Source organism: Diadema setosum, chromosome 9, assembly GCF_964275005.1.
Source record: "Diadema setosum chromosome 9, eeDiaSeto1, whole genome shotgun sequence".
In the NCBI taxonomy this organism is placed as follows: domain Eukaryota; kingdom Metazoa; phylum Echinodermata; class Echinoidea; order Diadematoida; family Diadematidae; genus Diadema; species Diadema setosum.
Genome location: NC_092693.1, coordinates 21,955,445 through 22,027,533, shown reverse-complemented (window position 1 = coordinate 22,027,533; position 72,089 = coordinate 21,955,445). Strand labels below are relative to the sequence as shown.

Genomic DNA, 72,089 nt, shown 5'->3' with positions numbered 1-72,089 from the left:
CCAGATGTATCCATAAAATTCAAATCCATTTGGTAATATATAATTGTACAAAGCTTTATAACGTATTTAATTTTGATTAACACATAAACACTGTCCAAACATTTGCTGTCATGAATGTTTTCTAAAAATATGTGAAAGTCTATAACTTCAGAAATATAAGGAAAAATGTACAAAATGCTATTTTCAGAAAAGAGTCTTGTTTTCATAGCTGTATTGTGTGTTGATGTAATGCTTGATGCCTGTAAAGCATGCAAGTGTGGGCGGCATCCAGTTGAGTGTCTTTTCTTGTCCATTCATGTACATGTAATTGCATCCAAAATAACACAAATGAAATCTTAAAAGGAGCTTGGTACATATATCATGTGGATAGATGACACACCATGCAAGGATTGAACTGATCAAAAATTTGGCTGCAAGGTGAAGTAGTGGTTGAATTGAGAAGTCATTCTGTTGAAGTTGACTTTTGTTAAACAGGGGGAAAATCTAACAAAGATAACACGGTGAGAAGTTTTCATGAAACACAAACGTAAAAAAAAAATGAGAATGTAATGGAATTCTTAAGTTGTACTTCATTTCATGAAACAGATGTAAATCATTGCCACATGTATCAATAAGGTGAGGTGGTGTCATCTCCTGTGAGTCTCCAATGACCTGCACATGATTTTTTTTTTCTAGAATCTTTATTTTGATAAATAAAGGAAAAGAATAGATTGTGTCCTTCATATCATAGCTGTAAATTTGTGATATTGACTTTAAACGGGTTGAGGGTTGTAGTTGATGAATAATTAATCAAACATGTTCATATTTTGTACAAACCAATACAAGAGAAGTGCGAGGCTGTGAAATAAGCACCCTATTTGATTTACATGCCAGTATTGAACTGCAACTGACCACCATTGTTCTTGACATGTTCGTGACGTTACATAATGTTGTAGTCTTCTCATCCAGCAATTATGGTATTGAACTTTCAAAACTCACAAAACTTGAATGAATTGTCTGTTTTTCTTCAAACTTTGCTGATGTGTTCTACAAGTATTGTTGCATTCACTCAATCCACACTTACATTTCGGTTTCATTCTTCTTTTAGGGTCATTAACAAGCCTGTGAAGTTGGCATTCTTAAAATCAAATTTAAGAAATATATGAGGAAACTAAGTCGAGATCATGCCTTGTATATTTTACACCAACTATGACCGATCCCCAACTGTGATATTTATCAGAAGTAGTAATGCTGAGTGCCGAGTGGTATGACAGTTCATAAAGATAACACTTACAAGCTTGATTTATTGGAAGTAAAGGTCGACAAGTGAAGGTCTAAAGTCCAAGTGCAGAGTAGTGATGGTGAGAATCGCCTGTAGTCAATCTGCATGCTGGCCATCCCAACAGACATGTGCACACCCAGTCACACACTATGTAATACACATCGCAGGCTTCACACTGCAAGAAGTATCTTTGTACACATTCTGCCCAATATGTATGCCTACACACACTCACACGGAAGTTTCAGGGCCGCCATCCTCTGCAAATGAACACACATAATTTGAAGATTTGAATCATGTGTATACTTATTGTTCAGACCTGGGGCCCGTTTCATAAAACTTGTCATCCTTGACAACTGCCACATTTCTATGACAAATTTGCTCTCAGCCAATCAGCTGCAAGGATTTCGGTAGCTTGTCACATCTATGACAACTTGTCACTGATGACAAGTTTTATGAAACAGGCCCCTGTGCATGCTCACATATTGTATGCCAAGTGTGTCACATCAAATTTCAGGAAAAACATGATTTTCATACAAGAAAACAATTTCTTATATTTGATGACAGACATAAAAATATACAAAGCATACATCCATACCAGTTGGCAGCTCTCGACTAAAATCATATTCAGTACTTCATACAAGTAACATCTTACTTCGGATGTATCATGTACATTTCCACTAATTTCACCTCTGCTTTCATTGACCAGGAGTCTTTGTGATATTGATAAAAATTAAGTGCCAAGACTGAATAATTTTGTGAGCCGAGAAATGGATATCTCTGATCAGACCACACAGCCCTCATTGAAAGCTATTGTTCACAGATTCCTCAAAATTTTTGGCACAGAAACTAATTAATGCAAATGTATTTTGCTTCATTTCCTCACCTGTGGCATTTTCCACAATGTGTTTTCAGAGAACTACCCAACCCTACTCCAACTCACAGAATCTCTGTAAAATTTTGGTTGTTCTACACTTGTATGCTTGCAAACACAGTCCCACAATCAACACATGTGCTAATTCAAACTATCTTCTTTCATCACTCCCATCTGTGCATTACCAAATCCAAAGACTAAGGGTGGTACTCTGAAAATCTTCCTTTTAAGTTTCTTCCCAAGTTTCTTCCCAAGTCAGAAACTTAGGAAGTGCCTACGAAAGACAGAATTGGTATTCTGACATTTCTTCCTAGGCACTTCTTAATGCAAATTAGGCCATCCTTATTCCCGCCCAAGTCCTGTCTTAAGCCAATACGAAATGCCGTATCATAAGGAACAATGACAATCGCATATTACTATGACGTAGAGTCAAATACACATGTGTGCGGCATGTCCCCTTTCTAATGCTCATTTCGCGCATCAAAGTACATGTGCGCGTAGTGAATGACAAGCGCGCCTATCCCCATGTTTGCAGCTTGCTATTCTTAAAAACGTACTTAGGACAGGGGTGGAGCTTTTCTGAATATCTTCCTAAATTTCTTTCCCAAGTGCATTCTAGAATACCAACTTCTTCCTAATTCAGAAATTTGCATACTCCTGCCCTCTTCCCAAGTTTCTTCCTAAGTTTAGGAAAAAACTTTGGAACAGACTTAGGAAGAAACTTAGGAAGATTTTCGGAATACCACTTCGGAAAAAATCCTGACTTAGGAAGAAATTTCTTCCTAGGAAGGATTTCAGAATACATGTGTACCACCCTAAGAACCTAATGGCCCAAATTTACATGGGTACAGGTAGTTTAAATTTAGATCACTGATGATGCAAATTTTGTCTGTCTATACACTTGCGATTGACATTGCATACACCAAGACATTCAATAGTGAACAGGTGGCGATACGAGCATGTTAGAGGTACACATATTTTGCACTTGTTATAGCCCACAAAATAAATTTAAACCATGAATTTGAATTAAAGTTACCTTCGTGAATTTGGATCAATGTGTGTACTACATCCAAATAGGTACATGTACATCTCATTGTCCCTGTGTACTTCTCACATGAGAAGTGACCTAGACCATCACACCTGTTCTAACATGTACAGCGTCTCAACTTCAGAACTGTGAAATGTGTTTTGTTTTGTGTGTCTATAGGCAGCTGATGTGTAAAGATCAGGTTTGCATGCACACACAACACACACAGACACACACACATAGACACACACACAGACACACACACACACACACACATGCACACACACATCAACATTGGCACAAGCACACACAAGGGTAAATGAACAAAAAACTGATGAGTAAGAATGAGATTAAAATGGTCTTTATTTCATCTCCATAAATGCCAAGACATATATCCAAGACACATTGTGTATTGGGGAATCTTCCTTTTCTTTTCTCTCCACATTCTCTCCTGAGTGGTCTAAGACGCAAGAGAACATGGTCCAAGACTTGACAAAATGCTAACACAGCACAACATAGAAACTTTTCACACAAGCCCTCGTCAGGTAATATTTCTATCGAGAAAACAAATTCTCATCAATTCATTGAAAGTTGACATTAAGGAAAAGCCAACAACAGTTTGCACCCACATGGGCTTTTTGGCAAAACATAATGCCTCTAATCATGTGTTGAGTATTATTAACTGGGTTAATCTTTTATGCTTGCTGTTTTTGAACACAGAGGAGAAGGAGAGTTCAATTTGCATCAAAATAGTGACCAACAAGGACTTGCATTCTGATGACAAGCAAGTCCTTTGTGGGTTTTTCAGTTATATTTGCAGTATTATCACTGTGAGGAATCCGTTATGATTCTTGATAGAAATTATAAATATGTGACAACGAATGCACTACACACCACACACAATCACAGCTGTATTGGATCCATGTCCTCGGGGCTTTGCATTCCTATCCATTATAGGCAAATATTTATATCACATATACATTTCAAGGGGGTGGACACGAGCGCTCTATTTCTTCCATTCGTTCTTCTCGTAGTCCCATTTGGAGGAGAGACCAGTGACGGCGCCGTTCCTGATGGCGATGTTGTACCTGAGCTGGGCCTCTTGCCACTCTTTGGACATGGTGTGTGGCAGCGGTGGTGAGACTGTGGTGAAAGGCAAGGCAGGAGATGGAATATGCAACACATTATTTCTCAGAAAGGGACAGAAATTGCATGCACTACGAACATTGCAGAGTAAAAGCAAAGCAAAACAAAACTAGAGAAGCACTCTGAGAGCGCAGACCTCCGCCAAGCATGCAGCTCACTTCCACTACTGATCTTGTTCTTCCATAGAGATTTCAGTGATTTCTACCCATACATACTTATACAGCATTTTGTGCTGAAAGTCGCCCGATTTCCCAATATAGAAGCCTTTGTTACGTCATAAACCCTCAGCTGCACGGCGCACCTCGCCCTAGCAGAAAAAATAGAGCACGCACTTTAGTGCACGCATGCAAACCTCAAATATGCGCAGCCTGAACTCCCAAGTTCAATGACCCTACCTGCCAAAATATCAAAAATCCTTCATAAATTCCCCCAAAATTCTCGGATCACTACCAAAATTTGATCATCTGTTACTTGTATCAATCTAAACCTTTCCTGCAAGTTTCATCCAAATCCGTTAACTACTTTTTGAGTTATTTTGCACAAGGACAAACACACAAACCAATGGTAACAAAAAACATAAGCTCCTCCCTTGGTGGAGGTAAAAATGGCCTGTGTTTGTGATGACATCACAGAAATTTTACTTCCACACATGACAGCAAAAAGTGTACAAGCTCTGCCTGTCCCTCTGTTCAATTCCATCATTTTTCATCTGGCTGCCTTCCACTCTCCCTACTTGGCTTGTGAAATTCTACTTGCTGCACCCAACTGAATACCTTTCATCTCTTGACTTCTAATAGTTCTGTCACCCCTTGTTCCCATTTCCGTTCTTAGATTTCTTTCAAATGATTTTTGAGTTGCAGTGTAATTTCATGGTTTTTACAAAGACTTGACCTCGCACAAACACAAGGCTCACAACGAACACAAGGAATCACACTGTTGTAGTGACCATCATTACAGGTACCATGACTGAGCGTCCAGTCACCTAGAATAGGTCATTCTAGGAACACAACTAATTTTGAACCATATACCTGACATTTCAGGCCAATATGAAAACAGATTTGAGTATGAGACAGTAATCAGACAACACTTAAAATCCCTGAGAACAGTGCTCCTCGTGACAATAACATGAATTCATTTATGTTCATGATTCATGATGCCATTAATACTCACTATATGCTTTCTGGAAACCATAGAGAATTGCTGAAAAGGAGAGGGCAATGCCGATTGCGCCAATGATGTACTTCCATTCTCCGGTTGGGGCCCTCATCTCCGAGTATGTCTTGTTGAAGCTCATCCTGTACACTAATCATACAAATAAAGTACATGCAAAAACCAATCAAATCTTGAGAATCATTTAACATTTATATTGTACAGGTGACTCCCATTATAACAAAGTCATTGGGACAGGCAGATTTCTTTTGTTATATTGAAATTTTGTTACAACCAAACAAATAAACAATAGAAATACATAGCAACTGTAATGTAGGGCAATTTGTCAATCAGTTGCAATGAAAAACATCACGACGGAAGAATTTTCATGAATTTGAAGAAATACATAGAACGGATAATATTGCGGCCTAAATTTTTACTTGTAGTAACCTTTATTTTGTTTTATCCATGTTCGTTATAAAGGGAGTGCACTGTATCAAAATTTTGTTACAGCCAAATAGTGAAGTATAAAGATGCATACTTGTACATGATAATTGGGGACCTGAATTCTTTGTTTTGTAACAAGATATTTTACAACTGATTGACAAATTGCCCTACGTCGACATGAATAAGAGAATTTCCGTGTTTGCTAGAAGTGGAGTACACTGCACAATGTTCATTCCTGAGCTACTGTTGAAAGTAAGGCTATTCTAACGTATGCATACAGTAAGAGATGCCATGCATGACTTGAGACAATTTTCAAGTCAGTGCTTTGCCCCCACTTTCAATCGAGAAACATCTCTCAGCAGGCTGCTCTAGGTATAAATCACATCCTCATTATTTTCACTCTTTTTTTTTTGTCAGGACAGATCAAATGACAGCATCTGTTTGTAACAAACAATGACATGACAGCAAAGAACTACAAAATTACCAAACTCATGACAGAAAACGGTTCAGCTGTAAAAAGAAAATGCATATTCAGTCTCTGATCAATGTGAAAAGTAGATGTAATTTGAGCAAAGGCCTCAGTACACTTTCAAAGCAAGCTAAATCAAGCACAAAATATTGTTGATAAGACAATGTTGATGCCAAACACATGATTTTCCTTCAATTAGACATGTTTAGCAAATATGATCTGGAGAACAATTTTCAACACGCATTTTCACATACATGTACATGTATTCATATGCAACAAAGTAAAGATAACCAACAACTGTTTAAAGAGAGAAAATATGTACATATCTGAACCAAGGCACTTACATGCTTTCTTCTCCTGCACCGTAAGCGCTGACCAGTCCCCCATTTCTTTGGCCTTGAGTGCTTGCATGTCAGCTGTAAGGTCGGCCTCCTTCACATATCTGCAGTTTGGGGCAGGATAGTCTAACCTGTCGGCGTACAGCTTGTCATGGAAGTTCCTCTTGGGAGTTTTTGAGGCATTGGAGGCGAGCCTCCTGCTGCCGAACCGTAATAAATTGGCCGCCATTCTGATCACTGCAAAGTGAAGAAGAAAGGAAGAAAACTAGCATTACAGCTACATGTGTTTTGTTTCTTTTTCAGAGTGTTAACAGTTGTAGTTCCTGGTGGTCATGTTTATAAAGGGAAACCCTGTCATAATGAGGCTGCAGGGACTACCGATTTTCCCTCATTATACCTGTTGAAAGTGTAGTAAAAAAAAAAAAAAAAAAAAAAAAAAAAAAAAGACCAGCTAAGATCACAAGTGTTACCTATGTACATTTCATACATGTCATTAAAAAATTTTGCCAATGATATGGAGTACACTATGTTTAATGATTTGAACCAAACTCAGAAATAAAAGCATGAAATCTTCTGTAACTTGATTGCTGCATTGCAAAAATGAATCCCAGAGGGCTCCAAATGTATCATTTTTTCCGTCAAAATCTGGCTTAATATATACAACGTACACATTCTTGCCTTCTGGACTTAAAAAGAACAGAGCATGTAAAAACCGCAAAGGAAGCATTTGTAATTACAAATTAATGTATTTCACTTTGGTTTGACCATGTCTCCTTCTGTCATTCATACAGTGTGATTTACTCATGCTGCCAACAAAGTCACTACTTTCTATAAACTCTAATGGGTTCCAAAAAGTTTTGGGTTCGTATTTCTACACGACAGTCCATAATCAGGTTTGTACATTTGCAGCATTCGTTGAAATCGACATGGCACACTGTTGTATGACACCAGTGCCACCAAAGGTTATGTGTACAGGCAGAAGGCTTAAAGAGGCGCAGACAAGAACTTGAAAGGAGTTGGCTAAATCAGGGACTCCAACTCTCCCTCAAGCTCGAATTTCTCTTCTCTAAATGTACAATTGTGTAATTTTTCTCATGTAAAGTTTAGCTTTCTCCTGCTCAACTTTCATGTCATATTATTACATACATTTTGTATACAAGGTAGTTTTGCTGGGCAATTGTCGTTGGTATTTTGATTGGTCGGGAAACCACCAGTTTCCAGCGGGCAATATTAGTGGGTATTACTCTTCTTCCGGGTTTCCCAATTAACTTTACATGTAAACACCAAGAAAAGATATGCAAAAACCGCCAGCATCCGGGCACTTGAGCTCCCAATGATGAAAATTTACTGTTGATAAGGGTTTCTCGTGGAGAGGTTTCGCGATGAAGGGCAAATTCCCATGTTTAAGCATAAAATTAGAGGATGATCGCTGCACCATACGTACACTGTAGGCGTGTGTCTGACTGTGTGCTGGCTGTTACGCGCACAGCATACCCGAGTTTCGTGACAGAGGGCAACTTCCCATATGTTAGCACGTAAAAATAGAGGATGATCGCTGCTACTGTGCGAGTGCGCCGCGTACCTGAATTGTGTATAGAGGTTGTGTGCAAGCACGTGGGTGTAGCTGAGCGCAGAGTGGTGTAGGGTTCGACCTGGCGCCAAGTAGATTTTATAATTTTGTGGAATAAAATTTCGAGTCGGATCAGGCTGATATGTAGGTGCGGCAATCCTGCACTGAGCGAACCCACTGGCGCCTGTGTTTCGGTGGGTCGCTGCACATCATGGGTTGATTAAAACTTGATTTTTATCAAAAAGCACACAGAATTTTTTCTTCTTTTCATCATGGCGAGTGGGCATGTGTGTGTAACAAAAAAAAAAAAAAAAAAAATCACTGTGCAAAGTTGCAACAATATGTCAGATATTGATGTGAGATGGATGAGAAGTGAACGGGGCCAGAGGACCTCATGAGCAACTCGGCCTGGGGGCCTCATGAGCATGGCCGGGATGCTCATGAGGCGAAGGGATCCTTGTGAGTGGGAGCCCCCCTCATGAATGGGTTTTCCGAGCTGAAATAACCTAGGAAAGTCTTGAGGAAAATTGATTGAAGAAAATCCTCATTAGGACCCGGTAGCAGTCCCACTGGCGCTTAGGAAGATTTGTGTATGAATTGCGCATAAAATTGGTGTAGAGTAAGAAACCCAATTTTTGCCAGCCTCCAAAATCCTGACACTTTTCACTTTATCACAAGCCAGCAAATTCTACCGTCACAACACATGCATATCACATTGTTTCACATACTGGCACATTCGTTCATCACAGGAAAGTGCCTGAGTCACCTAAAAAAATCTATCTAATATCCCAAATTTTGCCGTCAAAAATGCAGAATCGCCGCAACTTTTCCAAAGCGTGCGAGAATTAGGACCCGTGTAAAGAATCAGGGTCGCCGAAAAAAAGCTATAAACTGAAAAATTACGCCATTCTGTTGCTAGATTTTTCGCTTATTGCAAGCTCAGTGTGATGGTGTCCTTGAAAACACAAAAGAAAAACAAAATCTCTGTACGTGCCAATGCAGTGAATAAATGTACAGGAACTGAATGTAAGTGCAGAGTCACCAAGATTCGGACACGAACGGGCGCCACAACGTCCCTGATGCAACCTTGTGCCAACAAGGTATGGCGTGCACTCATTTTTCAGCAGCGTAGTATTACGTTGTATGCGTATTGACATTGCGCGCGTGTCCGAATTTTGGGGAATTGACAAGGTGATAATATTTGGGGATTCTGTGTACAAATTTTATGATGTACTTAACAAAATCAATATTGGGAAAAAGTAGGTTGACATATTTAACATTATTATAGATATGATTTTGTAGAGTATTACAGTGCACTCCCATTATAACGAAATGCTCGGGACCGGCAGTTTTCTTTCTTTAAAACGAAATTTCGTTATAACCGAACAAATACAATATATAACGAAAACAAGGAAAGCCACGACACATATATCATATAGGGTCCTATCATATTTTGTTTGTTGAATACACGTCATACACTGGAAAGCTATGTGAACAATAAAACACTGTATTCAATTTCAGATTATTGCATTACAATAACGCAAGTTCCCCTCGGAAACTGTGCCCAACACACCAAGCGAACACACAGTGATGTGACGGGTTCGCCCATGCAGAGAGACGCTACAAATGCTTGTTTCGCTACATATTTTTGAAAGCGATCATCATTTCGTTATTTACGGAGCACATTTCTTTTTTTTTCTTTGTCAATGGCGCTTGGAAAAGACTTCGCTTTAACGAAAATTTCGCTATAACCGTGTTCGTTATAAGCGAATTTTGTACCATAGACTTTAATGGCGATAATTTTTGGACCAGAAGTTTTACTTTGTTATAACGAAATTTCGTTATAACCGTGTTCGTTGTAACGGGAGTGCACTGTATATGAGTTGAAAAAATATTGCAAAAAAGTTTGTGTCCTAAAATTGGGGGTTTTACTCTAGATTCTATAGACTAGACCCTAGATCTAAATATTCGCTAAATATCCGCAATATTCATGAAATATGCTTGTCAGTTGTATGACTTGGTTGACTGCCACACAACACGTCCGCAATTTATCCACAGAGGCATATTTTTTGGCTTTTCCGTTACCATGGTCCAGGTCAAGGATTATTGAGCTGTACAAAATTTTGGTTGCCGATATTTAGTCACTAGAGTAGGAGAGAATATAAACTAAATTTAATTTTGTCTGCAATTCATATGCAAGTCTTCTTCAATGCCAGGTAGGAACTACACCTCGTATTATCTCTTCATGGTGGGCTTCTTCCTGACGTTGGGGAATGTACGTCACCGTCAGGATAAAGAAGCCCACCGTGAAGTTGAGATACCATCGCCAGGTATCGGTCTACCTCGCAGTGCAGTGCAGCTGCTCGATCAGTGCGTGGTGGTACATTGGGATGGATATCACCTTCACTGACGTTAGACGTCTACAGCTTGTCACACGGTCACGGCACGGGGAACGAATGAGGTACCGATAAGGCCAAAGGGCCGTCTTAGAAAGTGCATAATTGCCCATATTTTCTTAGATACAAGATAGTAATTTAATAAAAAGCGATCGATGGCCTTATTTGTAGGTCCAACCATTGATTGTAGCCGGGCCGCGCAGTAGTGTCGTTTGCGAGTGTGTAATGTATGGAAAATTAAATGGGCAACCGGCGTTTTTCGCCATTCAGCCAGATTCTAGTAGGGCCTAGGCCCTATCCTGAATCGTCGATGCGATGCCCCCTCTGCTACAATACTGTGCATGCATGCTAGCTGCTCCGGTGGAGAGAGTGTGATCAACTCACCGAGTAAATCAACGAATACATGGATACATTTGGGCTTAAAACCTTTCTATTAACATTTTCAAATTACTTAACATTGTATGGACAATAATGATAACTGACAAACTCAATCACTTATCAGATTCCCTCCACTTAGGAGGCAATTTTACCTCACGTTCAGCTTCTCGATGCGACACAGACTCTGCCGGCAACCGGAACTTGATTCACGCTTTACGACGATTGGAATGATGGGTATGCATTCCGACTTTTGTATTCATATCATAATAAAAATCACTATAATCAATGAGATTTTTTATTTTCAAGTAATAGATATACATTTTATCAATAAAATATTTTATACATTTAAGAAATTAAATTATTATCATGCAACTTCCCAAAAACAAAAAGCCCAATCAAGTAATCAGTAGACCACTATTTGTAATCAGCAACCGACTCTCGTAGTCTTGCACGTAGTAGTAGGCCGTAGTGAGTGGAGGTGATGCTCTTCACCTCCGCGCTCCCTGCTGCTGGTAGAAGGAGGTGCATGTCGGAACCCTCAGTGGCAGAACCAAAGGGGACCAAGGAGGTATCCCTAGTGTGTGATACCTGCCTTCTGGTGTGATGTAGAACCAGGGAGGTCTCTTCCCACCTCCCTGGTAGAACCAAGGTGTTGATGTCAACGGCCATTCTTCTTCTTCTTCTTCTTCTTCTTCTTCTTCTTCTTCTTCTTCTTCTTCTTCTTCTTCTTCTTCTTCTTCTTCTTCTTCTTCTTCTTCTTCTTCTTCTTCTTCTTCTTCTTCTTCTTCTTCTTCTTCTTCTTCTTCTTCTTCTTCTTCTTCTTCTTCTTCTTCTTCTTCTTCTTCTTCTTCTTCTTCTTCTTCTTCTTCTTCTTCTTCTTCTGACGTGCTAACCGGACAGGGGGTGGTGTTCATAGCGCGGAGAGAGAAGCTTATCTAGCAATTGCTTTGCTCTTGATGGATGTGTAGTGGATTATTGCTGTTTTGAAGGAGTCCTTATATAATGCCGACTGTCATTATTTTGTACCCTTTGCAGTCTCCGACGAGATAAATCTCCGGACAGAACCCTCGACAAGTGGGATTTGCTGGGGGTTTTTTATGTTTTTTTTTCGATTTCTTTTTTTCTCTTGCAGTTGTTATTGTCAAGGGCCAACAATACTAAAACCTCTACCCCCTCGCTTCGACGAGAACCGGTGACGAAAGAAAACAACACAAGGAAAAACTGAAAAAGGTATTTTTCGCAATCGGGGGCGGACTCCCTTCCCTCCCCTCCCTTCCCCTCCCCCCCCCCTCCCCCCCCCCCCACACACACACTTTGTTTTTCAGAGTACATATGAATCTATGGTCTAACCACTTTTTGTTGTAACAGAGGGTTTTTTCTTTCTTTCTTGCCAACCAATGAAAGTAGTATAAGTGCGGGGAAGGACTTTCTTTTTCTTCTTCTTCTTTCTTCTTCTTTTTCAAGAAAATAACATGAACTGCCCCCCCCCCCGCCCTTCCCTACTTTTAAAAAAAGTGGCGCTAGTGTAATAGCCCGCCGTGTATAAGAAAGACATGCATGAATATACATTAGCTGATCAAATCCGGAAGTGGTCCACTTTTTCTAATTCTGAACCCTCCCATAAAAATTCTGATTTACGGGCCTGTGACTTTCCGAAGCGACCGAGCAGGGGAGGGTGTGCCTTCATTGCTCATTCTGGTCTTTAAATAATTGATTAATTATTTGTTACAGGGGGCAAAAACTCGTTTCCCCCCCCCCAAAAAAAAAAACAACAACAACAATAACAACACAACAACAACAACAACAATTATTCGTACGGGGGGGGGGAGTGCCCCCCGAGCGCCGCCCCCCCCCCCCCCCCATGTGGTAACTTATGAAATATGATAGGCCTATATGGGCACGGAGAAGGCAGAAATGGAATCCAAAATTTGAATATTAGAAGAGATGTTGAGATATATGGCCATTCCCTACCAAAATCCCCAATGTTAAATCCATATTGGTAGGGGATAGACTACAGAAAGGAAAGAAATACACACTTGTAATACAATTCGAATAAATTAAGTCAATATTAGTCGTGATTTTCCCGCTTTATGAAAGATTTTCCATTTCTGAGACACTTTTTCTGTCAATAATTTGTAATGACAAAAATACTTAGCGCAGAATGACCCGCGTAAGTCTCATGTCGTCCAAAGACAGGTGAACCGGTGGTGGATGGTGCCGCGTGTTGCATGCTCGGCACATGATCTTGACTTGTTCCGACTCCGTGCATACATCATCGACGGGACTGCGTCGTACACCGTACGCAGTATACAAAGACAGCATGCAGCTTGCTGCAGAACACGACGGCTTGTTGTGACGTTCGGCGGCGTGACGTGTATGAATGGATCCGTTGCCTTCTGGTGAATTATGTTTATCCGGAGATCGAGCAGGACGTCAATACTAAGTAGTTGATGGTGATAATTCTTTCTGTAAGAGGGTGATACCGGGCAGAAACTGTATGATCGCACTGTAGAAATACATCTGACCTTCATACCAGTTCTCAGCCGTTTCTGCATGTCGGCATCACGCCTAGCCTGGCTGGATATGTGCAGTTCTTCTTAGCTTCGTCGCCTGTCTTCGTTGCACTGCGAGCTCCCTAAACGTTGCGTTGAATGAGGTAAGGAGTGTCTACGTCTAACAGTTAGTGAGGTGCTCGGTTTGTCGTAAAATGTTGGTTTTTGTCTGAGGATTGTCTACATGCAACAGTATTACATGTAACTGTTAGGCCTACTGGAGTATTAAAGTTGTTATCTTTTTTTATTTATAGTTCTACTCACTGCACTGCATAGACAGAAAGATCCGTCTGTCCGGAGGACTCTTTTCATATTTTGCCATTAACGCTGTCCTCCGTAGACGGAGGGGATCCGTGAAGCCAGACGCAGTCTCCGCGGAACATTCCCCGACGGACAGATACAGACCGATCTTTCGGTCAATGCACTGCACTGCACTGCCTGCAACTTGTAGGCCTAACTGTTAGTGCAAGGCTACAACACTGCCACTGCTTCATACCACCGCACTATTGAAACGGTGTGTGAATTGCTTGTATGCTTCCTCACTCTCCACTCCAGTTCATATAATAGACTCCCCTAGTTGCAGTTGTGGTAGTGATGATGGATGTTGTGAAGTGAAGGCCTTGATACAAATAAGTTCATGAAAGATCATAGTTTTGGTTGGGTAATGTCAAGATCATGCGTGCAGTACTCCCAGTAGCATTTGACCAAAAGATCGGTCTGTATCTCTCTCTCTGGTCGTCGGGGATATGTTCCGTGGAGACTTTGTCTGGTCTGACTTCAGGGATCCCTCCGGACAGAGGAGAGCGATAACGTTAAAAAAAAAAAAAAATACGAGACTCCTCTGGACAGACAGATCTTTCTGTCTAAGTATGCATGTGCTACAGTCAAAACACTGCAAGGATGTGACCTTTTGCTTTGTCAATATTAAGTTTAATTCATTTGAAATTTAATTTCATTTTATAGAGTTCTAGGCATAACCACAAATAGTGCACTAACCACAAACTCATTCACAATATACCTGTGTACTGTGAAATATATCTAGTTTATTGGTACTATAGTCATGCGATCTTGCCCATCAATGACAACATTAACATTGACGGCTACTTTGCTTGACTTGTTTGCCATAATTTAATATCCATTCAAAATTATGTTGCCTATTGTTTGTTTACTGAATGTGTTAACAGTCTGAAGTTTGTCATTTTTCTGTACAGTTGACTCGCTGAGATACCATGGGGGCATCCTTCAGAAGCTATGTGTGGGACCCATTGCTGCTTATTGCCCAGATTCTTGCCATGCAGAGTGTTTTCTATGTCTGCTTTGGTCTGTGGCTAATCCTCATTGACTACATTCTCGATCATCCCAAGTCCCTAAATCAGGTCTTTGGCTATGATGTAAGTAGAGAAGCATTGCTCGATTTCAGCAGTTTGGGGAATATTTTTGGCGGGCAAAAAAAAAAAAAGTAAAAAAAAAATAAATGAAAAGAATGAAGAAAGATAAGTAAAATGATAATGAAAATAATAACAATGATTGCAATGATAATGACAGTAGTCATCACCATCATTGTAATCATGGTAATGATTCGCTGCCTGTGAAATATCTCATAGCATTTATAGTCTTATATTCTCTCGGCTGAAACTCATGTAATTTGTCAGAAATGTATTTGGGAGGTTAAATACTCCACTGTTTGAAATGAATTCTTTATGTCCAGGTAATGACTTCAAGTTGTTGATCTGTTCACACTTAAGAGAGGATTGTGCACTAGAGTTTTGCTTAATGAGCATATGGGTATAAATCACTCATTTGTACGAAAGTTTATTCTCTTTCAGCTGTATTTTGTAAGGGTGTGTTGTCAGTCTTGTTTAAAGCAACAAGAACCTACATGTATTTCTGTTCCGGACATCATGATGGTTTCTCAAATTACTGTTGAGTCAAGGAAGCTGTTGTGCATTTTTTTTTTTCTCTCAAGGGGGAGGTTTGCTGGAAGCAGCTACCTTAGATAGTGCCTACATTGTACATGGTCATGTAAGTGTCAGCAAGAAATGGGTGCTGCAAAAAGATTTTATGTTGTTGAGCTTGACTGTGGAATCAAAGCTATCAAAAGCTGGGCTGATTACTGTAGAGTTCAGAGCAAGAATACTATTTTCCACACTGAGTGCCAGTGAAAGTAGCCACAGTATAATTTCATTAACTGCGCTTTTACTCGTCTTCCTTTAAATCTGTTCACATTTCAGTGCCTTGATTTCAGCAGTTCCAGAGGAAGAATGACTGCAGCCGTCTATGTGCTAAATGCCCTTACCTGGTATGTTGTCTGAATTTGTGTCATTACAGCAGGCACACATTCAAGATCTGCCAATCCATCATATACTGTATAAGCTGTTATTTTCGCGTACAGATATTTTCGCGAATTTGAAGGTCATAGACATTTTCACGAGGTGTTGTTTTCGCGAATTGACGCTGACGCTATCTTACATGCATTGTTACCCTGGTGCAGGGCGACATTTTCACGTGTTGTTAAATTTACGACCCAATTGTGATTGGCCAAATTCGCAAAAATTAAACCCTCGCGAAAATAACCGCTTATAAAGTAGACTGGCACAAGCATTTTCTGTTACTGTCACGTGCATACTTAAAGTGGATTTCTGATGATGATAAACCTGAATCATTTGTATGTTAATCCATTGAAGACGAGTCCAGAGTACGTATACTCAGACTTGGTCATGGGAAATGTGTGTTTGAGGTAAAAACAGCTCGTCTTCAATGGGTTAAGACAGAGGATTGTTTTATTGTATGTATGTATTGTTTATGTCTGAATTAAGATTTAGTAGTGGTATTTTTCTTGCTTCCGTAATGAAACTTTAACAAAGGTGGATTTTTCTTTCTTTGTGCTCCAGTGCTGTTGGGCTGTGGTTCATCGTTCAGAGGACAAAGAAATGCACAGACTTTTCCGTCACACTCCACTTCGTGCATTTCATCGCGTGCTGGATATACAACAACCAGATCCCAAACTCAATAGCGTGGTGGCTAACGAACATTGGGTGCATAGCGCTGACGACGGTCCTTGGGGAGTACATGTGCATGCGGAGCGAGCTCAGGGACATTCCGCTGTCTGGGGCCCGCGCAGACTTATGACACAGGCCCTGATGCGACGAAGAAGACTGCAGACTCTTTGTACTCTGTCATTGATATGACGTACATTTCAGATGTGGGCTATATTCTCTGCAGCAGCTCATCTACATTAATGCCATATGCAGTGGGCACTACTAACAGATTCGCAGTGACAAGACAGGAGAGTGCTGCGGAGGACAGCTTCCACACCTCCTGTCAATCATGCAGTGAGAGAGAGAGAGGAGGAAGAGATATTTTTATAAATACAGATGTTTGTGTGCATCATTCTCTTGTGGTAATGTGTTGTACCGTACATGTTACATACGGCGTATTTACTGTATTAGAGTCACATTTTCCCAATGCACTGTAAAGCTGAAAACATAACAATGTTTGCAGGGCAGGATGTAACATGAATTTGTCCTGCACACCTCACATTGTGTACGTGGTTTGTAGGTTGAATAATGGTTTCCCACATAATATGGTCACTCATGACCTAGCGATGTCATCATTTTACATCCTTGTCAAAAATAAGAAAACAAAATTAAGCCTTTGTTTGTTTGTTTGTTTTTCCTCGAGAGAGTTATCTCTAAAGTTGCATTTGGCAGCAAAGGTGGCTGCGTGCTCCTTTGTCTTGAGAGATGCATTATACAGTGTATGTGCCAGGTGCTAATTGTTGTGACAAATTTGTGATGACAAGATGGGAAAACACTGCTTGGAACAGAATTGGCAATATTTGACGATTATGCTCTGAGGACTGAGAGAGAAGGAACATATATTTCTACAATACTTTATTTGCATCATCTTGCTGTCAAAATTTACATATTTTACACAATACATGTATGTGTCAGTTGAATAATTACATGATAAAAAAAAAAGTTGTATAGATATGTATTACCACAAGAGAGAATTACAAATCTAAGGAGTCTTAAGCCTGCCGCACTCTGTACGACTCACGGCTATATGACTGACAGTCTTTGGATCTAGAATAAACAAGCATGTTTATTCTGAGGCTATTGTGATTTATTTTGGATCCAAAGTCTGTCAGTTATGTAGTTGTGAGTCATGTAGTATGCAGTGGGCTTTACACTCACTAGCGGGGGTAGCATGCAAATAAGTGAATACATATAATGTATAGTGCAAGATATCACACGAGGTTATACAACTGTAGATAAGATGCTCTATTGTGAGGTGAAGCTAAGTCCAACAGTGTCTCACCTTTCATTGAGAGAGCAATCTTGTTCAACTCCTGTATACGCCGAATATTTCGCGAGGTTTTTATTTTCGCGAATTTGGGTGCTATTGGCGAAATTAAAGACACGCGAAAATATTGACTCTGATCGCATCTCCATTTCTCCATTCAGTACAGGACTCCACGATCGCGAATTTAACCACTCGCGAAACTGTCGGGAATTCCCGATTCGCGAAAATTTAGACTCGCGAAATACATGGCATATACAGTACTCTGTTCATTGTTTTTCATATACCACACTTTGGACGTGAACAGAAGTGGTCCGAGCCAGAACTTAATGTACATACAACAGCAGCCATCTCTCAGGGCAAAAGCATATGGGAAACTGTTAGTGTCATGAAGAGCATATACACACACTATGGAGTAATGCATGTGATTGGTGGAGACTTTGTATTAAAGCTATCCAAGACTGCCCAACAGCATTTAAGTGCCCAGTAGAGAAGTGTGCAATGGTACTGTGTAGCAAATGTGTGGTTAGCATTCAGATAATGGATACTCCTGCATCTTTGATTCAGGCCAGTTATAGTCACTTTGTGTCAGTGTTTGGGCTAGTCTGTCCCAAAATTAAATGTACTGCTGAGGGTAAGGGATGAGTACATTGAAGTGCAAGGGCATAAAAGGATGGTCAAATTCCTTGGCAGAGATTCTTATGGTGCCATCAATTGTAAAGCATTTTGGTGTACATGTACCAAGATATGATGTAAACCAGAGAATGTCCAAATAGCCCTGTACAGAATGCTTATTCCTTTTGGAAACATCTTTCTGCGAGGTAATGGATGACAAATACACACTATTTTCAGGGTATACATTGTTTAATCTATTGTATCATTAAGTGCTTGGCTGTCAAGTGTATTATAATCGGCATAAGGCATATGCCATGTACACACAGCATTATTTTACAGTTACAGGCTGTACAAGGTACTTGAATTTGTTTTTCTTGTAATGATACTTTTATTACAGGACTGTCATACTGGTTTATACCATCTGTGATGGCTTTGTTACGCTACTGGACACTTGGTGATTTACAAGCTGTACAATTGTACATGTACTAAAGATTACATTGGTGTGATTCAACTTTGAGACATGCTACATTGGTATTTGTATTAGTTAAAATACCGATGGTACTTGTGTGGGATACAGTAAATGCATCCCAACAGCATATCATCTACATGCTCTTACATGTACTGTAAAAGTGGTTATACAGTATTTGTGCAAGTAATTTTTTGCGCTCGGCTGGGTGAGATGAATTTCACATTTTCTGCAAAATCAAGACATTTACTAGTGGAACATACAGCTGTATGACATTCAAAAATGTTTGCATGTCTTTATTTTCGCGTTGGCTTCTGGTCGTGCAAAATGCATGAAAATTTCCACTTGTACGGTATGTGGCAGTCTGATTCATGTGTGGGAGTTGGAGTTACACAATGTACAATCTGGTGTGATGCTAATATTGCAATGATACGAAAAAAATACCAAGAAATAATGGTGTGTAAAATCTGGTCTTAGGGGTGTGGGGCAGCAGGTTTGAGCTTCGTAGCAACTGGGGGGATCAAAGCCACATGCTTATTTGAATGGATACCCTTGTGTATGGGAGCAGCGGATGAGTTCTTGCTATGACAGTCTGTACAATGTGCAAACTGTTTGATAGATGACGCCAATCAGCATTTAGCATGGCAGCATCATAGGTGTATGGATGTGTATCAGTCATTAGGAAGGGTGACCTCATCAGATTGTGATAAAGATAATAGCTCCCATCTCGTTTTAGCTTTTTCCTGCCTCGTACAGATGAGCAACCACATGTGATGTGATGGATGAGAGCGCTCGAGTGTTTCCCTGTTCAGTGTTCCGTGTCTCGCTTTAGGAAGGCAACCCTGCACACTGGCAGGGTCATTTGTGGTAGGCAGCATTACAGCATCATCGATACTAGTACTTGCAGGCTTCTGCACTTCACCCATCCATGCATGTTGAGGTGCACAGTGAGCCAAATTCACTGAGCTTCTGCACAGCTTTTCATGTTCTCATCCTCAAGTCTATGTGCATATCTTAAGAAACTATGTTTAACAGTGTTTAACAACTGTAAATTGGAGTGACTAATAGTGACTGCATAACAATCTAGAAAAACGAAAAGAAAGTATGCATACTGTTTTGTTTGTTAACTATGGGCCTCTTCTATGTTGAAAGATCTTATTGCTGGTTTGTGGGTCAAAGACAAAATGTACATGACAGTGTTACAGAACATACAAGTTTTTGCATTTGCTCCATTGATTTTAGTACATTTACTTTAGCAAATCCCAGTCCTAATAGTGTATACTTGTATAGCACAGATTGCATTGGTCAAATGCCTGCCACCTAGCATTCTTTATCCATTGAAAGCACCATTCTTCTGTGTACACTTTGTATGTTTGTACATGTTTGCAACAAATTCTACAGGTATAAACAGCTCACTAAGTGTATCTATATGTACTTTCTTCAACTATCTTTCAATACGTGCATTGTGTATGTTATCAAAACAACTTTTTATGGCTAGAGCCAAGTACAATTAATGGACAATTTTGGACATGGCATGGAAATTTTCTGTATATTTTGCATATTTGGAATGATTTAAAAGGTGGATGTTGAAAATCAATCCTGTATGGTATATGCGAGGCTTTGAACTCTTCTCATGTTACAGTTGTATGAGCTTGTTGCCATGATGTATGGAATGTTGACAGCAAAGAAAAAAAAAATCAAAAATATTACAAAATTTGTACATAATGTCAAAGAATGACTGAGTGTGCAGTAAATATATTCATTCCCACAGAGCAGTAGACTTGCTGGATCTTGCTGGATCAATTGTCAAAATACACACAAACACATGACAAACAAAAATAGGAAAGTAGTAGACAACTGTATATTCTAAAGCTGTAAGCACAGGTCAAGGTTGCATTTTGTGCATGACCAGTGATATAATGTCCATGTAACTGACAGCATTTTTTTTTTCTGGACCCTGACAAAATTGATACTTATGCACTTTTTTGCCATTTATCTTTTTTTTTTATTCTATTTTTCATTATTATTATTATTATTATTATTATTATTATTATTATTATTATTATTATTATTGTTATTGTTATTATTATTATTATTATTATTATTATTATTGTTATTGTTATTATTATTATTATTATTATTATTATTATTGTTATTGTTATTATTATTATTATTATTATTGTTGTTATTATTATTATTGTTATTATTATTATTATTATTATTGTTATCATTATTATTATTATTATTTGTAAATGATTTCTTTGAGATGGCTTGGCTGCTTAATTGAATGGCAACTGCATTTACTATTTTGGAGATGGTTTCTCAAAAACATACTAGGTCTTTAAAATGGTATCTGCTATGTGATGCAATACACGTAGCATGTTCAAGGCTCTCTACACGATTAGTCTGTTTCAAAGGTGAAGGCGAACTGAAGAATACACACACACTTGTACCACATGTCATTAAGCAAGGGAAACGAGGCAACTTTTGAAAAATAATTTATTCCAATAAACGATTTATAGTAAAGCTGACATGGACGTATTAGCCAGTTGTATTTCAAGTGTCTTGTGTTGTAATGGACGTAAATTTCTTGTACTTTTTTTCGTAGAAAGTACAATGTATATACATTATGTACTTTCTAGTATGAATATTGTAGATCACAAATGATGTCAATAGGATACAGAACTGTCACATATGCCTTTAACCCGTTGAGGACGGACTGATTTTGCTACAACACGCATTTCCCATAGACACTTGCCCGAGTATACTCTGGACTTGTCCTCAACGGGTTAAAGAGACCAGAAGTGTAGGGAGAGCTGGTTGGCCTGATTAAATCAAACTTCATTCACTACCCACCAGGGTACATTTGAAAACCCAAACTAGCACAGTCCTGCCCACATAGAATGGCCCATCAGCAATATTTATATGTGACCCGCTACAATGAAAGGATCCAAAAGTCGCCGACGGCTGAGCCGAGAAAATCGAGTTTGAAGCCAGATCATCAACATTGGTCATAACCATCCAATTTCTGTTTTGGGCATAAAATTGTAATCTTGTGTCTCGTCTATCATCTGCCAAAATTTTGAAGCTAAATGATTATTTAACCCTATTCTAACTGGAGGGGGGTCAAATTGACCCCCCCTCAACGTTTCGCGCCACGATTACTAAACGGGCAAAGATTTTGCCGCGTCGTTTTTTTTTACAAGAAAATTGTTTGATGTGTCTTGAGGAACTCTGACACAAAAATTTAATAATCCTTCAGTCTTTTTGATGGAGTTATAGGTGAAAATATGATTTCATGCGTTAATTTGCATAATTAATTTATCAAAAAATATGAAATCAACATTTTTCTATTGTATGACCATGTAATCTTGTAGTTGACATCCGGCTCTATATTCAGGCAAAATGTTTTTTCTGGGCCATGATTTTCCGACTCAACGGAACAGAAACGTGTCTGAATATTTGGATTTAGTGCCGTAGATAGACTCTGCCCCTAGCAACAAGGGAGTGATTTTATTGGTCAGTGCGTGGCATCCTGATTACTGATTGGTCGTGCGTAGACCGCTGGAGCTAAGCTTGAACAAGGTGGAAGTTACTACGAGTAGACCTTCTATTGTCAAGAGATGAAAACTGTCTTACCTCTCCTTGATCACAATTGCGTCGTAAAGAAAACTGAGGGCGATTTTTTTTTTTCGAAACACTGATTGCCTAGACCACTCGACACAGTCTCATAAAATCATCAATATCTCCGCAACCGGATACTTTATGAGTCGAGTTATATATGAAATTAAATGGGAAGGGTAAGGGAATAATATGTCATTTTCAGAAAATTGATTTCCCTTGACCTTTGGATCCTTTTGTTGTAGCGGGTCACATATATGTACGCTCATCGATAACAGTCAACTCCAGTAGAGTCTTTCTGCTGCGTGTTTGCTTTGTATAAAGCTGTACACAAGCCATTACAGGGATTCCCAAATACATGTACAGTACACATGTACTTGAGTCAGGCAAGCCTTCCATTACATGGTATCCCCACACTACAGGGTCTGAGACATGACTTCTGTGAGATAGTACAACTCTAGGCACTTTAAATATGTTTGTCCAACACACCGTCTTCAAGGATCGTACTGCACATACATGTGGCCTGTTTATAATGTACATAAACTGGCAAGAACAACTCTTCAACTGGACTGATGCAATGGAAAATGGCAGTCCTGCATAGATTCAATACAACAGCACAAGGTAGAAATGTGAAGAAGTATAAATACAAATACTGGTACATTTCAAACAGAAACTTTTGAGAGTTTATGCATAGATTATTTAGAAGTTATTACAGGTACAATGTAGGAACACATCTCTCGTGGTCTCTATTGCACAACGTGTACAGGCAACCCCCATTATAATAAAGTCCTTGGGACCAGCAGTTTGCTTTTGTTACATTGAAATTCTGTTATAGCCAAACAAAGAATATAAAGATATTCAAGTTGAAATCCATAAAATGTCACATGAAAATTATATTTAAAAAAAGATAAATAAATTAGACTCTTCTGGATAGTACAGACATGCATAGATCTTAAAGATTTCACACAATTTGTTCACAAATAGCTCCAAGAAGAGAAAAGACACATGGAAATACTAAGTACAAGGAATTAAAATGTACAGTATTATAATTGTATGATATATTGTGCCATTGTTTCAAAAGAGTTTATTGGCATCACAACATATTGCTACTCCCATGATGACAACATTTACGAGATTGGTGATATATTTTAGATGTAAAAGCAAATGAATCGAGACTTGCAATTTAGTCTACACAAACTTCTGGCTTCAAGAGATCAATATTCAGATCTTTGTTACCACAAGTTCCTTGCAATGTCAAGTATATACCACATTTGTAGCAACACACATACATATGTAGAAGGTTGTCACAAGACTTTCACAACAAATGTGAAGGTGAGTTGGGACCCAGCGGTTTACCCCATTAAGAGCAGATTCTTGTTGAATCTGACCTGATTCAAACTTGCCACAGTATAACAGGACTCGATCCTGTGTGTGATGAATTCAGTTGTTTTGCAAACTTAAGATGACAGAAAATAAGAAATGCCTATAAATAGAAAAAAAAAGTAAACTGATATTTTCTTTTAACAGAAATGTTCAGCACATGCAAAATCTTTGTCCTTCAAATTTCAGTTCCCTACAAAGTTGATATGGGTTTGTCGTGGATCAAGTAATACACGTACATGAAGATACAGAATACTACATAGAACATTGTTGGCAGTGTCCGTGCAAATTGCAGCTGTGAAATTATTGCTCTATCAAGACCAAAAAGAAAAAAAAAGAAAGAAAAAAAAAAAGAAGTTAGAATTAGTAAAACAATATACCTGTTTAGCATACAGTGTTCCAACCTGAAATTTGTCCTTGACTAGGCAAGTCAAGCAACAAGTTTATTGGTTTATCAAAGAGAACTGCTCAGGGAAGGAAGACTTGTTTACTGTAAACCCATAAACATTTGTGGCATGAAACTTTCGCACCCTGGAGCTGACAGCCTTTTCTGTGGCATGAAACTTTCACAAATTGCCACTGGCATTTAATGCATTGTGTGTCAAAAAATAAAAAATAAAATCTTCAGCATGCATTTTACTTCCACAAAACTTGTTTCCTCATGAAATTAACAAAAGTTTTATGCACACAAAAATGTCTGGTTTTACAGTACATTGGGCCGAATGCATAAAACAAGCAATTGCTTGTAAGCAATTGCTTCAAGCAAAAGCACAAGCTCGTCTAGCAAAAGGTCTAGCTCAAGCAATTGCTCAAATCCATATGTATAACCTTTTGCTAGTGCTTATACCTTTTGCTTGTCCCGCACAAGCAATTGCTTGCATTTTCAACAAAAGGGACGTCACGCCTGTGCGAACGCAAGAACAAGGGTGAGTGTGGCAGCATGTATTTGAAAGGGCATGTGTGCAGAAACATTTCCTGACATAGCAGAAGAGCTATGAAATGACACTCATACGTGCACACACAGACGCACACACACAACTACACACACACACACCACATATCACTAGCTGATTCCCATCACTGCTTACAGTAGCCCGGATCTGCCAGATCGCACGTGGAGAGGCGTCTTACTCTCCACCGAAGTCAGACACCCTACCTGTTTTTCATCACATTTTGCGTGCTGACCACTGGACATTCCTGTTGTTGAAATGAAAAATTTCCTACTCTACTTATGAGTAATTTCTTGTAGATTTATACCACTCCTTCACAAGTGTGGTCTTCTTCCATGAATATGAAAATGGTACTTAAAAGGGAACGTCCCAGATAAGCAAAAGCTCAAGCTCATTTTACAGAGCTTGTAAAATCGTAAGCAATTGCTAGCAAGAACTAGCAAAAGGTATGTTTTATGCATACGTTTTTAAGCAAATGCTTGGTCTCTAAGCAATTGCTTGCGGGCAGCAAGCAATTGCTTGTGCTTGTTAGCAAAAGCTTCTGCTCACAAGCAATTGCTTGTTTTTATGCATACGGATTCGAGTAAAAGGCTAGCACAAGCAATTGCTAGCGTTTATGCATCCGGCCCATTGTATCTGCTTTTGCTTGTAAATAAATGTCATGAAATATCCGTAGTATGGCTGTGATTTTGTAAAAGGAAAACCAAAATATATTTATGGCATTTTATGGGATTCATAAAGTATATCATAAATTTCCTTTAAAAAAAATCATTTTGTGGATGTAATGCTGTGTGTACATTCAATACTTATTGCTTCTAAATTATTGGTTCCACTGCATTGATAATAGTTCAGCATCAGCCGCACACATGCACATGCAATAGGTATAGATTAGTCACACTATACCCCATACGTGGGCACATACATGGGCGGAGGTTGCGACTGCGTGCATGAAAGGGCCAGCAATGCTACACGCCACACAACATCGATTGCATCGAGTGATGTATGGTTACAGAGAGTCAAACGGGCAAAAAATTTGCATGTTGTTCTTTCACTGAGTCGGTAAAAATTCTTGAGACAAAAACAGTTGTAATATTTACAGTGTATCAATATTATTGGTGTACCTGTAACATAGCAAAAACAAAGTCCCTGCCTGAGGGTACCCTTTCAGTGATTGCCCAATCGCTTTAATATCCCATTCCAAAATGGTCAGATTTTTATCAACTGCTACATCTTGAACCAATACTTTTAGAGAGAACACCTGGTAGAAACTAAATCTTCCCAACATTCAAGACAGCATGCCCCAAATCTGATCTCTAATGAGTTTGAACTTTGTTTTTGACAGGTCATAGGTCATACAGCTGAGATGTAATACACTTTACAAATGGCTTTGTTAGGGCACACCTTGAGTAGCACACAACAGCTTCAATTTAAGTTTAAACCAAGATTGAATTAATACATCTATCATGACCACTGGCACACTGAGTCCAGACTCACTAACCACAGTGCCAGAGTTTACAAAAGCTTTAAGTTTGGCTGGATTCTCAACAAATCTTGAGTCACAAGAATTGCATCAACTGTCAAAATCACAAATAGACAGCATGTTATATCTGATGAGGTCTACGAAAATCACTTGAAAAGTAGCAATTCTCCCTTCTGAAAGTATTATGAACAACCAGCTAAACCAAAGCTATTCTCCACTATAAAACCTGAAGGGAACCTTACAGTATTAAGCATAAGAAAAAACAAAAACAAAAACAAAAACAACAAACAAACAAACACACACACACACACACACACACACATACACACACACACACACACACACACACACACACACACACACACACACACACACACACACACACACAAAAACACCCAACAATGGGGTTTTGTACATTTTGGAATGGACAACTGTACTTTAAGAAGGCATTCACCATGGAGTCAGAAGTCTATAATACACAAGCTACGTATCAGACTACTCAAGTAACAAATCATCATAATGCTCGCATGAGCTTTCACTTTTTATCAAACACAGTGCCAACAACACTTTCGGTAGATGGCATCATATTTACCGACCATCAAACATGGGTCACGTCATTAGAAAAAGTGAAAGAGTTTGAACTTACAAGCAGCTATGATTCTACATGTATATATACTGTGCCAATGATAAAACTGATGTTCAACAATAGAAACAGGCAAGAGAAGGCAACAATGTGAACACAATTATTTTGGAGAAGAGTTTTGTATTGCTAAGAATATTCAGAAGTTCTTTCAAGGCATTATCTCAACACTAAGACACTTAAAATACAGTTTCCTACTGTTGCAGTTTATATTCAATAATCATGATGTGGAACCCTGTTGTAAAGAAGTCAGATATAACAAAACCCTCTTATAACAAGGAGATTTGCAGGTCTAAACTCTTTTATATTTTTTGTTTTTATACCCTGCTATAGCGAGTAACCTGACATAAAATGATTATGGTTTTTAGGTCCTTGTTATAAAAAGGTTCTCCTGTATACAAATCCAGAATTATCACACATACATCAAATTGAGGCCTTTTTGTTTGGCTGTACTGGCACAGGATCGCCAGCTCATATGCAGTGCAAGACGATGTCTTTATAATGGTGATCATGAGATACTGCAACTATTTCACAGTTCAGTAATCTGTGTGCACTGTTGTATTTACCCAGGAACAGACTTCATATCACACATCATTCAGTGATATTAAGCCTGGTTGAATCTACACTTCTTAGAATTGAAACCCATCCTTGCATACAACATGTTTAATAGGGATGGCACAGTATTGGTGGAGATGAAAATTGGGCTTTAACTTTTTTGCGAGATACCAAGAAAACACTTATGAAATAGTACAGAGCATACCATTTTAAGAGGAATTCAAAGTTTATTTGATGAAAATCGGGTTTGGAATAGCTGAAACATCCAAAAACAAAGTAAAACAAATGATCGTAATTAAATGTGGGTCCCACACTTTATTAGGATCACTTTGTTTTGGATATCTCAGCCATTTCAAAATCAATTTTCATCAAATAAACGCTGAAATCCTCATGGAATTACATGTTCTTTCATATTTCTTAAGAGGTTTCTCACTATCTCACCGAAAAATGATAAAAACCTGAAGTTAAGTCTCAACCAAGACTATACAATCCCTTTAGTCATTTCACCATAGGCACACTCTGCTTTGCTGAAGAAGGTTATTCTTGAGCACTTAGGCCCAAATTCACGAAGGTGGTACAAAGAAAACCATGGTCTAAACCATGGACAAAAACCATGGAGCGCCAAGTGTCAAACAGAATATTTCGTTACGAAATTGGTCATTTCGTCGACAAAATGACTGTTTCGTTAACGAAATTATCATTTCATGGACAAAATGTTCATTTAGTTACAAAATGTTGTCATTTCTTTACAAAATAATCATTTCATCGACGAAATGACTGATTTCGTAGCGAAATATCGCATGCGACACTTGGCATTCCATGGTTTTTGTCCATGGTTTAAACCATGGTTTCATTTGTACCACCTTCGTGAATTCTGGCCATAATGTCTCATTCTGCCATTCCTGCTTCCCCATAGAAAATATGGTCTGAATGGCCAAGTCTCGATCATCACGCGCCGGCCTGCAGTTCCCCTTCGGCCGAGTTCATCGCTTCCTTCGTAAAGGCAACTACGCCCAGAGAGTAGGCGCTGGTGCACCAGTGTACCGTCTTGCGTTTGGCATGCTCACAGTATGTCACTGCATCGCGGATCACGTTCCAAGCTCCACCGACCACTGATGTTTGCTGAGATTTCAAGACTGATCAAGCTGGATTTTTATTGCTTTGACAAGTTAGATGAATAACATTCTGTCAACAGATCAGTCTTTGTCGAAGATATCATAACTATTTTCATTAAGCTGTGAACAGGCTTGTGGCTAGTACTCATCCCTCATGAATCAAGGCCACTCCAACAGCCCAATTATTTCCAGCACTTCTAAGTGAATGGGACGGCATAAAAGGACAGTGTGATCATTGCTACAAACCTAGACATGATTGCAGTCTATTCTCACAGACCAAATATAGCACATGCTGGGAGGAGCAAGCAATCATGAAATAAGATGATCTTCACCAACACATACACTTATTTCACAGTATTTGATATAAAGAAGGAACATTGGGCAGTACTGTCACTTTTAACATGAACTTGAGAAACAAAGATAAAATAGAAAAGAAACAATAACAAATCCTGCATAAATCTGAACTCCTCACTCCACATTGTTCTTGTACACTGGCAGATGATTACCAATATGATGTCAAGTTTCCATTACTTTGACCACAACAGAACTTGCCTGCAAGCTATCGCTTGTTTCAATGCGCAAGAGAGACTTCACAGTCGGTCATTTTATGGCATTTATCCCACCTATCCAAACTCCTTGTATTTCAAGGCAATCACCTTTCTGCATGACATCACAGCCTTGTTCAAATTATTATTTTTTTTTTCTCACTGCAACCAAGTCTCCTGTGATGCCTGCACACATCACAACCTAATCTCCAAGTTGCACCTTGTCCGTTACAACAATATGGTCTCCTGGACATTCTTTATCTGTCGAGATCACAACCTCGTCTCCCCGTTTTCGCGGACGATTCTGTCGGCTGCGCTGTCTCTGGTTCGCCCGTGAGCCGATTCCTCCAGCCTCTTCCTCAACGCACCATCCAATCCCCGCTTGTCCCCAAGCATGTCCACAGCTGTCCGCCCCTTTTCATCCGTCAATCGCACATCTGCGCCTGCCTCCAGGAGCACCTCCATGGCTCCGGTGTGCCCTCTGTCTACAGCAAGCATCAAGGCAGTCATCTGTAGACATGGCAAACACATGTTTTGCATTGTTTATGTTCTATATATTTTTCTTTCAGTTTCTGTAGAAATGCCAGTGCTGTACACCTCCCTCTATGAAATGAACTCAATTAAACCAGTTGGAAGATATTGTCAGATGAGTGCATTTAGAGGCTGAAGAACAACATATAATCTTTTTTTTTAAAGAAAGAAAAAGGATGTCTCTTTAAATGACTTGCTCTGATAGAACTGACGCTGCTAAAGCTTGGGAAAAGTTTTGGTTGATGATTGCTTTTGACAGAAGTCTTTAATTCTTTTCTGATTGGGTGATCACAAATGCTTCTGATTATTCTCAATCATTTGGACCAGCCTGATACGAGGTAGACAAAAATCATTACAGGTTAGCTCAAACCAACCTATCTTTATACACATTACAAGCACTTACGAGACAACAAGACATCTTGTTTTGCACGAATTTGAATAAAGGTATCAAAGCTCTGCAATGATATGTCCCATCTTAATGGTAGCTTTTGGAGAGCATTGCTCAGAACAAAACAAAAAAAAATTATCAAAACAAAACAGAAATAAGCCACACGCATTATGTTTCTCGAACTCTTACCGACATCATAAATATGTGTAACTGTTTGCCCTTAAATGTTTACGCAGCAAACGGAGGATAACCAAAATGAATTTAGAAATTTCATACAAATATACCATGCTGCAATGAGCAGTAGGGTGTACAGCATCATGGAATGCACTGAAAATTCAGCTACCTTGGTTTCACAGTGCTGCAGATTGGGATCAACATGCAGCTCATGAAGGAGGAACTTCAAGGTTGATGTTGAGTTGTACTTGGCAGCTAGGTGTAGTGCTGTTACACTCTCACAGAAGCCTCTCATATCCGCATTGGCTGCATCAGCACACAAACTAGACAGCTGAAAAGACATAAATGTTGTCGGCACAATCATCTCTCTTTCATTGCGTAATGGGACAAAGCCTCAATTTCTTGGGGATCTCTAAGCAGAACATAGTCCACTGGTAATCGATGGAGAAATATGATAGTATTGATGACGATAACCCGCATACAGATTAACTTCCATCAGCATGTTAAAACATATAAATTATCAAGCAGGCCAACATGCCTTCCTTGCAATGTTCCAAGAGACTGTCAGTTGATACAGCTGAATCTGCAACTTGTGGTCATTCTCAAAAATTCAAATTAAACTCGACCTACTTGCTTTCTCTGAATGATCCTAAATGTGATTGCATGCAAAGGGATTTTGCACATTTCCATTATAATACTGTCTCTTCTCTTTCTTACAATAAGATGAAATGGAGTGGATGAGATTTAGAATCAGCAAAACTTTGCATAAGCCTCCAAAGCCTCATCACTGCATTTTGGGACTAGCAAGTACAAATTAATGGGCATTACTTTTTTTCAAAAAAAAAAAAAAAAAAAATCATAAACACTATCTGTTCTTGGAGACCGCCCTTTCATACAACCTTATAGTGCATTTTTCGACAGATCACTTGACAGAGTGCTGGTTATGCAGTGTGTAAGGCTAATCTGTAACAAAAGTCCTTTAAATGCTTAAACACAATATAGTGATGCAGACTGCAGACTAAAGTATATATTAAAAAAAAAATGATTGCATGATCCTCTTTGCTTTTTTCAGCCACGTTGCTTATAGTGATCTGAAAATATGTCTCACCGTGTCCACATCATCCAGGCGTATAGCACTCTGGATAATCCGGAGTCCCTCGTCATCAACCACCATTGACACCATTGATGCTGAGGGAGATGCAATGCTCCCTTGACTGTCTGATTTCTCTGATTTGACCTCAGTCTCCTTGATGATGATCTCTGGGTGTGCCGGCCCAATACTGCTGCTGCTGCTGCTGTACAGTGCCACTGCACAAAATATGAAGGAACAATAAAAATAATCATTATGAAAGTACAACGTACATACATAATTCTGCTTCACATTTACTTGACAGTACTACTAAGATAAATTCTGGATAATCTGTTCCTTTTTGTTTTGTCTTGTTTTGTTTTTTTCAAAATGAAACATACAGTGTTAAGACACTGCCAAATATGTCAGAATGTAACTTGCACTAGATGTTCATATCATTCTTTTCTTCCTCACACATATTTGAAACATTACTATGGTAATACACAATATTGTTTTATGACTATTCACTAAACAAAGCCATGTAACTTCCAAGCAAAGTATCTACCTATCACAGCAGTCAAGTTGAAGTCTCCTCACACTTTAATCCTGCGCAGTCAATATCAATTAGCAAAATTCTTTACTTCTGACAACTCGTGTAATTGGTATATTTAACAGAACAAAATTCAGAGGATTTTTAATTCAGAGCAATAACTGTTTTGTTTTCCTTCTGCTTCATAATGAGGTACACAGATATTGCATACTAGGTTGTAGAGCATCACTGTCTGAAACTTTCATTGCTAATGTCTATAGTTGTTACTTACACTAACAATTTATCACGAAATCACAAATTTGGTTTTGATTATATCATACCATTCATGAGAAAACACATATGTTGAAATCTTGTACAACTCACACACTTTCAGATGACTCAAAGCAACAAAGGAAAAGGGTAGGAATTCAAATAAACAATTCTTGCATCAAGTTGTTAATTGGAGTTTAGTTACATCGACAAAGGGCAATTTATCAATCAGGTGCAACATGGGAAGGAATGTTCTTATTTTCAATTTCAAATCATGGGGCAGTCTGATCCAACATTTGACAAGTGACGTTCCTACACCAGTTGCTGGTTAGTACAGTGGACTCCCATTATAAAAAAAGTCCTCAGGACCGGCAGTTTTCTTTTGTTATATCAAAATTTTGTTATAACCGAACAAACATACAATGAAAATACATAGTGTGGATAATGCTGCGGCCTGAATTTTTACTTCATTGTAACCGGAATTTCGTAATAACAATGTTTGTTATAACAGGAGTGCACTGTAATAAATGTTTCACAGGTCTTGGGAGGACAATATACAGGGAGGACTAGCTTGCACTTACTGTTTTTCTTGATCTCATTTGCATTTTCCTCCTCCGCAACCCTGCTCAGCCGGCTCCACTCGGCCAAGATGTCCGTGTCTGACCCAGTCATGAACAACTCCCTGTGAGCTCTCAGAATACCGTCACTCTCTGCCTCTGTTCTCTTCCCATCCTCCACCTTCCCGTCCAGGATGATGATCCTTCCCTCCACTCTGGGGGCGATGCGAGCCCTCGCCTGTTCAATGTGCACCAGGCTGGCCGCCTCGGCCGGGCTAGACTTCCTGAGAGGTGTCATGAGAGTGGAGTGTGAAAGCTGTTTTGATTATAAAATGGCAGATACAGAATTAGAAGTATCAAGTTCATGCAAGTATCATGGATTCAAGTCCATGCATGTATCATGGATTTTACTAATGTGATAGATAAGTATGCTGATAGAAAGATAGAAAGACAGATAGACCGACAGATACGCACATAGATTGCTAATGTGAGAGAAAGATAATGTTGATACTTGGACACAGCAATAGATAGACAGATAGATAAATAGATAGATAGATAGATGGATAGATAGGTAGATAGATAGGTAGGTAGATATATATATATAGATAGATAGATGGATGGTTAGTTAGATAGATAGATAGATAGATGGATGGATAGATAGATAGATAGATAGGTAGATAGATATATAGATAGATAGATGGATGGATGGATGGATGGATAGATAGATGCACACACACACAGACAGACAGATGGAAGATATATCAAGACAGACAGGCAGATAGATATTGTGAAACCAGAATAATTCAAATCAGCATGAAACTTTCGCAAATTGGAGCTGACTGCCTTTTTTGCAGCATGAAACTTTCACAAATTTCCACTAGTGCCTTCAATGCATTGTGTAGAAAAAAACTTTCATGTGCGTTTTACTTCGCGAATCTTGGCTCCTTGCAAAAATTCGCAGAAGGTTCAAGCACAGAAAAATTTCTGGTTTTACAGTAGATGAATAGACAAATTAGATACAGAAACACTGACAAACAGACCACGACAAGCCAGACAGACTTTACCTTGACAAATTAACCAGGCTCTGTCTGTGGCCGGACCGGCACGGCTTATGACCCCTGACGATCCCAGCTGAGTGGAAGTGGTTCTGCACAACTGTAGATAGGATGGGACCTTCCTCTGAATTCACTAGGACAGGGCAGTCGCAGAACATCTTGTAACCATCCTTCCCCTTGGCAATGTATTCCTTGGTGCACAGTCTATAGGTCTAGGGTTTACATTCACACACACATACAGTTGTGGCAAGAGTGAAGGGAAATTGATAATATTCTGTGCTGTGTTGGGCTTGTGATAGTGACATACATATCATCACAATACTTTATTTCATGAGAGTCATTTCAATCTGTGTCTCTTTCCTGACCCTCATGAAGATGAATGTGAAAAACATATTTTGCTTTGATTTCCTTCAGCATAAAAAACAAGTGGGAAACACATATGAGACAAATGCACATCAGCATCTGAACTTACAGATCAGTATAAAAAAAAAATTCACATATATATCATGCATTCATATGCCTACAACATACACATTTTACTTTTTTTTTTTTTTTTTTTTTTTTTTTAATTTAGCCAACACCAAACCCACAAATACTCCCTTGGCTGGATATTAACACTCTCATTGGTTACCCTTAGCAATAGGCCTACTATTCAACAGGAAAACACTGTGCATACTGTGTATTAAGATACTGGACTGCAGTCAACATGAAAAGAAGTACTGGCATTTCTGTAGAGGAGGGGGTGTTTTATGAGGTGAAATTCAGGATCTACATTCTCATAAAATACACACATATCTTCAAAAGATGCAAAGAACAATAATTTGAATATTTATTTATTTGCTAATGTCCATTCATAATGACTATTCACACAGGCATAGTTTGCTGTGACCTCTGACCTCTAATCAATTGTACTCACACCAAACTACCTGTACACATGAACATATGTGCACAAAAATACACTGATAATAACATTACTTTTACAATTATGAATGACAAAGGCAGTCATAAATACAGTGCTGACTTTGGTCTAGTATACCATGACAGGTGAGAGAGCACAAAATTTTGAAGGCATGGTTCCCATGGTAACACTTACCTTCTGGGGCAAGAGGCACTGACCGTCAATAAGGATGGAGAGCGGATCAACCCGCTGGCCAGCTGGGGCCGAGGAATAGAAGCCAAAGGCAAGGCCAGCCACTTGTGGAAAACGGCCCTCCCTCCTGGGGTATTGGCTTACTCCATTCTCCAGGGCTTCATACAGCTGCTGGCCTTTGTATATTTGAAAGGTAAGAGGAATTGCACTCAAGTGTAATATTAGAATGTTTGAATTTGTTCTTCAAGGCAATATCAATTCAGCCAAGCAGTCACCTGATGATTAATACAGAACAGAATCTAGAGTACAGAGTAACAACAAAACTGAATTTGATTTGATTTATTCATTCCCTGAATGGCATTACTCTATAATTTTATCAATTTTCAGCAGTTTCATCAAACATATTACACATGGTAATACACAGTACGATTACCTTGCACAATTTCAGCAATATTCATTAGACATAAATATCTGTGATCTAATTACATCCAGGTCCAATCTAAAAGGAACTTCACACACATTTCATGTAACTACAAGTGCAGTTTAAGCAGTTAGTTAATAATGGCAATGGCAATCACGGTATTATGCAATAATTGCAGATTTCTCTGTGAAACAACCCTCTGGTTCTAAATCAAAATATTGTATAACTTGAAAAATGTGAGGCATATTTGCCACATACCGTATTATCTGAAGTGGCATTACAACATTTAAATCCATTAACCTCACTCCAAAACATATGAAGCCACACACTTGCAAGCATATCAGATTAAGATTTAAATTGATCAATGAAAAACAGAATCTACATGTAAGTGGGACTGCTAGGAATTAAGGGAGAGTCGAAAGGTCATTGTAGAAGATGCTGCATTCTCCCCCCCCCCCTTTTTTTTGGGGGGGGGGGGAGGGGGAATGGTTCACTTCTACTGTGAGCAACAAGATATGAGAAAATTGGAAATTCATAGTCATCAGAAAATACAGTCAATCTCACCCTAGTCAACCCTGCACATGTTGACAACTTGGCAGAGTACAAGAACTTATTCAACCCCGCATGGATACACACGTCGCGTTAATTCCATTGTGTAATTCTATCATATTTTAGCTCTATACATGACATCAAGGTAACTGCCTCTTCCTCATAGAGAATGGCAAACAACATCAGAATACTGTCAGCTTTACTTAGCCACAGTTAGCTCATGCTATACTTAAAGCCGTTGAGGACAGGCTGATTTTACTATAACACACATTTCCCATAGACACTTGCCAGAGTATACTCAGGACTCATCATCAATGGGTTAAAGCAGGCAACCATTAACAAAAGCATACTAACAAACAAAATGGTATTCAAAGATTGGCACCTGTGACTTCCAAGACCATGAGAGGGTCGATGAGGGGTAGAAGGGTCATAAGGTCACGCTTTGTAAACTCCCCAGCCGGGTGGATTCTGTCTGACCTGAAAGTTCCCGAGTTGAGGAGGGCTACATCTGCCTCCAGTACGGACAGCATGATGTCTGTCACCAAGTTTCCTGTCCCAACACAAAAACCATAAGGGGGAAATGCATAACAAATTCCTCACCAACAGGAATATAATTTTCTTTTTCTTTTTCTTTTTTTTTTGCGACTTGTTGCAGAAAATATGTGTCAAGATTCCCTGGGTAAGTTTGAATCAATACATTAAATAACTTAAGGTACGATTCTTTGCCACAAAAATTTACTAAATACTCTCCCTCTTCACAAATACTGAAAAGATAAACTTATTGAATCTTTGTTCTATGGATAAGAGTCTATACTAGTCACCTTTTAATTGGCGACAGTCTCTAAGTCTATTTACCAAAAAGACCCCAAAAAACAAACTCAAACAAAAGTCTTTTTTTCCAACTGGTTAATTTCCAAAATATGTACTCAGCCTTCAAACTCAAGGAGCATCCCATGCAAATAATAGAAGTCAGAGCATAAGTGTGAATTAGCTCCCGATTTTAATCACAGTAAAACCATTAGTGAGTTTTTGACAGAGAGTGTAGCTCAGCATGAAAATGTAAAGCGAAGTAGCATAGATCAAAAACAGCCTCTATAAAATTGTAAAATTAAAAAAGAAGACAAAAATCACACTGGTTCCTACATGTTTGATTTAGCAAGACATAAAAGCATCAATCTTGGATGTTCAAAACTCAAATATGTGGGGTGTAAAGTAGGAAATGACCAGAAAATTGTGGTGCATTTTGCCTTCCTCTCATGCCAATGTGAATAAAAAGACATCAAACATGTCAGAATACAGAACTTATTAGGTTACACCAAGTACTTTAAATCAACAATGAAGACCATCGCATCAATTACTGACAATTGCTATCTTATCATAAAAATACTGCTAAAAGTCATGCAGGCTTTTGGTTTCAAGTGAGAAGAGAGTTCAGATTTTAACCCACCGAGGCTCGTTTCTTGTGTCCTGATGACTGCAAATCTGGCATCCAGGTCTGTTTCTACCAAACCAAGCTTTCCTTCCATTTCCCTGGCTATCACATCTGTCCAAAATATCAATAATAGGGAGGAAATATATGAGTGCTTCAACATCGCTATTTCTATCATAAATATAAGTATTAATCAAAATGGTACCAGGGTAGTGCAGAGGGCACGTGTGGGGCACTGGACCTCACTTTAGGGTGACATCACCCTCACAGAACTTTTTGTGTTCAAACCATCATCATCATCATCATCATCATCATCATCATCATCATCATCATCCTTAACGTCATCACCATCATCATCATTTCAGTTTGTCACAAATGTAAGATGTTGAAAACACTCAGATGATTACGCCAACCTTCCCTATCTGTTGCCTCATGGGATGCAGCTGGGCAATGAAGTCCTGCACATTTTGTAATGTTTTCAGTCAAAATTATTCCTAGTCTTCCTTGCCTCCTTTTGCCTTGCCTTCCACTTTCCTTTGAATAAAAGTCTTTGACAATGACCCTCAACTCCTATCATTTAATCTAAATAACTGTTAATTCATTTTCTACCTTTCTCCCACACCATATTTCCATTGAATATTCCTAGCTATTAAGTTATTGCCGAGAAATCACTTTCTTCCTCTTTTTTTTTTTCCTGCCGTTGCAAAACTGGGAATGATAGATGGAAGGACAAACCAAAGTCATACATCCCTCCATCAGCCTTTGAGCAGAACACACAGAACAACATTTAGATGAATGTCAATGCAGAAAATGGAAATATTATTTTTGGTTTTCTTTTTGATGTTGATACATGCAAGAATGGAAATAATCATGCTTGTCTGAAGACATTTATTTTGAAGTACAAACACTTAATTTCCTAATTAATCTCAGATCCATTCACAGCAACATAGATTATGTGTTAGTTACACCTCGATGTAACAATCTCAAAAGCAATGTAAAACACCCAGCTGGATGTGGATACCACACTCACCTCCAAATCCGTCCACAATCTTCTTCATTTCAGGATCTTTATCGACATTCAGGTCGACGTTGACCTCTTCGATGAGGATGTTGATGTCATGAGGGGTGAACTCCAGGGTGATGATTGACAGGCTCTTGAAGTCTGAGCCACTCTTGACAATATTCACACCATTCACCTAGGATGAACAGAAATGCAGTTAAGTCGGTGTACAACACATTGTCACTAGTTTTAAGCGAGTTATCTTTACCAGAGTATTAGCAAAGATGTTTCAGCATGACAAACTTTTGAATAAGACATTCCACCACGATTCACCATTTTAACTTATCCTATATCTGAACTTATCTGAACTGGAAACTTGTCTTTTCCAGCAACTTTGTGGATGATGTGTGACACATTGTGGGAGCCGGGTGCTTTTGAATGTTTCCACAGATAGTGGCTCTATATAAATGCTGTTTCATCATCATCACCATCATCATCTTTTATTTTTTTTTTTTACTTTTCTATCTTAAAGTCATTAATTTTGTATTTTACAGCTTGTATAAACAAAGGAGAAAAAGAGAAAGTGCAGTTTTAAGCTAGAAAACAGGAGACAAAAGGGGTGTTAATTAATTCTATATTACAAAGGGCACTGAATCAAAGTGTATCATGAGGGAAAATGGCTGCAGTACTTCATAGCTCCGTGAAAACAGCTCCCTGCAAGTCAACTTTGTAGAATGTGATATCATTAGGCCCTATGCCAAACTGCAATATTTGCTCCTCACAGTGTCATTGTGGTTCTCAACAAACACAAAACCAGACAGGAGGGTGCTACCTACTCTCTTGACACAGTAGTCATGGTCATGTCCACCCAGAATGAGATCGATGGCCGTCGTCTGCTCTGCTAGCCGAAGGTCATTTGGCAGTCGCATGTGAGTGAGCGCAATTACAAAATCTGCACCCTGTTTGATGTTTCCATTGGCAAAAGACAGAAATAGTCATCTAGCATTAGATATTGCAATATAACACAGAAATCCTCTCCACGATTTTCACAAGTCCAGTCGAGCTGATTCAATTATGTGTTGCTACCAAGATACCGTTGTCTTTATATATATAGACAGTCATAAACCTTTTATTGCCAAGATCTTTTATGAACATCAAAATTGAGCCCCGAGGGCTGCCAGCCTGTGCTGATCAATAAAACAAGCTGATCCATGATGAAGAACGTTTTTGGATGGCAAAACTCATATAAATTATGAAGACAACTAGAAATGTCGCTTTGGCGACTGGTATGCCTCCGCCATAATGCATGATTTTCCCAATAGGTCTAGATAGTACATGTGGACAATGTGTGATTACATTTTCACAAAATTGGCAAAATATTGAAATGACAAGTTTGTCACAAATGCGTTGAATGTTCACCTTGACCTAGGTTTAATTGGATGAATAGGAGAGCATGTATCTAGGGATTTCAGGACTTTAACTTGACTTTGACCCATTCATACATTTAGGCATTGAGTAATTTTCAAGGTACAGGTGTGGAGAAAAAGTGCAATTTCTGAATTGAATAGTAAATTGTTACCATTTTCATCTGGCCCTTGACCCTAAAATTCATAAGATAATCACTTTCAGGTAGAACATGCATAATATGTACTAAGTTTCAAGATAACTTGAGCCACTTCGAGATATGGAGGAAAAAGTTTGACCTTTGAGGCAAAAAAAAGAAGAAAAAAAAAAAACTTTCCAGAGAATTTCTATTAGGTTACACATGCATACACCAAATGTAAAAAAATAATAACCCTGCTGGCATTGCATAAATATGAGGGAAATAGTAAAATTTTGAAGTGTTGCACTTGACCTTTGACCCCTGACCTTTGACTCCATGAACCCTACATTCTCTAGATAATCACTTCCAGTCAGTACATGTATATACTATGTTCCATGAAGATACCTTGAACAATTTTCCAAGGCACGGAGAAAAAAAAGAAGTTTTGATATTTTTACTTGACCTTTTGACCTTTGACCTCATGACCCAAACTTTCACCAGAGAATCTTAATTGGGTAATACATGTATACACTAAGTTTCAAGAAAATATCTTCAGGCATTCAATAGATATGGCGAAAATAGTGAAATTTCATGTATTTGACCCTGACCTTTTGACCTTTGAACTTTGACCTCATGATGCAAACTTTCACCTGAGAATCTTAATTGGGTAATACATGTATACACTAAGTTTCAAGAAAATATCTTCAGGCATTCAATAGATATGGTGGAAATAGTGAAATTTTATGTATTTGACCTTGACCTTTTGACCTTTGACCTTGAGCATGTGCACCCAAAAGTTGATAGGCACAACTTCACCCCCTAATACACATACATGCCAAGTTTCATTAGGATACCTCAACAGGTTTTGATAGTTACCTTGTCCACAAAATTCATTACGGACGGACGGAAGGACGGACGGACGGACGGACGGACGGACGGACAACCCGAAAACATAATGCCTCCGGCACCACTTCGTGGCGGAGGCATAAAAATGAGAAGTTTGCATATATCAAGCATGCTCATTCAAATTTCCAACAAACATTCTCTTATACAATAAATCAAAACATACAAAATATTGTACAAATTAAGTAAAAATATTGTACAAACATATATATTAGAAGCTCTGAGATAGAAATAAAGACAGTTTGTCTCAGAGAGCTTGGTGTCAATGCCTTGTAATCTTATTTAGCTAATGATAAAATGTAGATAGCAAAACAATTTACAAGAGCTATCTTATCAAAACTTACCAAGGATTATGGATATATCAAACTTTTATGACACATAAAGGGGGATCTAGGAGGTTGATTATAACACTAAACCAAGACCACATAGAAATAGTGTCTTTTCAGACCCTGTGTCAATGATATGTAACATCTAAGCCCAGATCTTGTAATTACAATAACATATCATGTGATTTGACTTCATGATAAGCAGCACAATCAAGTCAAAATGTATTGATCTCAAATTTATGATCAACTATGACAACATACAATATGCAAAATATGAAGCATGTGACATTTTAGTCATGGGATCAAAACAGTTGTAAAGGTTAAGGGTGCTATGTAAAATTCCTCCTTGTTGTTTAAACAGCCCTGAATCTCCTTTACACTGCCTGATTTTGCTGAAGTTTTTTAGATCAATTACTTAATTTTGAAGTGACTCTAGATTTAAGTACAGTAGACATGTTGCCTCATTGGGAAATGGCTTTGGAAACCCTTGCCTGATAATTTTTGCACTAGTTTATTTATCATCAACTCCAAAATACTGTAGTGTTACTACTTCAGAGGAGCACAAAATTTGAAAACAAAAACCCCAAACAAACAAACTAAAAATTTTACACCTAAAAAATATCCTGTTCAGGGCATATCTGATACTTGTAATACCTTTCCTCATACTGTAGAACTTAGAACAGTTAACAGACCTTAACCTACCTGATCTTTTAATGCTTCAGCCAACTTCTGTCCTCTTTCAGCATAGTCCAGATATGTGACATTCTCCCGGTCCACTGTTGCTAGGGTAACCAGCCACTCCTCCTCTACAAGTCCTATGAGTCCAATCTGTGCAAAAAAGAAAAAAAAAAAGAAAAAGAGAGGACCTACTTTATGAATAAGGAGGATAAGTACTTCCAAGTAGCACATTTTTTTCCCCCTCGACATCATAGGCAACATCCCTTCATTTCAAAAATGTATCATCATGAGCTCCCTCTTGGAGACACTTCATTTGTATAAGTTTAAACAATGACAATGTTTGATCTGTTTGAATTATGGCCTGTTATAATTTGATCTCAGTACTGCCTGGGACAATTCGATTCTCAACAGGGCCCCATTTATCATTGTTTCCACAACAACATATTCAAGGTGAGCGGTCACAATATCAAGACATATTAAGTCTATTAACATTCTAATTCACTTTCAACATGAATTCAGCACCAAAAAACTCTGCAGAAATAAACAGCTCTTCAAACATATCAATCAAAACCAATGGTAAATATTATGACTTGAAAAAAGGAAATGTTATAATAATAATAATATCAATTTATAAAGCGCAAAACCTATAGACATATATTCTTCTGCGCTGCAAAAGCTTCTGATGTGCTTGATAATAACGAACAGTTAAAGAAGAGATGTGTTTTGAGTCGTGATTTAAAGACTGCTACTGTTGGGGATTTCCGGACTTCTAGTGGTAGATCATTCCAGAGTTTGGGAGCTGCACAGGCAAATGCTCTGTCTCCCAATGTTACTTTTGTTTTACATGTTGGAATCTGTAAAAGAAGAGTGTCCTTAGAACTGCGCAAATTATGAGTATGTCGATGAGATTTAAACACTAATAATTCGGATATGTAACTGGGGGCTTGACCGATAAGTGACTTATACTATGTACACAAACAACAAGGAAAAGTAGAAATTACGCGGTGCGTAATATATGTCCCCGCCGGAAGTAGCATTTTGTAGCAAAATGTGCAATATAGGTAAAAAATCAAGGTCAAAGGTCAAAGAAGTCAAAGGTCAAAATTCTGTGTAAAAGTTTTGAAGCCCTCACCTAGTGCCATCACATAAAGCAAACGGAATCGAAATCGGGTTAGAAATGGCGAAGGAGAAGCATTTTATAGCCCATGTACAATACAGGTCAAAAATCAAGGTCAAAGGTCAAAGAAGGCAAAGGTCAAAATTCTGTGTAAAGTTTTGAAGCCCTCACCTAGTGCCATCACATAAAGCACACGGAATCGAAATCGGGTTAAAAATGGCGGAGTAGCATTTTGTAGCCAATGTACAATAGGGCCTACAGGTCAAAAATCAAGGTCAAAGGTCAAAGAAGGCAAAGGTCAAAATTCTGTGTAGAAGTTTTAAAGCCCTCACCTAGTGCCATCACATAAAGCAAACGGAATCGAAATCGGGTTAGAAATGGCGAAGGAGTAGCATTTTGTAGCAAAATGTACAATATAGGTCAAAAATCAAGGTCAAAGGTCAAAGAAGGCAAAGGTCAAAATTCTGTGTAGAAGTTTTGAAGCCCTCACCTAGTGCCATCACATAAAGCAAACGGAATCGAAATCGGGTTAGAAATGGCGAAGGAGTAGCATTTTGTAGCAAAATGTACAATATAGGTCAAAAATCAAGGTCAAAGGTCAAAGAAGGCAAAGGTCAAAATTCTGTGTAGAAGTTTTGAAGCCCTCACCTAGTGCCATCACATAAAGCAAACGGAATCGAAATCGGGTTAGAAATGGCGAAGGAGTAGCATTTTGTAGCAAAATGTACAATATAGGTCAAAAATCAAGGTCAAAGGTCAAAGAAGTCAAAGGTCAAAATTCTGTGTAGAAGTTTTGAAGCCCTCACCTAGTGCCATCATATGAAGCAAACGGAATCGAAATCGGGTTAGAAATGGCGAAGGAGTAGCATTTTGTAGCAAAATGTACAATATAGGTCAAAGGTCAAGGTCAAAGGTCACGACTGAAATTCTGTGTACAAGTTTCAAAGCTCCCATGTAGTGCTATCATATAAAGCAAACAGAATCAAAATTGGCTCATAAATGACAGAGAAGTAGCAAATTGAAGATTTTGATCACACACGGACGCACACACGGACACACGGACGGACGGACGGACACACACACGTACGGAGCCCGTTTCATAGTCCCCTGCTCGAACTCGTTCGGCGGGGACAACAAAATCTTAAACAATATTCGTTTACGAATCGGAAGCCAGTGTAAATCTTTCAGAAGAGGAGTAATCCTTGAAAACCTAGGTTTGTTACAAATAAGCCTTGCACAGGAGTTTTGGACTTGCTGCAGGCGCCCAACTTGAGAATCAGGGAGTCCATATAATAACCCATTACAATAATCCAATTTACTAACAATACATGCTTGGACAATCATTTTCATACTGTTCTCATCAAAATATTTCCTGATACGTCTAAGGTTATATATCATATGGTATGATGATTTACACACATTTGTGATGTGTGCTTCCATGTTCAGATGCGTGTCATAACACACTCCAAGATTCCTAACAGTGGAAGATGACTTTATGACAGAACTTCCAACCGATATCCCATCAAAAGAAAGTTTAGATATTTGCTTGGATGTGCCAATCAATAACAGTTCAGTCTTACTGTCATTTAGCATGAGTTTGTTTAGCAGCATCCATTCACGTACATAATTGACACATATTTCCATGTGAGTGACGCTTTGCTGCTGAGCAAGTGCGTCAGGTGTGAACGACAAATACATCTGTGTGTCATCTGCGTAGCAGTGACAGGATACACCAGGAAACTTATCATACACATTTTTGATCAGATTGCTTGTGTACAAAGTAAAGAACAGAGGGCCCAGCCGAGACCCCTGTGGGACTCCAGAGGGCACTGGGAAGAAATCAGAAACAGTACCATCAATATCGATCTGTTGATATCTATCTACTAAGTATGACTTAATCCATTTCAGAGCAACACCATCAATGCCAAAGCAAGTATTCAGTGATTCCACTAAGCGAGAATGATCTATGGTGTCGAAAGCACTGCTCAGATCTAGTAAAAGCAATATGGTTACTTTCTGATTGTCCATAGCCATCAATATGTCACTCTTGATTCTTAACAATGTTGTTTCAGTACTGTGGTATTGTCTGTAAGCCGACTGGTTAAAAGGCAGAAGTGAATTAACATTAAGGTGATCAACAATTTGCTGATGGGCAGCACCTTCAACCAACTTTGATACATACTTCAGGTTACTCACAGGCCGCAGATTACAAAACTCCATATCTAGACCAGCCTTCTTCAAAATGGGTTTAACTAAAGCATGTTTCCACTGTGAGGGGAATTGACCAGTTGCTAAGGAGAGATTAATTAAGGACGTTACCACAGGAATCAGTGCGGTATCACATTGTAAGAGAATCTTTGTGGGCATTGGGTCTAATGCACACGACTTTTTACCGAGCTTAGATATGAGTTTTTCAACATCATGCTCTGAGAGTGGCTTAAAGCTTGTAAACATTGGTGCACTGTGTGAGGTCTCTTGAACAGAATCTGTGAATGATTTGCTCAGCACATTCAGTCTTGACTCAATGTCGACATGAATTTTCATTACTTTGTCATGAAAAAACTTGCCTAAGTCATTCACAAAGGCGTGTTTGTCAGTGTGCTGTGGTATTACAGGTTGCTTATTAGCTACATTCAACAAAGACTTCACCATGTGAAACAAACGATTTTGGTCGTCTTTGTTTTCCATGACTAAATCATTGTGATACTTTCGGCGGGCTTCATTTAACATACAGCATGGAATTACGTTCTGACTTGTAACTATTCCAATCTCTGTCTTTCCTAGTTTTCAACCAACACTTTTCAGCCTTCCTTTTCTTCCGTTTTGCAGCCCTGACAGTATCAGTGAACCAAGGTACTTGGGGACGCAAAACAACTTTCTTTGTTACCACAGGTGCATGCTTATCAATGATGTCACTCAGTGTAGCATCATACAATACAGCCAGTTCATTGACATCACTTGGTATGCGCTTACACAGTTCACTTTCAACAACATCTGTTTGTAGGGTTTCAATAACAATTGCAGACAACCTGCGAAATGACAATACTTTGAAAGGCAATGGAGGTTTGTATGACTTAAGACGGCACATAACAGGAATATGATCACACAACAGAGAACCATGTGGCCAGGGTTGGCCGATGACAATATCATCTGACTGCCGACAAATCAACAAGTCAAGGGTGTGACCACGTTTGTGTGTACTAAAATCAACCAATTGCCTGCAGCAAAGAGACTCGAGGAGATTCAAAAAAGACCTTGACTCAGTATTGGTAATATCTACATGAATATTGAAATCTCCTGTAATCAGCAGGGGGACGTTAGACAGCGAATGACAGTGAATATAATCATTAAATTCAGGTATAAATGATGAAACTGACACGGGATGTGATTCTGAATACGGCGGTCTGTAAATATTGATCAATTTCATATGAAACGTGTGATATGAAATATAATACTCAGCGAACTCGAATGAATCCTTCTCACCAGCAGCTACCATATGAACATCAATTGTCTCTCTGAAGACAAGGCCAGTTCCACCGCCACGGCGGCCACTCCTCGGTCGATGAACAAAACGATATCCGGGAGGGACAAGTTCACTAGAGATTGCTGAATGCGTGTCTTTTAACCAGGTTTCCGTCATGGCAATCAAGTCGACATTACTGTCGCAGATGAAATCTTGAACAAGAGCGGTCTTATTACACACTGACTGGGCGTTCATGGAACACAACTGGAGATTCAAGGATGATACTGGCTTGTTGTTACGTGACACAGTATTCTTCTTGCGGCCTCCTCGAGTTCCTCTCCGTGTTCTCTTCCGTTGAATGACACAAGACTTGATGATGTCGCAAACATCTCGCGGGAGTTGCAGTTTGGTATGTCTCCATCGCAGAAGTTCACCTGGGGTGTATTTGATTTGGTGTTGGGCATGGTGAGATGTACCACGGCAACCTGACGCAGGCGATATCTCTCCATTTTGGGTGTTGGGTCCTGGGTTTGGATGGACATCACCGTCATGGAGAATGTCTAGTTGAAAGGAGGCAGTGCAGTTTGGACTGTATAAAATTCTCCTCTTTAGAAAGTGCCTTCTGGTGAATGATCCATGATGAAAAGGACGTAGGGCAGACTGGCTACTGCAATGCACTGGATCACTCAGAAAAGCACAGAGACAAAGAGCAACAAATACTCTGAGATGAATAGGCTGCATTGTGCCTGACTTGTAATCCAGATGTTCACGTTCATCCAAGCAGGAACAGCATAGCAGAATGTGCTACTTACACAGTGATGCAAAGGAAGCACAGGGCACACTGAGTACAGCAAAATCCAAATCCAAATCCATCCAGAAATGAATATATCAAAATACAGCGTAAAACCTGAGCTTCACTGATAGAAACTTGTCTAGCAGTTTCTGAGCACTATTACACAGGTGGTGGTAATAGTATTATCAAGTGAAATGTCAAAATAACAAGCAAGCAGAAGCTTTTTTTTTGAAGAGCAAGCAGAAGCATGTGCAGCATGCATGTGCGCTCAACCTTCGCTCAATGTTGCAACAATTCCTTTTCAAGTTTTGCAGGAGTCATCAATGGCAATTCAAAACTAAACACTGCTCCCATTCTATCAAGTGAGAACAAACAGTAAGTTGAATTTCACTGAATTTCTGTAAATAAGAAAACATACCCCTTTCAAGCTGGATCAAAATGTTGAAACTCTGTTTCATTACCTTGTTGTTGCTCTTGTTGTGTTTAAGAGACAAGTCATTCACATCTGAATATTCATGGCTTTATCTTTAATCATATCAAATACTTCACATAAGAACACTCACTCGAAAAATAGATAGAAATACTTTGTAATTAATTTTTTGCATGTGGAACTGAGCAGTCTGCTCTCATATGGTTGGGACCGATAAGACCCAGCGCCTAATGATGACAAAATCTAGTCAACCTGGTGCATTACCTTTTTGTTTTGCCATGTGATTAGCCTTGTCACAAGACCATCAGCTAGCATCTGGCCCGTGAAGTCATCAATGACATTACTCAGCAACCATGGGAACTTGGTTTCCTTCACAATGTCCTCCAGATTATCAACTCCAAAGTCTGAAGAAAACATCACATTGAATGATGAAGCCTTTTGATTGACATGAAATTTCATATAAATTGTGCAAGTCGACGTGAACTACTGGACTATACTTTCTAAAGGCTTCTTCTAGAAGAGCATTTAAAATGTACTGATTAGCATATAACAGTAGCTTAAAAAAATGCATAAAAGAAGAAGATATTATTGACAAGAGGATAGCATTTTGGATTGGTACAGGGTAGTTAGCCCACGACTGCACAATATGCAGTGAAGGACTCAAAAAAGATGTGGGCTCTGCATAGCCCTAAATGAAGTAAATTCAACCAATACACTATTGGTCACTGTGCTACTAAAGTCGATGAACAATTAGACTATGAAATAATCTTGCTGAGTGCTAGGCAAATGGTGCAACATATTTGAGAATAAGGACAATAAAATCCAATGGAATTTGACTATGTACAGCAGTTTTTAAGCAAAAAACTTGTGTGCTTTTTTTTTTTTGCTTGCTAAGATCATTTCAAACAAACTTCTTTCTGATTCTTTATAACTCCTACAAGATTTTCTGTTTCTTTTTAGCAAAAAAAAAAGAAGATATACTGACACAAAATTCTTGCCAAGTGAAATATCATAAATATCACATCATGATATCATGATATACATATCATAATATCATAAGTACATTCATACATTTATCTATTTGTTCATTTATTCATTAATATTTATGTAACTATATATTTTTGTATAATTTCTGTTCTGGAATTGATGGCCCTGGTTGGCTAAAGTTGTTTTGAACAAAGGTATGAGAGATAGAGAGGAAAAATTCTCTCCTGAGTGGAATGTCTGTCTGTAATGTTTCCAACATCTGTGAAAAAAAAAGTACTCTGAGGCATGAAAAATATTTTTTTACATAAAGCATGATGCTTGCATTGTATGGAAGAAAAATGTCTGTTTATGCATATATTTGCAATGTTTTGATGATGAGTCACTGTATACAGCATATATTTAGTGAGTCTAATTCTTCACGAATTGGGAGTTCCCAACAATGTCGCGAGTGCTGGTTGAATTCAAAATTATGGAGGACAGTACTGAACAGAGAAATGTACATGTATGTGTGCACTTTGCATTCATATCCAGATCAGAGTAAATAATTTTGCATGTTAATCTTGCGACTAGCACCTGACTCACAAAATCTGCAAAATAAATGGCATATTCATTTGAGGGATGATTTTATTTTGGTGAATTGCAGAAGTCGAATGATATTCATGAAAGTGACAGGGCAAGATGATGCCTCCCATAACAGACACAATGAATTATCATCTCCACAAGGCAATAAATTACTATCTTTGCTTCTTGAACAGGGCTATACTCAACACATATTTTTCACTCTTTCGCCGGGATTCAAATTTGTGAAATCTAACCACCTGTAGAGTTGTCATTAAAGTCCTGATTCATAAAATACCATACTGGCAAAATATATCTTACAATGCTGTAAATCTTAATTGGAAACATTGCCACAAAACTTGATCCACCGTCAATATGTATGAATGTGAAAGGATGTACAGGCTGACCTACCGAAATCATGATTGCCGTAAACAGCTGTGTTGACCTTGATTTCATTCAGAACTGGCACCATGTGCTGACCTTTGGTGAATGTACTAACTGGAATCAGACAAACATGAAGAAGGAGAGAAACCAATAATGAAACATGAGGTACAATCCACAACACAAGAAACCTGTATACATATAGTGATCCAGTGAAAGGGGAACTTGACTGCAATGATAAGAATGTAACACATGTATGTATACAAAATTTTCATGGCTTGTCTATGAGTGAAAAATATTTTTTACATTTTTTTTTAAACATTTCTACATTGGAGAGGTCAACCTTGTCTGTTTGGAGATTCTTGTATGAACATTTGCATATAAAGATATTAACAGACTTTCTACATCTTAAATGAGCAGAATAATAATGAAGATGCTTTAAAAGAAAACAATGTAAAACAGAGGAAAATCATTGACAATTCTAGAGCATATTAAACTGCCATGTGCGGTCCACTGGGGTGCCTCTGCTCTCACACCAATATTTACAGTATGTGCAAAAAACAAAAACAAAAACACAGCCCAGATTACAAGATGATAATCTTTGACACTAACGGGCTGATCCTCAACCAATGTCAGACATTTCTTTCATTTCAGTCTTTTTACTTTGATATAAAGTGCCTTGAGCATTTAATCACAGTGGAGAATGGCGCCATAGAAATTGTAAACTGTACAGTGTATGTATACGGTATTATTATTAATATTTCAAGCCATAATTCATTGGGCTTTGTCCATTGTCCTTGAGGGGTTTGCTAACATCTAATAAGCTCATTTACACCTCATGCAGCATGCATGGGACAAGTATCGATTCATCTAAGATCAATTGAAATCTACATAAGAAATCATGAAATGAAATTGGTGTGGTACACGTTTGTAGGTCACACATGTGGACAAACAGACAACTTAAAAACATTATGCCTCCAGTACCCTTTCGGCTGGTGGTACAAGAAGTTACATTAATAAGATAATGTATTGACTACTAAAATGACCTGAACAGCAATTCTGCCTATAAACATGATGCAAACAAATAACTGATGGACAAAGTAACTTCCATTATTTCCTTATATTTGTCTACATTTCTTTAAATTTCTGCATCACTTATCTTTCAATGACGCACTGCCCATTTAAATGCTTTCTGTAGCACATTCCCCCTTGTTCTTGATGCTGTTAATCTGGCAAATGCATCATGTTCAAGAGTGCATGCTAGATTTATAAAGGACACCTTTCCTTTTCAGCATGCAAACAGATGACTGTCAACGTTTCCTCCAACCCAGCAAATGAATGTTTTAATACTCCAAAGCGTCTGATGAAAGATACATTAGCTCCAAAGCTTCCAAAATGAATCCTCTGCTTTAGAGAAAACCATTTTATAGCACAGGCCTCGCTTGCCAGCTGTCAATCACTCAAAGAATGAATTTCTGCATTATTAATGTAATTCCATTTTGTGCGAAAGGTCTAGAAAGCCGTACATATTTTCTGTACATGCCTGTTGAGAGCCAAAGTGGTTCAACTGAAACTCATTTACACCACCATCCCTTCCAATGAATAGTTCATTGGCACTCAATAGAAGACAGTCCTTGTCATTGTAACAGCTTGAATGGCCCCAACCCTCTTGCTGAATGCCATGCATTAACCATGGAGAGAGATTTAATTTTGTATGTTGTCATGGAGATGGCTAAATAAAAGAAAGGTTGAATTAAAAGCACATGCGAATTCCGCACTTTTTTTTTTCTACTGACCAGGCAAGGACATGCTTGATCATTAGGGTTCTGTTAAATGCAGTCTTCACAAAGCACTGCTTGATATTATTGTCTTCTGAATTCTCATAGCCCAAATATAGAAATGCAATAACTGCCAGTAGTGCTGTCAGTGGATGTTCACTCCTTTTGTCACCATGGTATCCTTCTCTCCTTCCCACAGTCTCACCACTATTTCAGCCACATCAAAGATATCTTTTTAAGTTCCTCTACACCAGTGCCAACCAAATTCAAAAGAAAAAAAAAAAAGAGAAGAATGAATGCTCTTACATTGATTGGTTTGGTTCCTTGGCATGTAAAATGTTATAATTACCAGTAGTACAAAACAAATGGTAATTTCTTTTGCGTATGCCACTACTGAAAGAAGTGCATTAGGGCTGCATATTCTTCTGTTGCCCTGGAAACTATTCTATCCCTTTTTAATTCAGTCTGTTATCAAATAAATATGATAGAAAAGTCCTAACAATGGAGCAGTTTTCTATTAAATTAAATCTCTCCTGGCTACCTAAGAAATGTTCCTTCATTGATTAATTCATTCTTCCCTAACATAACACACCAAAGTACTTGCAGTTGGACTAAATTGAGGGTAATCTACAATGTACCTACAAGTATGCAATTAACTCAACAAAAGCGAAGTCTACAATTTCTACTATGATTATGGTACTGTGAAACCAGAAATGTTTGTGCGATTTCTACGTCTTTTGCAAATTTCACGAGAGCAAAGATTCATGAAATAAAGTGTATGCGAGTGTTCTTGTCTACACTATACATTTAATGCCAGTGGCAATTTGCCTATTAAAATTCCCTGCAAAAAAAAAAGACCATCGGCCCCAATGCACAAAAATGTCATGCCGTTAAAATTTGTTTCTTTACAATAACCAAATCTCCTCCAAACACAATGCAGAAGGTCATCCAAATATCAATACACTGGCAAATGAATTCAAAACAGATTTGATTTTAGAGGACACTCTCCTTGGCTCATAAATTGCTTCCAATTAGTTAATCTTCTGTTAGGTGTCACTATACACTGTAAATAGATTTGGGACACTTAGTCAAACTCCTAGCTATACTTATTGAGCAAAAGTAGATACTTGTAAGAAAGCATCTATTTTTTTTCAAAATTGCAGTTGACTTTAAAACTGAAAAATAGCATTATTAGTTAGTGCCTATTATCATATAGGACCTACATGTATTTTATTGCCAATACAGCCTAAATGCTGTCATAACATGAAGCACATGCAACAACTCAAATTTCCAACCCTAATACCATGTGGATACACACACCTTAAGATGAAGCATATTGGTAATTTACTAGGCAAGTCTCAGCATCCCATACTGGTTGGCATGGCCTTCATGGTAATTGCTCCCTGTGTCTGCCTGGTTTCCATTAATTAATATTTCAACCTGCCTCATAGTCTTAATTCAGTCTATTTCAAAGAAGCTGAACATTGGCAATTCTTAAATTACAGTCATACATATATATGTCCAGAATCTCATACATGTCTTACAACACTCACTTACCCTCTCACTCCTTGCACACATACAAATTAGGATAGATGGACTAACAAATTTGATTTTTTCCCCTTCTGTGTGTGTGCGTGTGTGTGTATACATGTGCATTAATATGCATCCTAGTTCTGAGACACTACTTTCACCATCAACTAGCAGTTACTCTTTGATTTTTTCCCCTTCTGTGTGTGTGTGTGTGTGTGTGTGTATACATGTGCATTAATATGCATCCAAGTTCTGAGACACAACTTTCACCATCAACTAGCAGTTACTCTGGTCCCCCTCCCTTTGACTTGACCATCACACATGACCTTTGACTTTTAATGATCCATGTTTAGCTCAGCGTAATCTTACACAAATGGTGGGTTTCTCTTCAAAGTTTTCTACTTATGTGAATATTGATCATTGCACAATCATGTACACTGGATGAATGCAGTCACTCTCAAACATAATGCTACCGGCATTACCATGTGATAAAGGCATGAACCTGCACTATACAAACACTTCTTATACTGTAAAACATGATATATTCGCAGCATGAATTTTTCGCGAATTGGAGCCGACGGCCTTTTTTGCGGCATGAAATTTTCGCGAACTGCCACTGGTATTCAATGCATATAGTGTAGACAAGAACTTTCGCGTGCATTTTAATTTTGCGAATCTTCGTGCTCGCGAAATTCGTGAAATTAAAACGCATGCGAACATTCCTCGTTTTACAGTACATTCTTGTATGTACCATAATAATTACAGGCAGACATGTGAGTGGAACCATACACTCACATGGTGGCAATTCAATGCTATATAATGTCAAACTTACGAATGGAGGGATTGAGGCAGTCTCCACTGAAGAGAATGAGTGGGTTTCTGTCCATGTACTCCTTCACAACGGTGGCAAATCTCGCAGCACCACCGACTGCATCCCCCGACTCAATGTTGTACACGTCATTGAAATGAATAATGGTGATCACCTGCAGGGCATTGAAGATTCCATCCCAAAGAGACAGACAGACAGACAGAAAAAGACAGAGAGAGAAAGGGATTTATTGATCAGGCAAGATAAAATGAATCACACTGCACATTACGAGTTTGATTAACATAAACATAACATAATATGACATAACATATAATACAAACATAACATAAAACTTTAGTATAGGTTACATTCCTGAGGTCCATGTCACAGGTTTAGACAATGCGAAACAGAAAAAGAGAAGTCACGAAATATGAAAGATCATCGAGTACTTAAAACATGACTTATGGAGTGGTAACCCTACCTAAAGTATTGTATATCATGAGACATTAAAAACATGCCAGCAGAGTAATGAAATACCGAGTCATGGCTGTATCATCTTAGATGACACTATTCAAGGCCATCTTGGTTCAGCGATTGTATGACCAAGGAGGTACTAGAAGGCGAGCTCGTCTAGTACCTCCTTGGTACGACACATACAATATACAGGCTTATGATGTCATCACCTTTCAACTCAGTATGGGTTTATAAGTTGAATGTGCACTGTACATGCAAATATCACGCTGTTGATTGAAGATTTAGCCAACTACAACTCTTTTCCTATTATAATGCTCTTGCAAGACTATAACATACAATGATTTGAATGAAAGGATCAATATTCTTTTTCATTTTTTTTTTTTTTTTTGGGGGGGGGGGGGTTAACAGAGATTTTGTGAACATTTTTTGGACCAATGGGAAATGGATCACTAGTGTTATGACTATTTAGTATTATCAGTGTTTCATGAAAACATACCATGTTTAACTTCAAAATCCTAAATACAACTTTCCATGAATTTTTCTTAAAATTCTTTTGAAACTTTTGTTTGTCTGACTTTGCAATTGCAAGGAGTCGATTTTGAAGGGGAAAAAAAAGCTAACTTAACAATTGAGGCTAATCTAAGTCCACTGTGTGGAACTACACTTTACCTCTGTTTGGTTGCACGTATACATTGCCCTTATCTCCTCAGAAAGTCGCTGACGAGTTGGACTCATACTTCCTGGAGATGGGTCTGAATCAGGACCTATGACAGCACAATACAATACAAAATCGTTCAAACAAAGACCTTGATGAACCACATGATATCGGTAAGAAAAGAACAGAAATTGATTTTGACAGTGGCTCAATGGCTCAAGGCTTTTAAGGTTTTGTGATACATGTATGTACAGTACCACAATACAAAGTTCTGTTTCTTATTTGTACGAGACTTCATGTGAACTACAGGAATTCAGCGGTGAACTATATAGTATCAGTAGAACATGATGCACATAAGGCGAAATTTGAGGGAAATCGGACAATCCTATCAAAAATTATGAATTTTTGATGTTTTGGTAGCCCTACAGCCATTGAGGGATGAGAAGACTATAATACTTTGTGACATCATGTAGGGAAAACAGTATTTTATAAATACATAAAGAATACTCAACAAATATTCACTTTTCTAGCATAATGAAAGCCCGACCAGATGCTGTGCTAAATTTAACAGCGACTGGGCTGTGTACAGTTAGCATAATGAAAGACTATTTGGCTTGGCTCTTTTGGAAGGCAGGGGAGATTTATCCTATGTCAGTAAAAAGTTCAGGGAATGTGAACTTTTCATTGAAAAAAAAAATCTATTTGAAAAATTTTCTTTACAGTAACTTGATATCGATGTACGTATGCATGATGTCACAAACAGGTCTAGAAACTAGTAGTCTTCATATCCAGCAATCCTGCACAAAAACTTCAAAAATTCACAACCTTTCAATGGATTGACCACTTTCCTCAATCTTCACTGGTGTTCTACTAGAATTCTATTCTTAGTAATTGATGCATTCCACACAATCCACATCTTACAATCATTACTTGGGTCTTTTCAGTTGGATGAAAGATTATCATTTATTCAAGCCAGACAGCAGTATGTCAAATTTTTTTCTGCTAATTGCTTTACTAAAGATGAAGACTGCTAAATAATATAGGCCTATAATATATATAATGTAATTCTTCACAATTCCATTAGAAGATTCTACATGGAAACTAAATAATCAAACGGAATCTATCCCGCTGAACTGTAAAAGACATTTTATGCTTACTGTCGTCGTACAATTCATGACCCCGCCAACGCAAAATTTGTTGCTCCTCAAGGGAATGTTGCGGGAGAGGTTCGAGGTGAAAAGAGCAGCCGACGCCCATGATACCCGCCAGGGGCTCCACCACTACCCACGCAGTGATGGCAGAACAGCAGTGGTTTTATCACGACATAAGGAGGCACAGAAACCTACTTTGATCGACATCTCGCTACGGTAATAGAACTTTAATTCACATTTTGGAACTTTGCAGTAAACACAAATTCCTCATGTCCTCAGGAACAATGAAAACACGCTTAATGTCCATAATGTCGATGGTGTCAGCACTGAGATGAGAGAAATAAGAATCTTATCGCGCTGGTATGCAGTGCAGTTTCAGGCCTGTTCCTGCCCGCCCGGACGACCGTGACACAGCTCCTCCGAAAGTGACCATGTTCACTCTCGTGGGTATACCATACCAGCCTTAGCACTACCACCGACCACCGTTGGAGATTTCAAATCCAATTAGATCATAGACTCTATTCGTTATGTGTCATCGCTACCCGAAAGCACCCTCGACCTTCATCATCGAGGAAGTCAATGCGACAGCTTTACACGGTGTATAGAAATGACGACCAGCCTTCTCCCTCAATTTCGAGTGGCATTTGATCCAGTCCAGTACAGTCAAAAACATACGACTGCAAGGGCCAGCTAGCGCATTATGGTGCAGCATGCAGGGCGGGGCGCGGCGGGCGCGGGTGGTATGGTGACGAGAAGGATCACGATCCGATCGATCCCTAAACTAGAGATTGTAATTTGTCATCACTGACAAATTAAGGTGATCCGATTTTTTTTTTTTTTAATCAATGATTCAAGTCCTGATCGCAATAGGCATGGCCATGCAGGTTTCATCTGTGTTCGAGACATTGGCCGTGTGATGTTTGGATTCTCATTTAGAAAAGGGAGTCATATCTGCCATCTTTGGTACCAAATCTGTATACACTATAACGAAGATACAGCAACAAGTACATATGACCTTTGACCCCACTTTGCACAACCTAGATGGCATCTGAGCAAAAAGTGGTTATTTTGTGAAATGATTCTTGTAACATGATCTTTGCGTGTGCAAAATATGGGAAAGATAAGACATGTATTCACCAAGATACAGGATGAAACATTTGTGACCTTTGACCCTAATTTACGTACCCAAGATATTGTCCGATCAAGTATTTGTTATTTTATGAAATAATGTGCGTGACATGAACTAAACATGTGCAAAATATGGGGGTGATAGGGGCTCTTTTTCTTGAGTTATTGCAAAGAAAGTTGCAGAAACATAGAAATAGCTCAATACATCGAAGATAAGCTTTAATTTCTACCAAGTATTGTAACATGATCCCGACATCATATGAAAAAACAAAGGGCACGGAACGATAGCGCAAAATCTCAGTTACAACATATTAAAATCTGAGGAAAAATTCACCGAAGGGTAAGTGAGCTAGTGCTCGATAAAGACAATCATGTCAATTTTCACATCTAGAAAAATTCCCTCCCATAGAGATAACACGTCATAACGAAGAAACTGAAAGAAGTACATATGACCTTTTGACACCACTTTGCACAGACAAGATGGCATCTGAGCAAAGAGTGGTTATTTTGTGAAATGATTCTTGTAACATGATCTTTGCGTGTGCAAAATATGGGAAAGACAGGACATGTATTCACCAAGATACAGGATAAAACATTTATGACCTTTGACCCTAATTTACATACCCAAGATAGCGTCTGATCAAGTAGTTGTTCTTTTATGAAATAATGTTCGTGACATGAACTAAATATGTGCAAAATATGGTGGTGATAGGGTATGTTTTTCTTGAGTTATTGCACATAAAGTTGTAAAAAGAAAGAAATATTACAATACATCGAAGATAAGCTTTAATTTCAACCAAGTTTTTTTCACGTGATCCCGACAACGTATGAAAAAACAAATGGCACACTTACGATAGCCCTACGTCTCAGCTACAACATAGTAAAATCTTAGAGAAATTCACCGAAGCATAAGTGAGCTAGTGCTCGATAAAGATAGTCATGTCAATTTTCATTTCCATAAAAATTGCACTCCCATAGAGATTACACGTAAACTGGTCAAATTTGACAAGGTTACCTTCAATCCATTTTTTCGAGGTGATGTCGTCATCTAATCAAATTTGTGTAATTACATTTATGAAAGAGCATTTCATAAGCTACAACATATTGAAATTTAGGTGAAAATTAGCAAAGGATAAGTGAGATACGCTCGAGCACACTTGAAATTTGATGACGTCATTTTGAAAATTTACTTTTTTTACTTTATTCAGAAATTTGATATCTTTCAATCATTTTGTCAGCATAGCCAGCCCATGAAATGACATGTACAACTCATCAGCTTTCAGAATATGTCAAGAAAATGGGGGGTCACCGTCCATCCTGACGAGTAAAATCCGATTTAAAATTGGCGGTTTTTTGGCATAGTTGCACTGTGTATCCCCATTGACGCACGCGCGGAATTTTGAATTTGACGGGTCCGTATGACGTCATATTGAATCGGATCGACTTGAAACTTGGTATAAATATTCCTTGACATTTCGGACATCCGATCCGTGTGAAAAAATTGAAAATTTCTATTTCATATGAGCTGTGCGTGCGAATATGTGCGCGCGCGTACGCGTCCGTCCAATTTTTTCAATTTTTCAAAAAATGCTCCAAATGGTCTGAAACGTGTGCAAAAAAGTTTTGAGCTCGATTTGAGCATACAAATATTTTAACGCGCGCGTACGCGCGCGTTTTGAGATAAAAACGAATTTTGAGAATATGAGTAAAATGCGCATAACTTGAAATATATGTGACGTAAATTTCATTGAAATATTCTATTCCATTAATGAGATATGCATGAAAATGTGTTTTCACATAATGACGTCATAGTGACGTCACGGTCGACTGATCACTATGTTTTTACTTGCGCTGTCGTCTTTGCGACATGATACATATATGGTATGAGTTTGACATTGAGAGGCAATGCACTTTCTGAGCTAACCTCTGCACAACTTTTGAGGAGAAATAAAGAAAGAAACAAAGAAAGAAGAAAGATTCAGTACAGATACAGAAGGTGATCCGAGAGGATACTCGGATCACCTAATAAAGCGTGTACGTCCAGTCTACATCAGTGCATGTGGACAGCACGTTCGGTAGAACAAGATCAGGGAGGTGGAAGATCGAGATGAAGCGAAGTTTCCCCACAGTTTTGTACAACGTATACACGCAATCAATGAAATTTCCAGCTGTCGGCTGCTAAGTTCTAGCGTCACGTCGCTATAGAGAGTTGGTCCGTGTAAAGAAATAATACAAATAAATCAACAACCTGTGAGTCAGTAGCTTTTGATCAAGGCGCTCCAGGCTGAGCTCCTCTGAATTAGTTATTTCACGTTCCAGGCTCCTTTATTGAGTTCTTGAGTGTACTAAAACCCCTCCAAATATGCTTTATTTCATGAATGGGTGTTGGGTGTTGGACCATGAATATCATAGAACATAATTATAGCTGTTCGTATTCGTGAGCACTCCTGGTCAAAACAGTTTGTACATTGTCCAAAAGTAGAGGCAACAGACACAATTCCACTTGCACTCCGAGGGCAATATGCCACTCCACATTTAAATGGATGGTAGGCCTATAGGCCCTAGTTTGGGTTGAGATGGGAATTCAGATTTTAACTTTTTGCAAGATAAACAGATGTTAAAGAACATACAATTTTAAGAGGAATTCAAACTTTATTTGATGAAATTCTGTTTAGAAAATGACTGAGATATCCAAAAACAAAGTAAAACAAAGTGGCCCTAATAAAAGTTGGGTATCACCTTTTATGAGGACCTCTTTATTTTTGGATATCTATCTAAGCCATTTTAAAGCCAATTTTCATCAGATAAACTTGCATTCCTCTTAGAATTGTATGCTCTCTCATATTTCATAAGAGGGTTCTCATTATCTAAAAAAAAAAAGTTGATGACACTTCCGGATTTCATCAGCTGACAATTAAGCAAAAAAGCACTCCTGGTTTTTGCTGGTGCCACTTCCGGGGTTAAAAAAAAAAAAATGGGACCCAAAGACCATTAATTCCTATACAAAGGTATCATGCACATTAAAAAAAAAGGGGGGGGGCGAGCCCCTCCCCGGTTCTACTGGCCCTGGAATAATTTGTTATAACTGAAGTGTTGGTCTTTTAGCTGTGTTACGACAAAGGTGGCAGGGGCTCGGGTCCGTATACTCATAATTTGCAATCGTGATAAATGTCGCCAATAATTTCCTCACTTTCCTTAATCCCTTGCGGCCAAAATGTATTGGTAAAACACGGCAAGATATATACATTGGACACAATACCAACAATATTTGGCGCGGTGCAACTACTGCAGTGTTTTTCACTGTGGTGCGAAAGTTGCTTAGTGGAAAATGCTGAAATCAGTGAGATGACAATCCTATAACAATTTTTTATGTTAAATTCTTGCGGATTGCACTAAAATATCTAAAAACCTGAACAGAGTGTAAGAGATGATGTAACATATAGTTAGCCGAGATAATGACAAGGCGCTGAAGGCCAATGACCGTAAAGCATGTCAGGAAAGAATGAACTGGAAAAGAAGTAACCAAAAAAAAAAAAAAAAAAAAAATTAATTGAATTAGTTAATGCACTGAAGGGTGATAAGCTTCCCACAAATTAACATTATTCTATTTGCATAGAACGCATCAGTGAATTAAGTTTGAGGTAAAAAAAAAAATAATAAATCCGTTCAAAAGTTATATCTAAACCTTAAGGGTCACCATCGTTTGATGTGAAGACTATGCACAAATCTTATGACTTTACTGCAGAACGATGTAAACTGAAGTTTGAATTTTTTTCAAACATAATGAAAGAGCAATTGTTATTGACTAACCATTTCAGAAAACAACGGGAAAATGTTACTGAATAATGATAATGATAAGGATATACGCACTATACAAACGCTTTTTGAATATACAGATGGGAGGACTGATTGTAAGTTATACCGCCATTAAGTATCGTGCTATACACCCTTAATAAAAGGTAGCAAACCAGAATTTTAATCCACGTGTCACAACCTAAAATCTTTAGGCAAAACAGGGTAAATGGATATATTTTTGCATATTAATAAGTGCAAATTAGACATTTTCCATTATACAAGTAATCATCAACTTACAGAAAAGATGACTTGGTGGCTTCTTGATGGTTATCTCAAGTCATAAGAAATGAATTTGTTTTTGCTGCAATTTGTATCACGCTGATCCACTCTTTTCATATCTTCATTGGACTACAGCTGCTTGCGCAGCAAATGAATAAGTACGTGAGGTATGGCATGATGTGCACACCTGAAAACCGTATCATGAAGAAAATTACATAAGATTGACTTGATGAACGGCTACAAGAACCTCGAGCGCATCTGGAGCTAATTAGCGGGCGTTCATAGAAAGACGATTCTACAATGGCGACTACCATGGCAACAGCCATTCACCTGATTAATATCATTATCGCAGTGTTTGCAAAAAAAAAAAAAAAAAAAAAAAATGAGACCCAGCGAGTTGTTGCATTGAACCACTCACGAACACCTTTTTTGCTGTGCTTCTACAGAAACGAAGGGCTGATTTAAACCGCTGGTTCAAGACTTAACACGAGCACCACAACCCTTTTCCATACCAGGAAACATAGGCCTATCTATTACATGTGGGCCTATAATGTCTAAAACTCCTTTCAGTTTGGTCAATTATTGCTGTCGTGCAGTCGTGTCTCATATTGTGTATATCGATGATCGACGTAGGTATGCATGCTTCGTGACCACAGAAAGATTGTTAAATTCTTTTTTTTTTTAAATGATACCCTTCTTGTTAAGATCATGGGTTATGGAGATGCAGTGCTTTACAATGTTGTGTAAGGTCGAAATTGAAAAGTTGCAAATATGACACAAGTTTGGTAAGTAATTACTAGTATTTGTAATTATTTGCCTTGTTATCGGTTTCCAAATGTCTGGTTGTATAGTGTATTCTAACATTGACAAGGAATCAAACAAACGTGTGCACAAACAAACGAATTATACGGTGTATTAATAATCACTAAGCTATATAATGAGCAGGACTCAAACCATTTTAACACAACACGGTAGTAAACAATTTTAATGAAGTGGCAGGGGCTTAATTTGCATGGATTTTCATTTTCATTGTCACAGGGATCTTTGATTCTATCGATGTTCATTGATTTAAACATGGACTTGTATAGGTCCATGATTTCAATGACAATATTCCAGCGGAGATGTTGCGAATGGTGCCAACGAAGGCGGGCCTGCTCCTGTTCAGCAGTCATTGTTGGCTTCTATGAAGTCTTTCATGCTCCTCTGGGAGATGGGCAGCATGGCGGCGATTTCTCGTAGTGTGATCGGATACTTGCTTATATCCTTGTATTGTTCTTTCTCATGCACAATGCATGTACTTCGTTGGATCAAGGAGGTACTAGTACCTCCTTGGTTGGATGCTCTATAGCATTCGCCTGCAATTCTGTAGAGTCAAGCACGAAGGCCTGACGTAACGGTCTTGCTGTTCCGTCGGACGTCCGCTCCGTACCTGTTGTTAGGAGTGTTTCCATCTGCAGTTTGTGATAGTCCACGGGCTTTGGAGCCTATACACCTGATGTCTCTCGGCCACATCTTTTTGAAAACCCCCAGCTCCGATTTGTCCTTTTACATCATGTATTTGGGCCGGGCTTTTGAATATTGCTTCACGTTATGATATGAGCTATCAACCTTGCCTATATAGCTACGACTGAATGTTGAATTCAGAATTCTGTTGAAATTTACATTTATGACTGACCAGATGAGAACAAAAGGCATTTTAAGTCAGTATTACAACATTTCAAACTTTTCAATTGAGACCTTTTCCTTATTTCAAAATCCGCGAAAACTGTGTTATGATCCTGAACGAGGAAAACAATATGAAGCAGCAGAACTGGGCATACAATGCACTATCAAAACAGCACAATAGACCTGACAGATAAGCCCTTGATATTGTCTATTTAATGATCCATAAAAGTTTATATGAAATGATTACAATGTGTACCCAGTCTTGTAAAACCCCCATTCTGCAATAGGCGTATATAGGGATGCCTTGACAGTCACATTCAAGCGATTTAGGATTGGGCGCCATAATGGATATAAACTTCACAGAAAATTATTTGCGAAATCGCATGTTAGATATTATATACGTCCGCAATCAAAACTGAATGGCATTTTATACCTGTATTATGGGCATCATTAGTAATCTAATCACCTGCTAATACAACCCGTGGCTTATTCTATCCGAGATAAAATACATACCCAGGTAATCATAATAGGTCACTCGCCATCATCAAATAAAAGGACAAATCGGAGCTGTTTGTTATTTTTTTTTTTCAAAAAGACGAGGCTGAGAGACTCTAGGTGTAGGCTCCTAAGCCCATGGACCAGTATACAAAAATAATGCACAGGACAGAGTGGATCGGTGAGAGTTGGATGCGCGCGTTTAACTTTGGAACTGTTTAAAACCACGAGCGCAGCGAGTACATGTGGGTTTTATAGACTGTTCCAAAGTTAAACGAGAGCATCAAATTCTCACTGATCCACGAAATAGGCCTGTGCATCATTTTGTGTTATAGAATGGGCCTGTAAATTCATGAAATACAACCATTTTCCCCATCATGCGTCCAGTACACCTACAACACTATACAAGACTTGAGCCATGCGTTCGGATTTTACCGGATGCATGGCTCATGGTGGATAACTGGTAAAAATTAATGCATGACAATAAATGACCAATCAGATTGCAGAGATTCTAAAGCCCATTCTTTTTTTTTATAACACAAAATGAAGGAAACAAAAAGTCCAAGCAACAGGCGACGATCACAGTTGGGTTTTTAACGGTCCATGCAGCAAATGAAATGTTTGTTGTAAATATAGTCTGCATGTCTGCTCTTCGATCTCACCCTCGTAATTTTATGCACCCTTTTCTTTTTTCTTCCACCACAATGTCAACGCCTTTGGTGCTCCACATTTTCACTCATTTTCTACACCTATATCGTTGCTATCATTCTTTCTCGTTTGTTACTGTATATTGCGTGCTTATTGGAAAACGATTAGTTGTTTACTTATCCCTTTATACCCATAACATTATTCTGTTTAGGCCTGTTTGCACAATTATCGTTATTTTCGTTAACTTCTTCAGTCATTCATGAGAAATGGGACCCCGTTACAATACCCCGGCCGGCGGCCGTCTCTCCATCTTATAGCCCGACCCCGACCCCATTATTTCGCAGGAATCCGCCATTTATATTTAGGGTTATATGATTAAAAAGATCTGAAAAATTATACAAAATCGGTTGTGCCTTACACCATTAGTTACTATATCTATTACTGTACTGCGATGTATACTATCTTCGTATTATTTACTGCATGCCGACGGGTTTTACCCGAAACGAGTCGGACCTATAGACGTACCTGACAGTTTGAAAGTGCTCTGTATAGGCAAAGTCAGTTGACTACATTTTTTTTTTCAGAAAATGTGTGCACCGCAAAGACGGAGTGGAGTAACTGTGGAATGATGCAAGTTCGATTCCAGCGACCGCAACCATGGCAACAGCAAAAAGGTATTCTAAAACACTGTGAGAACTGGAATATGGCAGAAACATCAAAATAGCAATTACAGTCCTACAATATAAGCAAATGAAATAAAGAAATTGAATAGATAAACACTAAATGTATATTGTCAGATGTGATAATGAAGGAAATATGAATATCATGTGTTTATTTCTATTAACATGATAATATTCTATGACAGATGATACATTGTACATTGTCATGTAATATTCAATTGTGTGTGTGTGTGTGTGTGTGTGTGACTCTCTCTCTCTCTCTCTCTCTCTGTATTTGTTATTTGTATATACATCATCTTAATGTGGAGTCACGGAGACGCACGTAATCAGGTGGCGGCGGTGATGATGGGATTAAAAAAAAGACATCCTTTCATAGTCCATGCGGGTAGTAGAGGTCAATGGTGTAAAAGATACACAATGTCATGTATGCTGTTTGCTCTTGAGAACATGGCCAAAGGTGCTTGCCGAGTATCGTATATAATAAATAAATAAATAAATTAATAAATTATTGCAGTGAATACTTATTTCACGAGTAATAAACAAGAGGTCAGATGCCTAGTGCACTGTAAAAACATCGGTGTTAGATTTAACACCATGGTGTTAAATCTAACACCCATCAAACTTCAATAGAGGACCATACCCACAGGTGTAGAAAATGTATTGTGACGGTGTTAAAAAGTGTTCGCCTGGCACTTCGTGGTGTTAATTTGACACTGTGGCTGGTGATATTTTTGACACTGCGCTAGAGTTAATTCAATAATGACACCGCATGTTATTGATTTGATATTGGTGGTGTTAATTTCAATGGTACAACACCCGTCCAGCTTCAATAGGGGACCACACCAACTGGTGTTACTGTGGTGTAAATATATTTACAGATTTTTTTCAAGAATCAAGTACTTTATCGGAAAATTCTTTATCGTCTTGTTGAAGTTCAAAATTAATAAGAAATGCAGTAACGAAGAAACTGTTAAAAAAAAAAAATAAATTTTGAAATGACACCCGGAGGTGTTAATCTAACACCATGAATGAGCACCGGAAATTTAACACCGGCTTGGTGTTTCATATTTAACACCGCACTTTTTGCAGTGTGGTATACGGAAAGTGTATTGGTACAGTAGTATATCTATTTTCCGTAAAGTGATAAGAAAAATGGATGGATTGCCCATATTCAGCATTTATTCGGCTTTGTCAACATGACAGTGCTGGTCCATGGGTCCATACAAAAAGTACAATAATATTGAAAGGAGTGGAATCATAAATACATTTTGTTCTTTTTTGATTGTTTTTGTTTTTGTTTTTTGAGGAATATGAGGATTTTGTGAACGGAGCTGGAGAACATGGCTTCATCATCTTCTCACTGGTGAGGATTAAGGTTAAGGGCCGAAGGTGCATCAGCACGTCCAGGACACTCAAACAGTTCAAAAACACTAAAATCATGAGATTTCATTTGATATGGGTGGGGATGTGTTTCCACTTGTGTCCATTGTGGTATAATATTATCAAGTACAATCAAATTTAAATTTGTCTGATTTATACCTGTGTATTTATGACATTGCACTATAGAATCAACAGCTGCACATAGTCGCTTCGGAATAAACTGAAATGACATTTCTTATTAGATCTTTTTGAATAAGTTACTGATGTGCTGAGCTTGAAGTCGTCTGTAGATAGACTATTGGAAATTGCACTTCAAGAGTAAAAGAGACTCGAATTATTGTGTTTGGGCCAGCGAACCTATTGACGATCAAGGAGACAGCAGTAATTTGTCTCAGGATTTACACGAGAGGAGGCAGTCATTTACCCCGCAATATCGCAGTTATAATATTAGCCCAGTGTTTACAACATTCAGATGAATGGAGTGATGCGACATTCTGTTCAAAGATGATTTCCAATATGCCGCGCTGCATGGTTTCGAATCCTTATTTCTAATTAATTCCGTGTTAGAGAAATGAATGGCTATTTGTCTTGTCATCTTTACCGCTCTCTCGCTACTCTTTTTAACTTGACTTTCCTCGTGTTTCACACTGAATCAGTCCTTTGGTGGTTTAGGGATACATTGTAATGTTCAAGATATCATTCACTGTAAATTTTTCCAATCAACCGACAGGGAAGCATGGTTCCTCGCATTCCCATTGAGTCCATGGTAGAGACGTTCGCCCGAGTCTTCAGCGAGTTGCCACAAAGAGTCATCTGGAGGTGCTCTGGACCCAAGTCTCGTTTCCTTGGCAACAACACGAAACTTGTTGATTGGCTGCCACAGAAGGACCTTCTTGGTATGGTCATCGTTTCGTACTTACAATTCTTCTCCCTCATATACACAGTTGCTCTATTGTCGGCTCTATTGTGGTTTGAACTTGCTGATATGACCGTTGACATTAAATTCAGAATTGACAACACCTAAGGCTCTGAAATAAGTTATCATGTATCCAGATGTCCCTCAGTTTGATGTTTTTCTTTTTTTTTTAAATCCCCATTCTGCCGTGTTATTAGTCTGGTTTATAGACCCTTTGCCAACCGTATTCCTTTTACAAAACGGGCCATCCGCGGCGACAAATTCGCCTCCCGCAACGTTTGTCGTTAGAGGGCGTTAATAATATGTATTCTGTGAAAGAAATAAGCCAGTTCGGAGTTCCACTTTGCGCATGAGCAGAAACAAGGTCATTCGGACCAACAGGCATGTTGGTTTTTAAATTTACTGGGATAAGCATCTGTCATGTAATGATTATTCATGTAATCCTTATAAATGCCGCTTGCCAGCACATTCACCTGACAGCAAAAGTGATATTTGGCAATATCAATAGAAAGAGATTGTCAATACATCCAATGCAAAATAATGAAATGGATGCTTTCTCAAGTGTGAATTGACAGATCATTCTGCTCATCAGTGGTCTACGCAAGTTTATTCTTTGTTTGAACGGGATTGATGAATCCCATAAATTGTTACGTAAAGCTTATGCATTATGTCGCTCTGAAAACGAGTGAAGTGCCCCTAACCAACTGAGAAAAAAGAAAGGTCATTCGTACCAATGTGCCCATGAGCTAAGTCCGAACTGGCTTATTAGTACAAGCAGATGGTCTGGAAGCTAGACTACCATATTATTAACTTCGGTCAACTTAAAGTTCTAGTTCCCTGTAAATCATTAACTCCCAGGAATCGTTTCCTCCAACTATAATAACTGAGAGTTTCATCGACCATGTAAGAGTGACAAATTAACTTATGATTTATCATTTATCATAATAATCAGCACCAGCGTCTTACACCAAGCCGAAACGTGAAGAGTTCAAGTCGTCATCTCAAACAATTTGCTGTCTCAGAAGTTCTCGGGATCAAACATTGCTGAAAATAATATCCTTTGGGGGAAAACACACAAAAACTACCCTTGGTGACACGGCGTTCATGTATGCTGCTCCGAAATCGTGGAAAAAAATCTCACCCCCTCACGTGTGCTGATTATAAGGCAGGCAGCTTCATTTAATGGATGTATGACGAAGTTAAAAACCGTAGACGTGTGTAAATAGCATGAAACTTTACTTTGAAAACTTATTTAGGCCTACTTAAAAATGCTTCACGTATAGTTTGAATCATTATATTTATAGTATATGTCATGACAATATTTTGACAGTTTGTGTAGTGCGCAGTGATGATCATAATGGGTGTGCAATAAACTGTCTTCTAGTACTTTTATTATTTTGATGATGAGAATGATGATGACTGTTATCATTGTTATCATTATCATTGTTGTCATTATCGTTATCATTTCTCACGCTCCGCCTCCTCCCCCTTGCATCTCACAATGTCTGCATGCGCAGGACACCCAAAAGCCCGTCTCATGGTCTACCACGGAGGGGCCAATGGCGTGTTTGAAGCGATCTACCACGGCGTTCCCATGGTGATTTTACCCTTGTTTGCAGAGCAGAAATCTATTGGAGTGAAAGTCAAGGCCAAGGGGATGGGAGAAGTGGTGAACAAGGAAGACATCTCGTATGAGACTGTCCGCAGAGCGATCAAGAGAGTCCTTGATGATCAGAGGTAAGTAAGTTGTATCTATCAAGTCTCATATAACTTGCTTGATCTCGACTACGGGGTATGACCAGTTTAAAACAATAGTCTTGAAGGTGTTGTTTTTGTTTGTTTGTTTGTTTTTCCGGGGGCCATTTACCGTTAAATTATTGATGGGGGAGGGGTTGGTGATTGCATGGATGTGCTCGAGCTTGACTAGGTTAAGGGTCAGTTCCCGTCTTCCTCCTCTGAAGTTCATGGGTTTTGTTTTCTCGTGTAGGCCCTATGTGTGTGTGTGTGTGTGTGTACGTGCGTGCGTGCGTGCGTTTCAATTATTTGTTAGAAGAGCCAAAAATACGGTGGGGGGGGGGGAGGGAGGCTCCTCGCCTTGCTATACAATGTACTTCCAACGGCGCCGGGGTTAAGAAAAAGATTAAGGACCATAAAGAAGCCAAATTAACCCCTAATTTGTTTGTTTGTTTGTTTTCGTTTTCATGATTGTGTTTTGCTCGCTTTATTTTGTTATTTTAGTTGTTGTTGTTGTTGTTGTTGTTTTGGGTTTTTTTTATGCCTCCTTCTCTTGTTTGTGATACTCATAACCTCATAACCAAGTTCGCTCTTGTTTTTATACTCCAACCTGAATACGGCTGTCAGAAAGTAGCATTGACAATTTCCCTAAGTTTTGCGTGAATTCAGATCATGTGATTTAGTCCGACATGGCAATAGTTCCTAATTCATTTCACAATATCTGAATTTTACCATTGCTATACTTTTTCATATTATGTATTTGTTTATTTTTGCAGTTACACATCTCAAGCCAAGCTGTATTCGGGAATTCACCGCGACAGGATTTTACGGCCGACAGAAACCGCTGTGTTCTGGATCGAACATGTCATTAAATACGGCGGGGCTCATCTCAGGACTAGAGCTACGGAACTCGGCTTTATTCAGCTTCACAATATTGACGTCGTTGTATTTTGCATGGTCATAACCCTAGTAATGTTTTATCTGCTTGTTAGATGCTGTGCCAGAGTATGTTGTTGCGCCTGCCGAGGTGGAAGGTTCAAAGCCAAGCGAGATAAGGTATAACGAATTTACTATATGTCTTGGATATATATTAAAAAAAAAAAGAAATCAGTCCTCTATAGTGATTGGTTGAAACTCTTCACGTGATCATATGTCTTTTCAACTATTTCACACTGTTGGCCTGTTTTGTCGCACCATGGTATACTATTTTGAAAATGACGTCAGTGTTTACGACGACAAATTTCGAACGTTTGTGAAATGATGTCACAAATCATCATTGCATAAACTGTTAAAATGCAAATTTACAATTAGGAATTATCAGGTACTATTCATATCTACAGTGCTCTAAAATGAAAATGTAAGCAAAATATTGGCAAAATAGTATTTTTACAGGACACAATTCATGGGCACTACCATCACCGTCGGCTGTCTGCTATTGTCCTTGATATTGTAAACTAAAAGAAAACTTTATGCGAATTTATGCAATGTCAAGTGCAAAAAACGAAATACATTGTGCAAAGATGAACCCTACCTTTTATAAATGAGAGAAAAAGCAAAAAAAAAAAATGCATCACTCAAAAAACATATTTTTGAGATTAACTTCTGACATAATTACAGGATTAGTGAGTTGTGTAAACAAAAGCATTACTTATCCATAAACTTTCTCTAATCCTGTAAACTTGACTGAGGCTTATGTGAATTGCCTGGAAAACACTGAAATGTATTTACTTGTGTCATGTATATTTCTATACAATAACAAATATCGAACTTTATTAATCTTATAAGCTCATCTTCTATATCATATATATATATATATATATATATATATATATATATATATGTAATTTAGGTAGGCCTATTCCATCACCTACAAATTTTCCCTTCATTGCGAAGTAATATTATCTGTTTACATTTAGATTCGAAAAGCTTTCATTTTTCTCTGAGAAAAAAATACTTTTATTCTTCTGTAATACATTTTTACTTGAATTTTTTTTTATAGTTTAGATTCTTTAGATTTTTGATATATCTTATTGTTTTCTAACTTTTACCAGTGAGTCTTTTTATACCATGTGGGAGCATAAAACAATTATGTGAATCATTTCTGTTTACAAAAGCTCAATTTTCCCTCTAAGAACAAGAACAACAAAACAATTTTATGTTCGTAATTTTTTTTTATGATTGTTTACATTTCTCATGTTTTTTATTGCTTTCTACTATTTCATCATTTTGAAACTTTGTTCGGTTTCCATCTGAACAAAAAGGAAGCATGACGAAAATTTAACATGGATTTCTGTGCAGGTTTCACAACGAAATGCAAGCCAATGTGGATTAACAGTTCATAATTTTACACAAATATTACATAGTAATGAGCAATTCTCGTGGTGTGATCAGATACCCTTGTATTGTACTTCCTCACAACACTTCGTTGGATGCCCTGTTGCCTGCGATCCTGGCAGAGCAAACATACTGACCTCATGGTCTTGCTGTTCCGTTGTGATCTTCGGACGTCCGCTCCGTCCTACATGTCCTAGGACGGTCCTTTAAGTCGCCTGTTGCTTTGAATTTTTGTTTCCATCATTTTGGTGATGGTCCACGGGCTTAGGAGCCTACACCTATAAGAGTCTCTCAGCCACATCTTTTTGAAAAATCCCAGCTCCGATTTGTCCTTTTATTTGGGCGGACCTTTTGAATATTGCTTCACGTGATGATGGACAACAAAATATACAAAATGAACTATCAACCTTGCCTGGCATGGCACCATCTGTAGGCCTGAATGGTAAATTCGTAATTCTGTTGAAATTAACATTCATTACTGATCAGATGAGAACAAAAGACAATAATGAAATATTACAAAAGAACATGTTCTTTATTGCCTCTTTATGATCACTGGTGTTCTTTTTGCAAACTGTCAATTTAGACCTTCAATCTCTTATTTCGAAATACTGCCCTTTCCCCGAAGGCATGATAATAACAAGTATAGAATATCATTTTAAAGAAAATTAAACAATCTTTCTGATGGTACCGATAACAGATGGGAGAAATAATCGAGAGAACTCAGATTTCAAAACTTTTTTTTTGAAGACGGTTGTTTGCAAGAACTATGCTCCGTTTCTCATCATCTGACGGCCTCTGTTATGCCAAGATCATCACAATAGCCATGTTGACATGAGTTATGGGGCATGCATGGCTACTGGGGGGGGGGGGGGGGGAGTCATATCCAGGCCGTATACCTGATTTTTTTTTTCTAAGACCTGTACTAATCAAAAGGCAGCATATTTTGTTGCTCTTGTTTGTTTGTTTTGGGGTTTTATTCTTTTTGTCTTTTTTTTCGCTTGTTCTTGTTTCTGGTTGTTTTGTGGGTTTGTTTTGTTTTCGTCTTTTCTTCTTCTTTTTTTTTTTTTTTTTTTTTTTTTTTTTGCCTTCTGATTAAACAATGTTTAAACCTTAGCACTGTGGTGC

At 38.4% G+C, this 72,089-nt stretch overlaps 4 protein-coding genes across 4 annotated transcripts in view; 2 read left to right on the top strand and 2 right to left on the bottom strand.

Annotated features, from left to right (window-relative positions):
• Positions 1-3,504: 3,504 nt before the first annotated feature.
• Positions 3,505-11,269, bottom strand: LOC140232594 (cytochrome c oxidase subunit 4 isoform 1, mitochondrial-like). The gene is made up of 4 exons (XM_072312692.1): positions 11,205-11,269; positions 6,715-6,945; positions 5,476-5,607; positions 3,505-4,302 (listed from the first exon to the last, which is right to left on the bottom strand). Exons 2-4 carry the CDS (start codon positions 6,935-6,937, stop codon positions 4,166-4,168), a joined length of 492 nt encoding a protein of 163 aa, XP_072168793.1. The 5' UTR covers positions 6,938-6,945; positions 11,205-11,269; the 3' UTR covers positions 3,505-4,165.
• A 2,131-nt stretch (positions 11,270-13,400) lies between these two features.
• On the top strand, positions 13,401-17,055 carry LOC140233120 (protein SYS1 homolog). The gene is made up of 4 exons (XM_072313236.1): positions 13,401-13,708; positions 14,816-14,995; positions 15,836-15,903; positions 16,496-17,055. The coding sequence occupies exons 2-4, from the start codon at positions 14,834-14,836 to the stop codon at positions 16,731-16,733; spliced, it is 468 nt and encodes a 155-aa protein (XP_072169337.1). The 5' UTR covers positions 13,401-13,708; positions 14,816-14,833; the 3' UTR covers positions 16,734-17,055.
• Positions 17,056-28,991: 11,936 nt separating this feature from the next.
• LOC140233025 (mannosylglucosyl-3-phosphoglycerate phosphatase-like) lies at positions 28,992-56,264 on the bottom strand. Its single transcript, XM_072313134.1, is given in 16 exon segments — positions 28,992-29,783; positions 30,536-30,643; positions 31,430-31,674; positions 32,816-33,075; positions 33,856-34,058; positions 34,940-35,112; positions 36,289-36,456; positions 37,354-37,449; positions 38,366-38,531; positions 39,172-39,294; positions 41,810-41,935; positions 47,853-47,992; positions 49,545-49,631; positions 53,655-53,805; positions 54,774-54,868; positions 55,917-56,264. Coding segments are annotated over 16 exon segments (2,481 nt in total). The 5' UTR covers positions 56,017-56,264; the 3' UTR covers positions 28,992-29,543.
• Positions 56,265-66,716: 10,452 nt separating this feature from the next.
• The window catches only part of LOC140233238 (UDP-glucuronosyltransferase 2B13-like), an 8,668-nt gene continuing 3,295 nt past the window's right edge, over positions 66,717-72,089 (top strand). Inside the window, exons 1-3 of the mRNA XM_072313348.1 lie at positions 66,717-66,876; positions 68,414-68,633; positions 69,407-69,575. Coding sequence (XP_072169449.1) covers positions 66,717-66,876; positions 68,414-68,633; positions 69,407-69,575 — 549 coding nt within the window. The remainder of the gene's footprint in view (positions 66,877-68,413; positions 68,634-69,406; positions 69,576-72,089) is intronic.

What these genes read in the sequence shown, in the direction of transcription:
- LOC140232594 (XM_072312692.1), bottom strand. Translation starts at nt 6,937, where the DNA reads ATGGCGGCCAATTTATTACGGTTCGGCAGCAGGAGGCTCGCCTCCAAT. An exon ending in GGTGCAGGAGAAGAAAGCAT is followed by an intron (nt 5,608 to 6,714) that starts GTAAGTGCCTTG and finishes TTGTATGATTAG; the next exon opens with TGTACAGGATGAGCTTCAAC. An exon ending in TGGTTTCCAGAAAGCATATA is followed by an intron (nt 4,303 to 5,475) that starts GTGAGTATTAAT and finishes CTTTCACCACAG; the next exon opens with TCTCACCACCGCTGCCACAC.
- LOC140233120 (XM_072313236.1), top strand. Translation starts at nt 14,834, where the DNA reads ATGGGGGCATCCTTCAGAAGCTATGTGTGGGACCCATTGCTGCTTATT. An exon ending in ATCAGGTCTTTGGCTATGAT is followed by an intron (nt 14,996 to 15,835) that starts GTAAGTAGAGAA and finishes TTCACATTTCAG; the next exon opens with TGCCTTGATTTCAGCAGTTC. An exon ending in GTGCTAAATGCCCTTACCTG is followed by an intron (nt 15,904 to 16,495) that starts GTATGTTGTCTG and finishes TTTGTGCTCCAG; the next exon opens with TGCTGTTGGGCTGTGGTTCA.